The following is a 64853-nucleotide window of genomic DNA, read 5'->3' as shown; positions in this document are numbered from 1 at the left end:
CACCTTACGGCCACAGCTCCGGTCAGCCGCCTCAACAATAGAGGCACAGAACATGGCTTATTCGGACTCAATGTCCCCCACTTCCCTTGGGACGTGGTCGAAGTTCTGCCGAAGGTGGGAGTTGAAGCTACTTCTGACAGGGGACTTTGCCAGCCATTCCCAGCAGACCCTCACAACACGTTTGGGCCTACCAGGTCTGACCGGCATCTTCCCCCACCATCGAAGCCAACTCACCACCAGGTGGTAATCAGTTGACAGCTCCGCCCCTCTCTTCACCCGAGTGTCCAAGACATATGGCCGCAAGTCCGACGACACGACCACAAAGTCGATCATCGAACTGAGGCCAAGTGCACATATGAACACCAATATGCTTGAACATGGTGTTCGTTATGGACAATCCGTGGCGAGCACAGAAGTCCAATAACAAAACACCACTCGGGTTCAGATCGGGGGGGCCATTCCTCCCAATCACGCCCTTCCAGGTTTCACTGTCATTGCCCACGTGGGCATTGAAGTCTCCCAGCAAAACGAGGGAATCCCCGGAAGGTATGCCCTCTAGCACCCCCTTCAGGGACTCCAAAAAGGGTGGATACTCCAAACTGCCGTTCAGCGCATACGCACAAACAACAGTCAGGACCCTTCCCCCCACCCGAAGGGTAAACCCCAATGCACAGGCTCCAAGTCGGGGGGCAATAAGTATGCCCACACCTGCTCGGCGCCTCTCACCGGGGGCAACTCCAGAGTGGTAGAGAGTCCAGCCCCTCTCAAGGAGATTGGTTCCAGAGTCCAAGCTGTGCGTTGAGGTGAGTCCAACTATATCTAGCCAGAACCTCTCGACCTCGCGCACTAGCTGAGGCTCCTTCCCCTTCAGAGAGGTGACAGTCCACGTCCCAAGAGCCAGTTTCTGTATATATACAGATGGGTGTGTTTTAGCACATCTAATAGAAGACTGTCAAGTTCATCTCACTGTGTAGTTTCAAGTTCATGTCAACAGGATGTCCCGTCAATGCACCTTTCCTCTTAAATATTCAAAAGAAATGAAATTCTAGTACTTGCTTACCTCCCGTCATCCTTTCTAAAAAAGTCCACCGAAAATCCAAAATAACTCCCAACTGGCCCCGCAAACACCGTAGGGTTGCTGATGTCCAGGTTTCTGCAGCCTGATGTGTGGAAGAAATCTGAATAAAGCAGAAGTCGGGACGGTCCCAGCATGTGCATCAGTAACGTAAAGAGGCTCCTGCCTCCACATCCTCCTCCTCCTCTTCCAGCCATTGTTTCTCAGCCCGTGTCTGTGTTTGTGTGTGGGGGACTAATAAGAAGACTCTGGGGTGGCACAGCACCGTATTGTGGCAGTCCCCTCCACTTCCCCCTCTGTGGTTTCCCCTGCTAATCTCACTCATGTTTGTGGTCATTCACATGTCAGCTTCCAGCTAAAGTTAGAAGTGCAGCTTCCTGCAGTCAACATCCCAGTGGTTCCAAGAAAAATGGAATCTGACAAGCGCATATAGTGGATTGTCAAATGAAATTTTCCCTCCCTGGTAACCCCCAAAGTTTTGATAAGCTGACACATTCACTGGATGTTCTGGGATGCATCACCAGCAGGGCCGTCTTACTGCGTTGGCACACTGCGCAGTTGTCCCACGAGCACTGGGACCCCATGCTAATCTAAGTATGTTGTGACTTGCTGAGTAGTTGTGTGGGCAGGGGTGCCAGTGCACTGCTTTGCCCGGGGGCCTCTAATGCTGTTAAGATGGCCCTGACCACCAGTGATGAACCTCGGGTTTATTGGGAGTTTTGGGGTCTTACAAAATCAGACACAGTAGTCCAGAGTTGGTCAGACCACGACTTGCATTTGCATTTACCGTATATACTCATGTTCCACAGGGGTCAGTGCTGGGGCCGCTGCTATTTTTAATATATTGTGGTCAGATGATGGAAGGACATACCAACAAGGTTTTTCAAAGAAGTATCGGGCGTGCTAATTGACAATATTCTCGACATAGTTAATTCGTCATTAGATACGGGGGTCTTCCCAGACTGTCTTAAGACTGCTGTAGTTAAACCCCTGCTCAAGAAAAATAATCTCGACCCCTCTGCTTTTGAAAATTTGGACCCATCTCTAACCTGCCCTTCTTAAGTAAAATTCTAGAGAAGGCAGCCATCATGCAGTTAAATGACCACCTCAATAAACCTGCGATTCTTGATAAGTCAGGTTTCAGAACAAATCACAGCACAGAAACTGCACTCGTTAAAGTAGCAAATGACTTGCGGGTGAATGCAGACAGAGGCCATTTATCTGTTCTCATCCTCTTAGATCTGAGTGCCGCATTTGACACCATTGATCACAACATTCTTAGAAATCGCCTTAGTCAATGGGTGGGCCTCTCTGGCAGTGTCTTAAATTGGTTTGAATCCTACCTGACAGGGAGAAAATTCTTTGTGAGTTGTGGTAATCACATCTCAAAGACACATGATATCCGATATGGTGGTCCACAAGGCTCTATCCTGGTCCGCTGCTCTTCTCAATCTACATGCCTCCGTTAGGTCAGATTATCTCAGGGCACAACGTGAGCTACCACAGCTATGCTGATGACACACAGCTGTACTTATCAATGGCACCTGATGACCCCGATTCTATTGATTCACTAACACAATGTCTGACTAGTATCTCAGAATGGATGAATAGTAACTTTCTCAAGTTAAATAAAGAGAAAACTGAAATCTTAGTGATCAGCAATAATGGATACAATGAGGCTATTAGAAATAAACTGGATACATTAGGATTAAAAGTCAAGACGGAGGTAAAAAGCTTAGGGGTGATTGTTGACTGTAATCTGAATTTTAAAATCACATATTCATCAGATCACTAGGACAGCATTTTTTCACTTAACATAGCAAAAGTTAGACCTCTTATATCACTGAAAGATGCTGAGAAATTAGTTCACGATTTTGTTTTCAGTCGACTAGATTACTGTAACGCACTCCTCTCAGGACTACCCAAAAAGACATAAATCGTTTGCAACGAGTTCAGAATGCAGCTGCTAGAATCCTAACTGGGAAAAGAAAATCCGAACACATCTCTCCAGTCTTAGCATCACTACACTGGTTACCTGTGTCATTCAGGATTGACTTTAAAATTCTGCTTATGGTTTAGAAAGCCTTAAATAATCTGCTCCATCTTATATATCAGAATGTCTGACACATTATATTCCAAATCGTAACCTCAGATCCTCAAATGAGTGTCTCCTTAGAATTCCAAGAGCTAAACTTAAAAGAAGTGGTGAGGCGGGCAGGCGGCCTTCTGCTGTTAGGCACCTAAAATCTGGACTAGCCTGCCAATAGGAATTCACCAGGCTGATACAGTAGAGCACTTTAAAACACTGCTGAACACACGTTACTGTAACATGGCCTTCTCATAACTTCACTTTAACTTAATCCTGATACTCTGTATGTTCAATTCATCATAATAACTATTCATGGTGGCTCTAAAATCCGTACTGACCCCAACTCTCTCTTCTGTTTCTTTTTCTGGTTTCTTTGCGCCACCTCCACCTACTCAAAGCATCATGAAGCTCCAACATTGATGGACTGAAAGCCAGAAGTCTACATGACCATCATCATCATCAAGTCCTTCCATGAGAACCCTAAATACAAAGAGGACTGTTTCATTTATTTTAGGTAGAATGCCCAGAGGGGACTGGGGGGTCTCATGGTCTGGAATCCCTGCAGATTTTATTTTTTTTCTCCAGCCTTTGGAGTTTTTTTTTGTTTTTTCTGTTCACCCTGGCACATCGGACCTTACTTATTCTATGTTAATTAATGTTGACTTATTTTTATTTTTCATTGTGTCTTCTATTTTTCTATTCTTCATTTTGTAAAGCACTTTGAGCTACATTTTTTTGTATGAAAATGTGCTATAGAAATAAATGTGGTTGTTGTTGTTGACAGACTGGAAACAGTCAGAATGTTGGGATACCAACCAGGTCGCCCCTTTAAAGAGACGAACAGACAAAATATAAACAAAAAGCAATGAAAACAGCGCGTCAGTGCTATCCCAAACAGGGATCTCTTTCAGAACAATAATCCTTTCTAGAGTCATGTGGTCCACCGTGTGGCTCATTCCGATCCCCCAACAAAAGACATCTTTCTCTTTGCCGGCGCTTCCTTTATAGCGGTATTTCTGGAAGGGGCGGGGTTAAGTGCCCTTGCCAGGCGGCTTTTTGGAGCTGTGAGGGAAGAAAGACAGGACAAGGTCCGCGGTAGCCCCCTCTCGTCACGGTGGGCTATTGTGTATCTTTCCCTGGCCCTTAGAGGAGTCCGCACACACCCATGCATGACAATATATAAATGATTTAGACAGGAATAGAAGTAACAAGCTGGTGAAGTTTGCTCGTGGTAACCAAGATAGGTGGACTAGCAGATAATCTGTAATCCGTTATATCATCACAGAAGGACTTGGACAGCAGACAGGCTCGGGCAGATTTGTGGACAATGAAATTTAATGTCAGTAAACGTAAAGAATTACACATAGGAAGTGAAAAGGATGGCTGCCTGATGGTTCAACTGGGCAACCGAAAGAAATTCCCCACACAATGAAGATTTCCACATAACATTCATTGGTGTTTCTAGCAATGAAGATTACATAAATGCACAGTTGATATAACAAGTGGGAAATGGCAGGACCCCCGTAGCCACCCACACCTTGCCTGGACTATCAAGCTTTGTGCTAAATACAGACATGTGGCCTTCTTTAGTTTGTAAGGCGGCTTCCAATGTCCCTATCAGTTACAGCAGGCATGGCCTTATCTTCACGGCCAGGTTTCCTCCTCCTCCTCCTCTTCTTCCTTCCCTCCAGTGAAGCTGGCACAGAGTGAGGTGTTTGTGTGAAATGTGAGGCTTTACTATGTCCCTGCATCACCATATTTCATCAGTCTGCTTTCTTTTGATAGTAATTGGCACACTTTGGACACTAACATGACGACTATACAAGAAATTGTCGGTCCTCTTAAGTGGCACGGCCATCCTCTTCATCAGACGTGCCATTTAGCTTCAAGCCGCCATCTCCAACGAGGGCACTTCGCACTCCTGCCAGCCAGTCCCCTATGCTGTTCCATCTTGGCACCAGCAGTAAGTCGTATGTCATGGTGGCAAGGAGCGCCCCTGTGAATGGACCCACCCAGAAGACCTGAGGAGAGAGCAGACAGCGCGTTAGTGAAGGGCTCTGCTGTAACCTTCAGAGAGCAAACTCACCCCTGATGGCAAGACAATGCACCTGCACTTCAGAACAGGTCACCCACCTGAAGCTAAGTGTGCCCGGGCCTGACCAGTACTTGGATGGAAGACCATCTACGAAAAGCACCCCCTGATGATGAAGTTTGCCCGGGCCTGACCAGTACTTGGCTGGAAGACCATCTACGAAAAGCACCCCCTGATGGAAGAGGTGCTGGTGAGGCCAGCACCAGTGGCGGTGACACTGTGCTGTAAAAATGTCACTGTCCTTCAGATGAGATGTAAAACCTGAAGTCCTGACTCTCTGTGGTCAGAAAAGATCTCTGGGCATCTTCCATAAAGAGTAGGGAAGTACCCTGATGTCCTGGCTAAACTGACCACCACGGCCTAGTCCTTCTGGCCCACTAATCACCCCCTAACTCTGATTGTCTATATTATTTAAAATTTTATTTATTTATTTTTTTTTTTTTATTTATTAATTTTATTACAATCAATACATAGCAATCAAGTTTTTACAAAAAAAATTATGCTAAGAACAGATCGATCCCCACCCTTGAGAGAGAGCAAGCCAAACGGTGTAAAATTTAAGGCTTTAAAAATACCTAAATCAACAAATTCTCTGTGCTTTATAAACATTTCAAAATATTACTGATTAGATCCTGCCATGTTTTGAAAAAGTCTGCACAGATCCTCTAACTGAGTATTTGATTTTTCCAATTTTAAATAATATAACACATCAGTTTCCCACTGACTTAAAGAGGAGAGTTTGGGTTCTTCCAGTTTATCAGAATAAGTCTGCGTGCCAACAGTGTAGTGAATGCAATCACAATTTGTTTGTCTTTCTCCACTTTAAGACCCTCTGGAAGAACCCCAAACACAGCTGTTAATGGGTTAGGAGGGATTGTGAGTCCAAGACTGTCTGAGAGGTAATTAAAAATTTTTGTCCAGAATAATGTTAATTTGGAGCAGGCCCAGAACATGTGACCTAGTGAGGCTGGGGCTTGGTTGCAACGTTCGCAGGTTGGATCATGCCCTGGAAACATTTTGGAGAGTTTTAGTGAGACAGATGTGCTCGATATATAATTTTGAGTTGTATAATTGTATGCTTTGCATATGGAGCTTGAGTGAATTCTCTGCATTGCTACTTTCCACTCCTTTTCTGATATATTAATTGAGAGGTCATTTTCCCAGTGTCCTCTTGGATCTTTGAAAGGAAGGGATTGTAAAAGGATTTTATATATTGTAGAGATGGAGTCTAACTCCTTGAAATTGAGCAATAATTTTTCCAGCGTGGATGAGGGTGCAAGATGAGGAAAATCTGGAAGGTTCTGTTTAACAAAGTTCCTGATTTGAAGATAGTGAAAGAAATTTGTAGCTGGAATGTTAAATTTGGAATGTAATTGTTCATAGGATGCAAAGGCGTTGTCTATATAAAGATCTCTAAGCAAGTTAATTCCAAATTTTTCCAGATATTAAAACTGCATATGTTTGTGAGGGTTGAAAGAGGTGGTTCTTTTGCAGGGTGCCACAGAAAGAAGCTTCTCCGTCTTAAAATGCTTTCTACATTGGTTCCAGATTCTAAGTGAGTGGAGCACAATTGGGTTATTAGTGTATTGCCGATAGCGTGTGTTTATTGGAGCACAGCAAGGAATACAAAGAAGTACTGCAGGATTTTACTTCTATTGCGGTCCATGCCTGTGTATGTTCTTCTATTTGTGTCCAGGTTCTTATCGACTGTATATTTGCGCCCAGTAATAAAACTGGAAGTTAGGTAGAGCCATGCCGCCTTCTGCCTTTTGTCTTTGTAGGGTCTCTTTTGATGCGTGGATGTTTAGAATTCCAAATAAATGAGGTTATTGTTGAATCTAATTGCTTAAAGAACGATTTATTAATGTATATTGGTATGTTTTGAAATAAAAAGGAGCTTAGGAAGAATATTCATCTTAACAGTGTTAATTCTTCCAGCTAGTGTGAGATGAAGGGTTGACCATCTATGCAAGTCTTGTTTAATTTTTTCCATGCAGGCACGAAATTTTGTTGATAAAGAGCTTTATGTTTACTTGTGATGTTTACCCCGAGGTATTTAAACTGTTCTGCAATGATAAAAGGAAGGGTGTCTAATCTAATATTATATGCTTGCGAATTCACGGAAAGAGTACACTTTTATTCAGATTAATTCTGAGACCAGAGAGCTTTTGAAATTCTGTGAGTGCTGCTAAGACTGCAGGCACAGAATTTTCTGGGTCCGATATATACAGTACCATGTCATCTGCATATAATGAGATTTTCTGTTCCAGTCCTTCTCTGCTAATCCCCTTTATCTGATCAGTATTTCGACAATGTATTGCCAGTGGTTCAATGGCAATTGCAAACAGCAGTGGTGACAAAGGGCATCCTTGTCTTGTGCCACGTTCTAGTTTAAAGTAGTCTGAGCAAATGTTATTGATGCAAACTGAAGCTTCTGGGTTAGTATACAGTAATTTAATCCATGCACAAATGTTCGGGCCAAACCCAAACTTCTCCAAAATAGTAAAAGGTATTTCCATTCAATCATGTCGAATGCTTTTCTGCATCCAATGATAATAATATTTCTGGGGTGTTTGATTTAGTTGGTGAGTATATTACATTAAACAGGCGTCGAAGATTTGAAGATAAGTGTCGGCCCCTAATAAATCCAGTTTGGTCTTGTGATATTACTGAGGGAGCACTTTCTCCATCCTTCTAGCTATGATTTTAGAGAGTATTTTAACGTCGTTATTCAGAAGTGAAATTGGTCTGTATGATGCACATTGTAATAAGTCCTTATTTTGTTTTGGAAAGACAGTGATTAGTGCTTGGCGAAAGGTTTGTGGAAGAGATTGGTTATCTCTGGCTTCTGTAAATGTTGCTAATAGGAGGGGAGCTAGCTGAGCGGAGAATTTCTTGTAAAACTCTGCAGGGTAGCCATCAGGGCCTGCTGCTTTTCCACCTTGGGTGACTTTATAGCATCCAGTAATTCTGATAATGACAGAGGTTTATCGAGCTCCTCCACACTAAAAGCGTCAATTTGTGGTATCTGTAATTTATCCAGAAATGCATTAGATTGTATATTGTCTTCTTTAAACTCAGTAGTATATAGGGATTTATAGTAGTCTCTAAAAGTGTACATTATATTTTTGTGTTCGATGATTTTATCTCCATTAGTGTTAGTAATTACGAGATTGCGTTGCATACATCTTGCTTGTGAATTTGTTGCTAAAAGCTTATTAGCTTTCTCTCCATGTTCATAATAATGATGTCTGGATTTGTAAATTAGTTGTTCGGTTTCTTTAGTTGTCAAGAGGTTTAATTCTGAATGTAGAGCCTGCCTCCTCTTATGTAGAGTCTCGCTTGGTAGTCTGGCATGTTCTTCATCTATTTTAGTAATTTCGCTTTTTATCTCTGCTACTTTCTTCGCTTCGGATTTATTTCTGTGGGAAAGATATGAGATAATCTGTCCTCTTAAGAAGGCCTTAAGAGTTTCCCAGAGTATTCCTGCAGAGATCTCAGGGGATGTATTTGTCTCTAGAAAGAATTCAATTTGTTTGGATATAAATTCAGTACAATTCTCGTCAGCTAATAGAAGCGGATTGAGACGCCATCTGCGGGGTGAGTGTATGGGGCTTAGTAATTTCAGCTCCAAGATCATCGGAGCATGGTCTGAAATAACAATAGCATCGTATTTACAAGATTTAATCTTAGGCAAGAAGTTATTATCTATAAAGAAGTAATCAATCCTTGAGTAGCAATGATGTACTGGTGAGTAGAAAGAATATGTTCTTGAATTTGGGTTTAAAAACCTCCAGGGATCTGATAAGTTGTTATAACTATGTTAAAATGGAACTTGACCAGTTAAGATGTTTTGATTGAAATAGCTTTGGATTTCAGTAAATATGACCTCCTAATACTGCAAATTCAACAAACGACCTTTTTCAGTTCTTTACAACCTATAAAATGTTCTGAAACTCTGCTGTGCGTAATAATTTGGAACTGTGCGTTTTAAGTTTTTTTATTTTTGAAAAGCATACCGTTATCGTTACGAGGTTTGTTCAGTAACATTCGAATTATACTCTACTGGTTGATGACTCAAAAATTATGCTGACTGCCACTTGCATCGACTATTTAGGAAAATCAGAGAAAAATATCATTTGCATGATAATTTGGAACGTGCGGTGTAATGGAGAGTCATATCTAGTGTATAAGGTGATAACATTTGGTTTATTAATGTCTAACCATCTCTCATTTTAAAATGTTTAACCTGGCCGGGCTCAGGCACATCTATAACCCAACTGAATCAGACAAGAACTTTTGTTAACTGCTGCTCTGGACTACCAGGTGGGCAAAGTCAGTCCTGGTGGGCCGCAGTGGCTACAGGTTTTTGTAACAACCCAGTTGCTTAACGCGCACACGTACCGGTCCCGGGACATAACAGCGGTTCAAAAACGTTACAGTAATGTGTGCATGCCCATCTGCCATGCATCTCGACATACTACCCATCAAATGAAACTTCAAAGTCTCGTCTTTCCGATGATGAAAACCATTTTGACACACAACAACCACAGCACTGACACTAAAGCCTTTTTTACAGAGAAGTAAATACTTTTAAGAGTTGACTTTCCCTACCTTTGAAGACCCCCTGCAAGTCAAACATCAATATTTCCGAGCAGTATTGATCCCATTGTGTCCGTAAGGCTCCAGCGAATATAATCCAGTAAAACGATTAGGTCCAAAACAGACGATATATTCTCAAAGGGACAAAAACTCCAGAAAACGTTTCATAACTTGAGACCACCTACGTAATTTTTTTTTCATTTATATTGCTCATATCAGACGTAATTTGTTTCTGTCGGCGATAACCACGCTACCGCATGAAACACGGAAGTGTTAGCTTCTGAGCGACACCTAAGTTGGCCAATTACGACGGGTCTGGGGTTGACTGGCACCTCGTATAGCCAACGAGTGCCACAGACAGCTTGAAGGATGACGTAAAACTCCAAACCCTGGTAGAATCTACCAGTTTGATTGGACACTGTGAGTGACACTCAAAACTTACAGCCAATGAGCAGCCGAGCATTTTGATATGTAACTTGCCATACTAACTTGTAAACAAAACGATCGAGCTGCGAAGGTGGCATTTGTGCCAGTCTGCAGAGTTGGTGCGTGGTTGTTTATTGTGATTTAAGCCAAGTTTTTCGCATTTTAAATATGAATAAACGCGTAGCCGATAACGTAAATACACTCTCGATTAAATAATAGATGCATGTACGCGGCGTGAAAGTATTCAACCGGCCCAGGAGACGTCTAATGGCAGAGAGCGACATGTGCCACGCCCTTGTGCTTTCTGCTTGCTAGTGATTGCTGCCATCAAGTGGCACATGGAAAATGCTGAGCTGTGTTGTAACAGTTTGTAAAAGAAATGTATATAGTTTTTTATAAAAAAAAAAGTAAAAAATAAAAAATATAAATATATTTTTGGCCCATAAGACTTGTATTGACTATTTTTACATAGAAATGTGTATTTTTTATTGTTTTTATTATTTTTATCACTAATAGAGTGACACTGTGTGTAGATATAGATTCCTTTAGGTGTAAGCTTTCAGTAGAGCCCTCATTGATATCTGTGGGTTGAAGCATTCAAAGTTATTACACTTTTAACATACGGTCCAAAATGTGGATAATGGTCCCTCTAAAAAGCACCTGGACATGCCCACATAAAAACCGGTGTAAAAATGTCATTTGTACAGGTATTCTTTTCAAATTTGAAATGAGAGTAGTCAACAAGTTATTCTGTTGGTACATAGTGTGTTTCTGTCCCCACCTACCTACTGCAGCTTTATTTTCCTTTATTTTCATAAAAAAAACTTAGGTGAGAACAAAAAAATTCGTTTTTTCTGTGAGTTCTAATGTGCATAACTTTTGATCAGTCACACCTACGGTGATTCTGGCTACTAAGGGTGAAACTAGAGAATGTTACCTTTACAAAGAGACCAAACATGTGTTTATACTCCAGATAGTTCAATAACAGCAATGATTCTAATTTGGAGAGGTCGAATTACAAGCGATTTAGCAAAAATGACCCCGAATGATAAGGGGTTTTTAATTAGAACCCAATTCTTGCCAATAATTTAATGTCATGGCTCGTCAGTGCTTTCACTCGGCCATGTCAGGCCATTCTCATATCCTAGATTATTTTCCCTTTCAATCAATCAATCAACATTTATTTATATAGCACATTTTCATACAAAAAATGTAGCTCAAAGTGCTTTACAAAATGAAGAGAAAAATAGAAGACTTTCTCAGGATATCATCCATGGAGGAGTCATTCTCAGTCTTTCACTTTTTTTCACTTCACTTTCCTTCCAAGTGTTTAATTAAACCAAATAAGCACATAATAAAGACACACGGCTGTAAATGGAAACAAGCTAAATGGAGACATGCTGGTTTCTTTTGTCGTTTGCATCTTACTGCTACTGCGGTGGGCTGGCGCCCTGCCCAGGGTTTGTCCCCTGCCTTGCGCCCTGTGTTGGCTCCAGCAGACCCCCGTGACCCTGTAAGTTAGGATATAGTGGCTTGGATAATGGATGGATGGATCTTATTGCTAATAAGGAGCCATTGAAAACCGAGAATTCAGCTGTTTAAGACTAAAATAAGCAATAAGGGTTCAAAATCTTAGCGAGCGAGACGACTAAAGTGAAGCAGAAGAGTCACTGGAGCAGGAAGTGCTTCCTATTAACTCTTTGAGGGCTGAATATTTTTTCCAAAAGACAGTTTCTGAAAAGCGGTGGTTTCACACAGAAATCATCATAAAACATCTATTGCTGCATGCTATGGATGCCAGTTTGCGTGGCTGGGGCAGCAGCAGCAATGCAGTCTGGTTTCTACCTCTTACTATTGTTAAGTGGCAGTCCTCCCGGGTGAACACTGTCAGTACCACAATTAACTGGGGACCAGTCAGCTGAAGCTGGAACCTCACGTTCGTTTTCGATCACTTGTATCAAAATCGGAGTCCGACAAGTCAAAGTCCAGTTCAGAGAGAACAGGCAAAACGTCGTCCGTGGAGTATTTTGCTTCATGCATTTGCTTTGATCTCTTGCCAGATGTCAGTCCCATTTTTGCTGTTGTTTGCGCCTTGCTATTCACGCAAGCCCAGGAAATCTCGGTCAAACCAATGAATCTAGCTTTCCTTTTAGCAATGAGAGTCCAACTAAAACATAATAGCTGGTTTTGTTACAGTTGACTCGCCAATCCACCTAACCTGCATGTCTTTGGACTGTGGGAGGAAACCCGCGTAGACACGGAGAGAACATGCACAAGTAAACCCGGGTCTCCTAACTGCGAGGCAGCAGCACTACCACTGCGCCACCGTGCCGCCAGCTTTACATCCAGTTTTTATGTAGTACTAGGTTGTTGTACCGTGTTAGTTATTATGAATGTAGAGAAAAGCCAAGTAATGACACTTTTATTGGTTGGTTAAAGATTAGCACATATGCGAGCTTGAGGCAACCTCAGGCCCCTTCCATTACATCTTTGCCTGAAGAAGGGGCCTGGAGCTGCCTCGAACTTGCATATTGTAATTTTTTAGTTAGCCAATAAAAGGTGTCATTTTGCTTGGCTTTTCTCTACATCCAGTTTTTATATAACTGAATTCTGTGAAGAAGCTAACCTGTTTATTTCCTGTGGAGAGGTTGGGTGCAATGTAAAAGAGACTTTGTAACAATCGAACAATACGGTTATACAGCAGTTAGCACTGTTCCCACACGGCTCTAGCCTCCACATTTCAATTCTTTGCTCATTTGCTGTCTTTGTGAAGTTTGCATGTTCTTCTGTTACAGTTGTGCTTGAAACTTTGTGAACCCTTTAGAGTTTTCTATGTTTCTGCATGGAGGTGACGTAGGGCATCATCGAATTTTCACTCGGGTCCTGGGGGTGGCTGGGGAGAGACCAGTTGGACAGATGGGACAGGGGTATTGTACTTGGTCGTTTGTTTATTGGGGAGAATGATCGAATGTTACACGTTTGTGAATGGTAAAAGTATGTGAACCTCTAGGATTAGCAGTTAGTTTGAAGGTGAAATTCGAGTCCGGTGTTTTCACTCAATGGGATGCCAATCAGGTAATTGGGCACCCTGTGTGATTTAAAGAACAGGGATCTATCAAAGTCTGCTCTTCACAACACATGTTTATGGAAGTGTATCATGGATTTCTGAGAAACTCACAAAAAGAGTTGTTGATGCTCATCAGGCTGGAAAAGGTTACACAGCCATCTCTAAAGAGTTCGGACTCCACCAATCCACAGTCAGACAGATTGTGTACAAATGGAGGAAATTCAAGACCATTGTGACCCTCCCCAGGAGTGTTCGACCAGCAAAGATCACTCCAAAACCAAGGCGTGTAACAGTTAGTTTGTAGTGTGTAGTGTGTGTAGGCCTGCGCCACCACCACCTACTCAAAGCATCATGATGTTCCAACAATTATGGATGGATCAAAAGCCAGAAGTCTACGTGACCATCATCATCAAGTCCTTCCGTGAGAACCCTAAATCCAAAGAGGAGGGTTTCATTTATGTTAGGTAGAATGCTCAGAGGGGACTGGATAGTCTAATGGTCTGAAATCCCTGCAGATTTTATTTTTTTTCTCCAGCCGTCTGGAGTTTTTTTTTGTTTTTTCTGTCCCCCCTGGCCATCGGACCTCACTCTTATTCTATGTTAATTAATGTTGACTTATTTTGTTTTCTTACTGTGTCTTTTATTTTTCTATTCTTCATTATGTAAAACACTTTGAGCTACTTTCCATCCATCCATTGTCTAACCCACTGAATCCGAATACAGGGTCATGGGGGTCTGCTGGAGCCAATCCCAGCCAACACAGGGCACAAGGCAGGAACCAATCCTGGGCAGGGTGCACCTGCATGTCTTTGGATTGTGGGAGGAAACCGAGCGCCGGAGGAAACCCACGCAGACACGGGAGAACATGCAAACTCCACAGGGAGGACCTGGGAAGCGAACCCGGGTCTCCTAACTGCGAGGCAGCAGCGCTACCACTGCGCCACCGTGCCGCCCCACTTTGAGCTACTTTTTGTATGAAAATGTGCTATAGAAATAAATGTTGTTGTTGTTGTTGTTGACAGTCGATTACCATCGTCAACTCCTCCTTTTGACAAAAGTCGACATCAGCCCTGAAAGAGTTAAGCAACTGGAACAACTTGGAACAAAAACCTGCAGCCACTGCGGCCCTCCAGGAACAACTTTGCCCACCCCTGACCTACAGTAATTGTCATCAGTCTGCTGGTGGAGTTAATGAGTTTCCAGAAGGACAGGTTTTAGAGGCATGAGCACCCCGGGCCATTCCAGGAAGCCAGCCTGGGTGAGAATGTAGATGACAGACCAGGGAGGCTGCTGTCTGAGATGAAGTGACATGAGTAGATCCCCGACTTGTCCAAGAAACAGGAATGGATGTCTATTAACATATGAAATGAAGTTGACAGACAAAACATGAAATACCTTGTGTCCATATTGTCCAAAATGAAATGAACGTCAGAGTTCTGTCACACGCGTGCGCATGGGGGGCATCTAAAGGGCTCAAATGAAGGTGATTGTACGCCAGAGCAGGAGATGGCAGGGTGCACTGATCCTTTCACTTTTTCATCGGTAGACGGGTAATTTTTTCCTGGATCCGATAACATCATGTACTAAGAATGTAAGTTTAATGTCACTGTGCTCTGTACAAAAATTATTTTTATAAATCCACTCACATGTACAGGCCAGGCCGAAGTTAGCACACAGGGGCTGTCAGCATTTACTGTTGTGCTTGAAAGTTTGTGAACCCTTTAGAATTTTCTCTATTTCTGCATAAATATGACCTAAAACATCATCAGATCTTCACTCAAGTCCTAAAAGTAGATAAAGAGAAACCAGTTAAACAAATGAGACTCAAATGTTATACTTGGTCATTTATTTATTAAGGAAAATGATCGAATATTACATAATTGTGAGTGGCAAAAGTATGTGAACCTCATGGATGATCAGTTAGTTTGAAGGTGAAATTCGAGTCAATGTGATGCCAATCAGGTGTGAGTGGGCACCCTGTGTGATTTAAAGAACAGGATCTATCAAAGTCTGCTCTTCACAACACACGTCTGTGGAAGTGTATTATGGCACGAACAAAGGAGATTTCTGAGGACCTCACAAAAAGAGTGTTGATGCTCATCAGGCTGGCAAAGGTTACACAACCATCTCTAAAGAGTTTGGACTCCACCAATCCACAGTCAGACAGATTGTGTACAAACGGTGGAAATTCAAGACCATTGTGACCCTCCCCAGGAGTGGGAGACCAACAAAGATCACTCCAAGAGCAAGGCACACGTGTAATAGTCGGCGAGGTCACAAAGGACCCCAACTGAAGGCCTCTCTCACATTGGCTAATGTTCATGTTCATGAGTCCACCATCAGGAGAACACTCAACAACAATGGTGTGCATGGCAGGGTTGCAAGGAGAAAGCCACTGCTCTCCAAAAAAAACATTGCTGCTCATCTGCAGTTTGCTAAAGATCACGTGGACAAACCAGAAGGCTACTGGAAGAATGTTTTTTGGACGGATGAGACCAAAATAGAACTTTTTGGTTTAAATGAAAAGCGTTATGTTTGGAGAAAGGAAAACACTGCAGTCCAGCATAAGGACCTTATCCCATCTGTGAAACATGGTGGTGGTAGTATCATGGTTTGGGCCTGTTGTCCTGCATCTGGGCCAGGACGGCTTGCCTTCACTGATGGAACAATGAAGTCTGAATTATATCAGAGAATTCTAAAGGAAAATGTCAGGACATCTGTCCATGAAGTGAATCTCAAGAGACAGTGGGTCATGCAGCAAGACAACGACCCTAAGCACACAAGTCGTTCTACCAAAGAATGGTTACAGAAGAATAAAGTGAATGTTCTGGAATGGCCAAGTCAAAGTCCTGACCTTAATCCAATCGAAATGTTGTGGAAGGACCTGAAGTGAGCAGTTCATGTGAGGAAACCCACCAACATCCCAGAGTTGAAGCTGTTCTGTACGGAGGAATGGGCGAAAATTCCTCCAAGCCGGTGTGCAGGAATGAGCAGAAGTTACCGGAAACGTTTAGTAAGGGGGGTCACAGCAGATACTGAAAGCAAAGCTTCACATACTTTTGCCACTCACAAATATTTAATATTCGATCCTTTTCCTCAATAAATAAATGACCAAGTATAATATTTTGTCTCATTTGTTTAACTGGTTTCTCTTTATCTACTTTTAGGACTTTAGTGAACATCTGATGATGTTTTAGGTCATATTGATGCAGAAATATAAAAAATTCTAAAGGCTTCACAAATTTTCAAGCACAACTATAGAAACTGCTAGTCTAGCATTTGCAGAGAGAGAAGGGGACAACTGTGAAAACAGCCATTGTACTATTTCTGTATGCTAGAGATGAAACTGAATCCTTTCCTTTTCTTGTTTGGAACCTAAGTAAGGGCCTACACGTGGAAGAACCAGTATAAAAGGCTTGGACAGCAGCCAAATACTTCGAAGCTGACAGACGGATGGCTGATATTGTCATCCATCCCGAAAAACCTTTCAGTGCAGTGACGAAAATGACAAACTAGACACAAAGTGTTGTCATGGCTTCCTCGTCTGTAATGCCGCGTAAATCGTCATTCAAGAAAGCAAAGTTATTTTCTCTTATGTGATTTTTACCGCCGTATCAGTATGGGAGGGATATCGCCTTTTTCACATTATCTCTATATATAATCTTCATTTGGATCTTGATCTTTGTTTGTCCGCGAATGAATTAGAAGAAGAAGCACTAGATGGCAGTAGAGAGACAACTAAAAAGGCATTGCATTAAGAATCTCCTCCAGGCTTAGACTACTGAAGACTGTAGTACGCCAGTCACACCTCAAAACACAGACATTCAAACTAAACAAACTGTTGTGCTCTAAATTAACTAAAGAGATCTTCATTTAGATCTTGATCTTTGTTTGTCTGTGAATTCCACGCATGCGTAGATCACCGTCCAGTTTAGTACGTTGTTGTTACTCACGGATGTCAATGTGCCGGAATAACGAAAGGGGTGGTGGACAGTGTTACGCTGGTTAGCTCCTGAGGCCCAGCTAGTGAGTGAGATTGCCGAAGATAAAAGGTATGTGCCTACGTAACATATGAATGAAAGAAAGACAGTGGGTACAATGAATGACAACGTAACAGCACGTTCTGGAAATTATTATTGTTATGTTGTAGCCGGCGAGTGCTGCGCGTCTCACAGTTGTACCGTGGCTTGCTCACATGTCAGTGAAGTGATCCCTATTTATGCTTTAAAGAGCCTGGATACCTGTGTGTCCCCCTTTTATAGCCATTGCTCCGTGTATGTTGCCTTACTCTTTGGATTGCCACAAAGCAACCTGCGGGATTGGAGAAAGATTGAGAAGACATCGTGAGAGGAAACGACAGCGTCGTGAAAACGAGACGGACTGTGAACAGACAGAAGCAGAAATGCTCCTACACCAACACACGATTCGGACAGCGATTCCGAGTGGGCTGTTCCTATCGAATCAATGTCCAAGGGTTTTATTTTGTAATTTTGTTTCCCTTATAAAAAATCCTAATACTGTGCTACGAAGGGCTCAGTTCACGACTGGCAGCCGCGTTTAAACAGGGAGCCCTTCACAGACAACTTTAACACGCGCAACGTAGTTGGGCGCACATGGCTAGTATCTATATAATTTTGGATACTTAAAACGCCGCAATTACAAAAGAACTTATTCCAACTAGGGAGCTATATGACCCCCTAAAAGGAAACACATCACTTCCGGTTTCCGACCCCGCAAATGTCAGTTCTGGTTACGGGCCCAGTGACATCACTTCCGGTTCCCGTCCCGATGACATCTCTTCCCTTGCCTGTCTGTTTGTTCTTGTTCTGGACTGACGTCTGTAAAACTCACAACCACAACCTTCACTTTTGGCAGCCAATTTCAAGTATACGGGCTGTTGCCCCCGAAGCTCTTTCTCTGTCCATTTGAATCCTCTTATGGTACATTTAAGAATCACTGCTTTTTTTTATTTATTTATTTGAATTTTCTGTACTGTCCCAACGTTTTCTGATTTGGGGTGGTACATTTTTTTTAGTAAAAGTACTTCTTTTGAACCGGGGGAGCTGTGTCGGGGTTGGGCCTTGATCACAATAGCAAGATGAACTGATTATTCTCAAGGTTTGTATTATCTTGCTAACTTTTATATTTATCTGGAAATGGAGATCATTGGTTAATCTATTGTCACACGTGCTCATCGGAGAGTCACCTCATCAAAGGTTTGTGCTACCACTCTGGGACAACAGGGGGCACTGTCACTAACAATATCACCTCCTCCTTCCTTCACAGCGCTGAGGGGCCGCCCAGTGTGGGCAACCTGAGGCCTATAAACACAGGTGTGTCATTTTGGTCTGAGCCACACCGGGAGATGGAGCTCCTCTAAGCCAGACCTTCTCAACCGAGCAGCATATCACGAGTAAGAGAAGGCTACAGCCGGTGTTTCTGTTCTTTAAATGCAAGATAGCACTCTTTTCTCTTTAATTGTAGAATTAAATGTGATGACCAACATCTCTTTTAAACCTGATTCTTATACCCCAAAATGACCCCACTATGTAAAACTGTCACTTTTTCTCCTTCCTGTTTTAGTACTTTATCTACTGTAATTGCCTGGAGTTAAAAATTAAAAAAAAACAAAAAACAAAGCGGACGTATTTAACTGCAGAAGACGTAAATCCTAAGAGTGCCCTGGCTGGATGAAGAACATTAGAACAGGCCATTCAGCGCAACAAAGCTCACCAGTCCTGTCCTTAATTCTTCCAAAATCACATTAAGTCAAGTTTTGAAAGTCCCTGAAGTCCTCCTGTCCACCACACGTCTTGGTCGCTTATTCCAAGTGTCTATCGTTCTTTGTGCAAAGAAAAAGCTTCTAATGTTTGTGCGAAATTTCCCCTTCACAAGTTTCCAACTGTGCCCCCGTGTTCTTGATGAACTCATTTTAAAGTCACTGTCTCGATCCACTGGACTCATTCCCTTCATCATTTTAAACGCTTCAGTCAGGTCTCCTCTTCATCTCTGTGAAGGCTCAGCTCTTTTAATCTTCCCTCATAACTCATCCCCTGTAGCCCTCTAATCAGCCTGGCTGCTCTTTTCTGGACCTTCTCTTGTGCTGCTTTGTTCTTTTTGTAGCCTGGAGACCCAAACTGCACACAGGACTCCAGATGAGGCCTCACCAGTGCGTTATAAAGCCTGAGCAGAACCTCCTGTGACTTTTACTCCACACATCAAGGCGCTATATAACCTGACAGTCTGTTAGCCTTCTTAATGGATTCTGAACACTGTCAGGAAGTCGATAGCTTAGAGTCCACTACGACTCCTAACTCCTTCTCATAAGGTGGACTCTCAATTTTCAGACCTCCCATTGAGTTTTCAAACCTCACATTTTTATTTCCTCCTTGTAATTCTTTACATTTACTGACATTAAATTTCATCTCTTAGTATTTTACTCTGGTTTATTGTATTATTCTGTGTAATGCCTTTGTTATTTCCTGTATTTATCTGCTTAGTGTTCCATGCAGAAATATTTGTACCCAATGTTACATATACCCTGCACCTTGAGCATGGGAAAGGCGCTATATAAATAAAATATATTGCTATTATTATTATTATTATTATTATTATTATTATTATTATTATTATTATAGCTGAAAACAAAGTGGCAGAGTAAACATGGCAGACTTACCCAGTGGCTTTCGAAGTTGGCTGCGATGATGGCAGGACCAAGGGACCGGGCAGGGTTCATACTGCAGCCCGTGAAACCAATCTGGTGGAAGAGAGAAACACGAAAAGTGAGTAACAGAAAGAAAGAAAGAAAGGTTTATATTACTGGCCACTATAAAGGCACTATATAAGATTTCAAGTACTACAACTGCAAATGTTTAATTATGAAGAGAATTATGTAAGAAAGAAAGAAAGAAAGACGTTTCTCCACCTCCTGTTACGGCTCTTTCCACCTCAGGATCAGGGGCGACACTCTGGCAGCTGCAAGCGTTTCGAACATTTCTTAGGTTTCGAAGAAACAAAGATGACATATTCGTAGCAGTCAATTTTAAACTTTAGAGCTACGTTTACTTCTTCTGTTGGAATCCATTAAGACGTGTCTCCTAAAAGACGCAACGTGTCTCAGCTGAGGAGGTTGGCACCCAATCGGGATTCTTTCTGGTGACGCTACCTGTCTGTAACGAGAAGGCTCTTTTTCCAGAGCTTCATTAGATAGAAACGGTGGGACATTGGACTGAGTGAACCTTTTAGCAGGCGTGACAAGAGGCATTGCGGGAGTCAGACTGCCATTAATAAGAACGTCATTCTCAACTAAATGAATTATGAGGTCAGTTGCAGCAGCAAACACCACCACTGCACTGCTCATTCGTAAGGCGCAGCAGATATTTTCGCAACCGATCACATCAGGCGTCAGATTTACACCATGCCATCTCGTGAGCATTTGGAAATCATCATTCCGAAGAGTGGCACTGCCAGAGGAAACCATAATCACCAGAAAAGCAATGTTAAAAAAATCGGGAAAAAACAGTAAAGATAGACAAACCTTCAAACTCTCCTGCTCACTCTCTCAGTCCTCTCGCAAAGTACCGTCCACTCACCACTCTAGCGAGAAAGAAAGAAAGAAAAAAGAAAGAAAGAAAGAAAGAAAGGTTTATTTTTTAGCCACTATAAAGGTACTATATGGGGTTTCAAATACTAGAAAATCAAATGTTTAATTATGAAGAGAATTATATAAGATTTAAGAAAGAAAGAAAGAAAGAAGGATCTGAAATGTAATCCTTACTGTATAGTTAAATGACAGAAACTGGTAAATGCCAAGTGAAGTGTTGTGGCCACAAGGCCGAGTAAAGCCAGCGTCACGTCACACAACTTTAGCTCCAATCTGACGACTGTCTTACTGATCTTGTCACCTGAAGATGTCAGATTTCTCGACTGGCAGTGACAAACAAAGCTTTCCAGGTCAGTTTCAGATTTAATAATAATAATTCTTTACATTTATACAGTGCTTTTCTCACTACTCAGAGTGCTTTACATAGTGGGGCATGGGGTGTGGGGGGCATTTCAAGCACCACTAATGTGCAGCACCCACCAGCATGCTGAGGTGACAGCAGTACGCTCACCAGCCAGGAGCTGTTTGGTGGTGATGTGGTGAGGGAGACAGTTAGCCAATTAGAAACAGGGGATGATTAGGGGGCCGGAATGAACAGGCTGTAGTGGGCCAGGACTCTGGGGTGCACCCCACAGAACTCTTTACGAAGGTTGCCCAGGGATCTTTAAAGACTGCAGAGAGTCAAGTCCTCTGTTTTACATCTCATCCGAAGGATGACACCATTTTTACAGCCCATTGTCCCTGTCATTGCATTGGGGGCATTGGGATCCACATTCAGACCACAGTGTAGGCGCCCCCTGCTAGCCGCACCAGGACATCTTCTAGCAGCAAACCCAAGCTTGTTCTAGATGGCCTCCCACCCAAGTACTGGCCGGGCCTACACAGGCTTGGCTTCAGGTGGATGACCTCTTCTGAAGTGCAGGTGGTGTGCCTGTTATGGTGAGCTCGTGACCACACCAGTCCTGGATGCCCGCTTTCCAGATATGGCAAGTTCAGCGGCAATCACATCTAGTTTTATTGCCTTTTTCCATTCTCTTGTGTTACAACAAACACGAGACATCAGACAGACGAGTCTCCCTTCTGTTTACGTGGCCCAAAATATTCATTCATTCTTTCTTTCTGATCATTTGATATGGATTATACTTCTGCGTGAATGCTCATTGAGTGGTCAGCTCTCACACACACAGAGCCCACTCCTACGACTTAAGGCCACATCAGACTGGTTTGACCGAGTCCAGGTGAGATGCAGACTGGTTGGACTGAGGACATCAGACTTCAAGAACAACCATTTATTTCTTGTACAGCCCAAAATCACCTAAGGAGTGAACAATGGGCTGTCACAGTAGTCTCTGTTTGTTGAAAGCCCCCCACAGCCTCGACTACAGGACTGGTGGTCACAGGAGGACATCACAACTACCCCCGACATGCTAATGATATGCAAATGAAAATCACTGGAAAAGTCGAGCAAAACATCGGGCCTTAATAAGGTCTTTCAATATGGAAAGGAAACCAAGAACCAGACTGGAGATCTTTAACCTGCAAGACGATCAATAAGAAAACAAATCTGAGGCCCTAAACACACTCTTATAGTTTGTTAAATGTTACCGAGTCACAAACATTCAAAACTATTATGACGTAAGCAAAAACCCAAAGCAAAAAACAAAATTTGCAGTTAAACAGACGTAGCAGAAATTCAAACTCTTAAAACTAAAACTAAAGAAAGCACACAATTTGTTTGGAAGTTATCCGCAATCTTGGACAACCCAGGAGTCAACCACACTGACATTTAGACCAGAAGTACGACAATATCCAAGTTAAAAAAAAGAAAGAGTTCCATAACACGTAGTCCCAAAAATGGCCACTACAGGGATGAACTGTTGAACCCAGGAAGTAACGAGGACAAACAAAGACTCATAAAATCATGGACTCTTCACAAGAAAAATGCTCTGCAAAACACTGAAGAGCACAAGAGACATACAATGTCTGTTAAAGGCAAACTGAAAGCAAACAAAGTCCAAATACAAAGACGGAACAATAAAGTCAAAAAATCCAGAATATCAAAAATAGCGGAAGCACAGCAAACACACCAGAGACTCACCGACTCCTCAGAGCATTCAAAATGGCCAGCCAGGAACTGCGGGAGACCCTCTGGGTACAGAAAGGGGCGGGCACTTCCTGGCTGTGACTGGCAGGTGGCCCCGCCTCTTGGGGGACCACCCACAAAACACGTGGAACATAACACAGGCATAGAGAACAAAGCACATAAGAAATGAAAGTGACACTCACGTAAAACAATAACCCAAAAGTGGACAAAAATACCAACAAGGATGGGAACCAAAAAACGGGAGCTCCCATGAAAATGAAAATGGCAGAAAAGGAGCAAGAAAAACATAACATTGAGAAAGATCAACACCTCAGAGACAAAACTGAAATAGAAAAAGAAATCCATCTCTAAACTCAGCCGATTCCCAAATCCCAGAGACTTAGAAATGAAATTCACATCAATTGTTGCTGGGATATCTGACCTGGGACACCTGAATTCTTCATCCGTCATGGTGATAGCCTCCCAGAGATAGATAGATAGATAGATAGATAGATAGATAGATAGATAGATATATATGAAAGGCACTATACAGTATAATAGATAGATAGATAGATAGATAGATAAATAGATAGATATGAAAGGCACTATATAATGATAGATAGATAGATAGATAGATAGATAGATAGATAGATAGATAGATAGATAGATATGAAAGGCACTATACAGTATAATAGATAGATAGATAGATAGATAGATAGATAGATAGATAGATAGATAGATAGATAGATAGATAGATAGATAGATAGATAGATGTGAAAGGCACTATATAGATAATCAATAGACAGATACTCAGGTAATTTCCCAGATCCTCTCTACCCCAGTAACATTTTGGTGTCTGCTGTTGACCTTTGACAGAAGCCCACCGGATTGTCTGCCGTGGTCCAGCAGAGACCCTCTTGCTTTCCTGGGACATTTTCTTGCCTAAAAGTTCTGCAGCATCAAGCAGTGGAGAAACATTTTACCCTTTTTTAGGTCTGACTTACAGCCACAAGATGCCCCAGGGTGACCGAGGAACCAACAATGACAGGCGCCATTTTACTCAGTCCTGCCTTCTGGTCTGAAGTGGCGAAGACACAGAGAACGAGCTGGAAGGTGACCATCATCTCCACACACACAGCTTGGAATTCGCTAACTCCCGGGGTGACCTGAGGCACAAAGAAATGGAAAGAGATGGACAGCAGAGAGAGATGTGAATGTTTCAGCACCATAGGCAGGAACCCTCTGAAGGTGCGACTATGTGTGACCCCCCCGCCGTGAAGCTGAGCAATTGGGGAGCAGCAGCTGGTAAAAGAGGTGACCAAGAACTCAATGGTCTCTCTGGCTGAACCCCAGAGAACCTGTATGGAAATGAGAGAAACTTCCTGAAGGACAACCACCACTGTAAAACACTAATCTGGACCTTCTGACAGAACGTGGGCCCACCTGAGGTTTGCGTAAAGGGCACCTGAAACAATTCTCAGACTGTGAGAAATAAGATTCTCTGGTCTGATGGACCAACATTCAACTGTCTGACTTCAATTCTAGGTGTCGCATTTGGATGGAATCAGGAACCACTGCTCACCAGTGTAATATCACTCCAGAGGTAAAGCAGGGTGGTGGTGGTGGCAGCATCAGGGACTGGGAGGCTGGTCAGGGTCAAAGGAAAGCCGAACAGAATAAAGTGGAGAGACATCCTGAATGAAGACCTCCTCAGAGAGCTCCAGACGTCACCCTGGGCTCACAAAGTAAAAGCAACAAAGGACCAGATCAGGGACAACTCGGGGAAAGTCCTTGAGTGGCCCAGTCAGATCCTGAACTTGAACCCAAGCCGTCCACTGAGGGTCTCCATCCAGCCTGACCAGGCTTGACAGGATCTGCCGAGAAGAATCCCAAAATGAAACCCAAGAAGACTCCAGGCTGCCAAAGGGGATTCAGCTAAGCCTGAATACTTATGCCAATGGGATAGTTTAGATTTTTATTTTTAATAAATTTGGAAAAATATTCCTAAAATCCTGTTTGTCATTCTGGGGTACTGGACGTTCTTTGATGAGGGAAAAAAATAATTTAAAGGTCTTTAGCACGAGGCTACAACACAAAATGTGATAAAAGTGAAGGCTCTGAAGACTTTGTGAAGGCGCTATATGCTGGGCGTCTTATTATGCAGTGCTTTGACTGCACTGTATCAGTGGATGGCACGCTGGCACAGTTGTAGTGCTGCTGGCTAACAGTTAGAAGACCACCCCATGTGCTCCTTGTGTGAACTTTGTAAGTTCTCCCCAGGTTCGGGTGGCTTTCCTGTCACAATCTCAAGACCATCAAGTTAGGTGGATTGTTGCGGTTTAACTTGCTCATTTGTGTGTTTGCCCTGCAATGGACTGGCACTCCATCCAGGGATTGTTCCTGCCTGGCACCCAGTACTTGAAGAGATGGGCCACAGCTTCCGTGTGACCCTGCCCTGGATTAGTGGGTTTAGGAAGATGGTTGGGTGTGTTAGTGTATTGAATGCTAGTGTTGTAAGTGGAAGTGCTCTTTATAAAAATGACAGAATCACATTAGCTATAATGGCCACCAGGGGGCACACCAGCTCCCCAAACCCAACACAGACAGACACTGGGCACAAGTCCGACAACACACACGTTTTTTAATTTAATGTGAGAAGCACTTTCACTCGTTTCCATCCTGCACAGCACAATAAACAAATAAATAAATAAACAAATAAATAAATAAATAAATAAATAAATAAATAAAGCACTTCTCTTCCTTTGTCACTATTGTCTTTTTCTTTCTCTCTCTTTCTTTCCCTCCTCCTCCTTGTTACTATGGCAAGCCAAATTAATATCTAGAGATATCTCAAATTAAATTACAGATATCTAAAATGCATCTATTTTAACATATCTACAGTACAAAGCATTTTATAATATCTCAAATAGATTTCCAGATATCTTGAAATGAAATGCTGTACATTTTGAAATATCTGAAATGCATTTTAAGATATCTCAAAATAACTTTCTGTCAAATTTCCTATTCTTTGAATGGGAATTCCTGTCTATTTTAAGATAATATCAAGATGTATTTCAGATATCTTAAAATGATTGGGAAGTTATTTTAGGATATCTTGAAATATAATTAAGATATCTCAAAAAGCATTTAAGACTGTTTGAGATATCTAAAATTAATTTCATGATATCTTAAAATGGGTCTGTGCTCCATTTCAGATATCTAACAATGTATTTCAAGATATCTTTAAAAGGACACTTAATTATTGCAAGATATCTCAAAACAGCTTCCTGTCCACTTTCAGGTATCTTATAATAAACAAGAAGTCCCATTGAAATAATAGAAAGTTTTACAGGAAATGATTTTGAGATATCTGGAAATGTTAATTTGGCTTACCATATCGTTACCCTCTTCTTCTTCCTCCACCTCCTCATTACCTTCTTCTTCTTCTTCTTCTTCTTCTTCTTCTTCTTCTTCTTCTTCTTCTTCTTCCTCTTCCTCCTGCTCCTCCTCCTCCCAACTCTGGCTCTCTGAATGAAGGCAGGTGGCTCCTTTTATTTCTGCACCTGGTAGCTCTTCAGGTGGCCCATCAGCATCATCTGGAAGTACTCCCAGGTGTCATGGAAGCCCAAAATAGGACTCTGTAGCTCCCCTGGTGACCCACACAGAACCCAGCAGGTCTGTGCTAACCTCCAGCTCCCATGGATCCCTGGGGGAATCCGATTCACCCCTGCAACTCAGGGCAGCTGCCATCTAGTGCTCTGGGGGAGGCTCTGCCCTGCAAACAACTCCTGCCCTGGTCCTTCCTTTATGATGGAAGGACCCCAGCTGTCTGTCACACTATTTTTATTTTAATTTGTTTGGGTTTTTTTATTCTTTTACTAGCAGGGCTGCCTGGTGAGGAATAAAGTGTGGGTGCAAACACTAAATAAATTCTCAAGGGACCCCCAAACCGAAAGTTCATTAAAAAAAAAAAAAAACAACAGGGTGCCATTTTGCATTCTTGTGCCAAGTCCCAAAAAATCCCCCCTAGGGGCAATAAAGCGCAAGAGCAGCCAGAAAACAAGGCACAGCTTATGGTCTTTCTCTGTCTAAATATTGAATCAGAGCAAAATGTGGTGGAGACTGGCTCAACGGCATGGGCTTGGACACACACACACACACACACACACGCACACACATTCAACTTTCTATCTCACTATTGCCATAAGGACTCCTCCAGCTAGTATACAAAACCCGATTTCCCCCATTCAGGGCTCTGGCAGCATTTTGCAGTGAGGTAAGAACCAATCCTGGCTGGGACACCAAGAGAACATGAAGGTCCCACACAGATGATGACCATGCTGAGTTCAGGTCCCTGGAGGTGAGAGGCAGCAGCGTTAACCACTGAGCCACTGACCCCCCTTGGTTGTTTTTTCATTTTAATTCCTTTACGTAGTATCAGAAGTCAGTTGTTAACACTTTGGCATCTGTCAAGGACCAGTCTGGCTTTGCCAGCTGTAAGGCGCTTCATGTGTTTCCACTGGCAGAGATCAGCATCTCCCTACTGCTTTGCTGCATTTCATGTTTAACATTTAATTGTCTTGCGGTGGGCTGGCGCCCTGCCCGGTGTTTATTTCCTGCCTTGCGCCCTGTGTTGGCTGGGATTGGCTCCAGCAGACCCCCCATGACCCTGTAGTTAGGATATCGCGGGTTCGACACTGACTGACTGACTGACTGACATTTAATTGTGGGGACATTGCATGGAAGTTTAACAAGAAAGCTGAACCGGACTTGTCAAGGCGCTATATAACAGTAATAGTGAACTCACCACATTGAGGCCAAGGTCTCCACGGACCTCGGGTGGCGTGACGCTCCGGATGAACCCCGAGGCGGTGATAGCTCCCAGGACCTGGGCGATCATGTAGAGAAGAGCTGATGCCAGGCTCATCCTCAGGCCGGCTAGGAGAGACAGAGTCACGGCAGGGTTCAAATGAACAGCTCCTGCTGTGCCCAGGCACGCCATCATCAGTGCCACGGAAATGCCAAAGGTCAGCGAGACGTGTACAGGATCCGGGGAGCCTGCGGGCACAGGGAGGAGAGGATGATGTGGGCCCACAGGGGCACCTCCAGACAGATCAGGAGGCTGAGGCCACAGGAGAGTGGAGGCCAGGCTGGCAAAGACAAAGACAGTGGTGCCCACATATTCGGAGAGGAGCAACCTCAGGAAAGACAGCGTCCAGATTTCCCGCAGGGCGTGATAGAGCGTCACAACCACTTGCATGCTTGCGTGCAGACGAGGATTTCAGCCAGAGGAGCAGCTGCTGAGGGAGACACCTCTGTATTAATACTCAGTCTGGGCAGACAGCCTGGGGGGGCAACATGGGCCGTGCCAGCGTCACGCTCTGAATCCCTCCAAGTATCCCGTTTCCATTTGGCTTCATCGGTTAGTGTCGACTGGCTGCCCCAAAGGTGCTACTCATACGCCTGTTTTGACATTTAATGCCTGAGTGCCCGTGAGGCTGGCTGGCACTCTTCTTAGCCGGCCTCAATGGGACTTCTTGTTGCCACATCGTAAGACTGCCACCATTCTTCTCCAGGCCGACTCTTAAAAGTGTAAAAGAGAAAAACAAAAACAGACTGTTAAAAAACACCTAAAACTTTATAGTATATAGCGCCTTTCACCACAGTGGTTCTCAATCCCTGCTTCTGGACTCATCTGAGCACTGGCATTGTACTCAGGTGGGAAGAAAATAATAAAAGTGTGCGCCCATCACTCATATGGCACAGCCTGTAGTAAAGCACAAGTGAAACTCCAACAGTAGGAGCTCCATCTGTGTGCCACCATGAAGCCTTAAATTAAGGAAGGCGTGGAACCTTCTAGAAAATATCACGAAACAACACGTCCATCGTCATTATTTTCACATTTGCCACTTACACTGTGGTATGGTGATGCCAATCAACTCAGCCATGGGAAAGCTTAAGTGCAAGGTAGAGGCTGCACCCTTCAGACACATTGGCACAGCTGGCATCTACCTGCTCATGCAGTTGTGCTCACTCTGAACTCCTCATAGGCCATCACGTCTATCATCACTGACTGTTCACTTAGCCAATGAGTGGGGTGGACGATGAAATCAGGATGATGAGTGGCAGCACCTGTCTGGCTTTCCTGGGCATCGCAAGCCACTTTAAACACACTTTGCCCACTAACCTTGGTAGTTTTTATCTTTAGCTGATCATTTACTGCAATTGGCATCATGAGACATCCATCAATGTATATGTACAGTATGCCATATGTGCCACTTACACTTTGGTATGGTGATGCCAATCAACTCAGCCATGGGAAAGTTTAAGTGCAACGTAGAGGCTGCACCCTTCAGACACATTGGCACAGCTGGCATTTACCTGCTTATGCAGTTGTGCTCACTCTGAACCCATAGGACATCACATCTATCATCACTGACTGTTCATCCATCCATCCATTATCCAACCTGCTACATCCTAACTACAGGGTCACGGGGGTCTGCTGGAGCCAATCTCAGCCCACACAGGGTGCAAGGCAGGAAACAAACCCCGGGCAGGGCGCCAGCCCACCGCAGACTGACTGTTCACTTAGCCAATGAGTGGGCTGGACGATGAAATCAGGATGATGAGTGGCAGCACTTATCCAGCTTTCCTGGGCATCTCAAGCCAATTTAAACACACTGTGCCACAAGCCCACTAACCTTGTTAGTTTTTATATTTAGCTGATCATTTACTGCAATGGGCATCATGAAACATCCATCAATGTGTACCACTTATCCAGTCTGGAATCTCCGTCCATCCATCCATCCATCCATTCATCCATCCATTTACTGCCACTTAAATGGGTCTCTGTCACCACAGTCCTAAGCTATGATACCTAGAGGTCCCTTTTCTCCACCACCTCCTCCAACTCCTGGGTGTATCAAGGGGTTTCCAGGCCATCTGGGACATTTAATCTCTCCAGCGTGTCGTAGGTCCATCCTTAGGTTTTGTGCCCTGAAGGTGTCCAAGAGGCATTCTAATGAGATGCCCAAATCGTGTTCTTTTGGTCGCTGCTGAAAGTGAGGGTAAGTGACGTAAATCAGCCCATAAATCGAGAGCTTTGCTTTTCGGCTCCGCTCACCCTGCAGTTTTCCCAGTTAATTCTGCGGCTCATCAGGGGTCTGTTCTGCTCCTACTCTCTTCAATGCTGGCATGGACTGGGTGTTGGGGGGGTCCTGGGGGTCCAGCAGCTGTGTGGCATCTGTTGGTGAAGAGAGATTCACTGATCTTACTTTTCTGACGATGTTGTGATCTTCACAGAGTCAATGGGAGTGAGGGGTCTGAGTGTCTGGGCTTGCGAGGGTCCTGATAAAAAACCAACAGCCAGGTCTTTAATGACCTTTTGAGCATGGCCATCAGCAGAGTGTCGACCTCATCGAGAGGTTTACTTACCTCGGCGGTAACATTCATGACTCTGGTGACTCTTCCTATGAAGTCAGTAGACGTATTGGGAGAGCATGGTGGTCCTGAGGTCACTGGAGAGGAGTGTGTGGTGCTCCTGATATCTGCAAAAGGACGAAGGTCCAAGTCTTTAGAGTCCTGGTACACCCTGTTTGAGAGACATGGGCGCTATCCAGTGACCTGAGATGAAGACTTGGACTCCTTCATGTGTGTCTCTCTGGAGGGTCTTTGAGTCCCACTGATTTGACTTTGTGTTGCTCATAGAGTCCTGATTGAGGCACATGACCTGCATTGTGAGGGGCCGTCAGTTACGGCACTACGGCCATGTGGCGCGATTCCCCGAGGGTGATCCGGCTTATTGTTGAAGACCAGAGTGGCTGGACCAGGCCATAGGGGACCCTCACGTAACACCTGGCTGTGGCAGACAGAGGGTCATTTCTGGAGGGTGGGACTGGACCGCGTGTCTGCCTGGGGGGTTGCCAACTGGGATCCCAAGCTGTTTCGTCGTGTGGTGGGTGTGGTGACGTGCTGTACCAGTGCCAGCCCCCCAGCCTGACCTGACCTGACCTCACTCTTTACCATAACTGCCCACCTAACTGCTGATGCTGCTCTGATCTGACCACCGCTGCCTCCCGAGATCATCAACTACACTCCTCCTATTGAGAAATCACATCATTACCAATCTGGAGGGGGCACTCCACATATTTCTGGCTGGGAAAAATGACCTCAGACTTGGCGGTGCACATCAGGACTGCTTCACATTTGGTCACAAACCTCCACCAGTGCACACCTGAGGTCACCACCTGATGAAGCCAACAGGACCACATTACCACAGAATAAAGCAGACATGTGATCCTGAAGTCACCAAACTTAACACCCTCCACATCTTGGCTTTGTGTAGAAATTCAATCCATCAAAATTTTGAACATGGTCAGTGACAAACAGAAGCCCTGGGGAAGACCAACACCCACCAGGAACAAGTCTTACCCTCTGTGAGCAATGAGAACCAAGCTTTTGCTCCAGTTGTGGAAGGACCAAATAGCCCCTTAAGAGCCTGGTACCACACATTTTTTTGAAGAACAATCCCACGGAAATCCCTGGGGGATGCAGCCATCTACCTTTTCCAAGACCCCACAACACATGTAGACTGGTTGGAGGTGCTCACCGTGAAACCCTCAAGAATTCTCATGATGGTAAAGAAGTGTTTCAGGGATGAGTTCTGCACTGTGAGGTTCAACCAGCAGGCAGACCCTCCCGTCAAGCACCCAGGCATAGACATCATCAGGAAGGCTGAGGTGTGCATTCCTTCTAAACCTGGAGTGCCCCCTTTAGGTCCCCCTTTTTAAAAATGGGACACATCACCTCAGTTTAACCAGTCATGAAGCATTGTCTCCACAATTCTTTAATGTGTCAACCAAGACAGCCCAACAACATCCAGAGCCTCAGCTCCAGTGGAACACTGTATGATAAATATCTTTGGAATAAAAACAAATTTTACCAGACCACTGCAATGGAGTGGAGTGGCACCATGTTAAGGGTTAGCTACTGCCTCACACTTTATGGGACTGGGGCAGGCTGGCACTTCCCATGATCCTGAACTGGATGAAATGGTACAGAAAATAAATGAATGAATGATCCTTATCAACCATTCATGGACATTTTGTGCTGCCAGCCTGACTCTTCTTGAGACCATATGTGGCACAAACCAAACCAACATGTAATGTGGCATCAGACTGAATGGTGAGGCATTGATTACTCAAGGAAGCTTAGGATCTTTGGATGCTCCCAACCTGGAATTTGGAAACCTGGGTGGCATTCTGGGATGGGAATTAGGATATGTAGAGCGGGCAACAAAACAGTAAAATAAGCTAAAACTGAATTTTTACTGATTTTTGATGCTTTTGGCGAAGCACTGCCCGCTGATAGGCATGGCCCTGAATGAAACCTTTGATTATTTGGAATCTGCAGCATGTGATTCACAAAAGGAAATTAGTAAACAGCTGAGAAATGGGCATCACGAGAGGGCAGGCCATGCAAAGGTTGCCAAGCAGTTGCCAAGCCTGCTATCATCACGAGCCTTAATTGAGCTGGTATCTCGAATGAGATCAGAGAAAAGTGCATGCCACCCTATGCCAGCTACCAGGGCATCATTAAAGTATTTGGACTTGGGTCAAGGAATAACACCAGAGATCAAAGAGAAGTTTACAATAAAAAACAAGCATGTGTCAATTTAATGTTGTATTCCTGACCTAACTGCTCTTTAGACAATTTTTTATTTTTATATGGTGACATAACCAGAATTAGAAGGATGATAAATTTATTCATTTGTTTTCTTAACTTCTCAGGGCCATCTCTGAGAGGACATAAGGGCAATTAACCCCTCATCCCAAGTCTAATGCTGTGGAGCAAAGCCCCCCAAAGTCCGGAGGTTACTTCACACTAAATGAGCAGTCGGACTGCAGATGGAAAGGGAAGCAGAAAGAGAGATAGGAAAGGCTAGATAGATAGATAGATAGATAGATAGATAGATAGATAGATAGATAGATAGATAGATAGATAGATAGATATGAAAGGCACTATATAATAGATAGATAGATAGATAGATAGATAGATAGATAGATATGAAAGGCTCTATATAATAGATAGATAGATAGATAGATAGATAGATAGATAGATAGATAGATAGATAGATAGATAGATATGAAAGGCACTATATAATAGATAGATAGATAGATAGATAGATAGATAGATAGATAGATAGATAGATAGATAGAATTTGGTATAGTAGGCAGGATTAGATAGATAGATAGATAGATAGATAGATAGATAGATAGATAGATAGATAGATAGATAGATAGATAGATAGATAGATAGATAGATAGATAGATAGATAGATAGAAGTGAAAGGCACTACATGTGTTAATGTTTGGTAAAACGCTATGTTAATGTTTGTGGTATTATAATAGTGACAAATGCAATGCCTTTATCATTCAAACAGGTGGTGCATCACAAACATTAACACACCTTTTATGAATACCATACCAAATGGTATATAATAATGACAAATGCAATGACTTTGTCTTTCCAACAGATGGCACATCAGAAACAGTTAGTAGTAATGCACTTTATTACCAAAAAATATTTCTGGTGCGCCATCTGTTGAAATGACAAATGCAATGCATTTTGTTACTACACGCATTACAAAATGCATTCCAACAGAAGGTGCACTGCAAACGTTAATGCTGAAGTCTACTGTACATTGATATCCCCTCTTAGATGGGTAGCACAGCTAGTTTTACAGCAAGAGAAACTGACTGATCAAGGTTGAAACTTTACCACTCTGACCCCAGACACGCCATGTTTCCACATTTGCTGTACAGCCAAAACAAACAAACCATCACAAATCAGGATCATAGGGTTGTTATTGTCACATGTACTGCGCCATTCAGCGACTCTGTGGTGGGAGTCACTGGAGTGCTGTACGTGGATGATAATGCAGCTGCTGGTCCTTTGAGGATTCATCTTCAGCCGATGACTGATGGAGGGGACTCAGCCTACACTACGTATGGACAAACATCTCCAAGAACGAAATCTTCTAGTCTGCACCAGTATTCCCTTCTGGATCAAGTCTCATACTCTCCTTACTTTGGCAGCATCCTTACCTCATCAAGATCATAACTCGGATATGTGCTGCCCACCATGCATTTAGAAAGCCATATCATCAAGACAAAGCTCACTGTTTACAGTTCAGTGGTCTTCGCCACCCTTCTTTATGCTTCTGTATCCTGGACAGGCTACATGTGGAACTTCATGGTATTTGCGAAATTGTAGGACAGCGAGCTTCATCAAATCCATGGGGTGAAGTGGGGGGGCACGGTCACTCATGCCATGATAGTATGGCGAGCAAGTGTGCCCAGTACTGAGATGATGATTGTTTGTCCCCAGCTCTGGTGTTTTGGCCATGCCATCTGAATGCTACGTGACGTCTCAAAACTTGACCTCTTCTCTGAGTTGCCATGGGGGAAGTGGACCATGGAGAAGATCTACAGAAAGGTGTAAAGACCACATGAAGGTACATTTTGACGTCCACCCCAAGAACCTTGAATGCCTAGTCAGGGATTGTATTGGGCTGGAGCAGAACCTCATGGCACGAGGGAACAGGGGACGCAAATCAGAAAAACGAGTCTCCCAGAAACTACTGATGTCACTGTAGATCCCGTCATAATCCAGCACCTCCAAGCCCCAAACAGATTTGTCCACATCTTGGCCTTCACGGTCACCTCAGGTCCCATATGAGACTTGAAGATTAATAAAAGGATTGTGGGCCCACTTCTCAATTATAGCAGCATCACAGGGTCCTTATTGTCACAGGCATAGAGCCCAGAGAAACATTTGTTCTTCTTTATTGTTTCTTGTTAATTCAACAGTGAGGTGGACATTTCAGTGCCACGTTTCCCTTTTCCATCAGCATGTAGACCTGAAGCCACAGGCGTCATATAGCCGAGTGAGTGTGACAGGAAATCATAAAGGAAAGTGAGGGTGAAACCGCCGACAGTTTGACCTCCGCCGTCACTCAGTGTGAACGTATGCCGTGTGTCAAATGAAGCGGAGGGACGGTGACAGTGAGCACGAAGCGCAGGGCGGACAGGACGGGCCTCTGCTGTACACTGCCGGGTGTCGAGTTCTCAGGCGTGTGTGACACTCGTCAGCGGTATATACGATAAAGCGTCCGTCAGCGATACATCCTGACATCGGGCCGCCTTCCTATGATAAACCCGCTTGTGGAAACAATGAGCTATTGAGGCGAGTCGGAGAAGGCCAAATGCAACAATAGGAGCCCAGTTGGAGGGGTCAGATAGGCTGAGATAATAGCCAAGGACACGGCGCGACCTGCCGGCTGATGAAAATGCGAGCTATTTTAATCAAAATGATTACGCTTCGGGGGGCTGAAAGGCTACTGTGCCGCGTGAACGACGACACAAAGTCAAAGGAAAGTCAAGGGCCTGCGAAGAAGTGCATCAACACTCATGGGCACGCGGGCACACACACACACATACACACGCGCACACACACACAGACATAGAAGTGCGTCAACACTCATGGGCACGCGGGCACACACACACGCGCAAGCACACACACAGACATAGAAGTGCTCTAACACTCATGGGCACGCGGCACACACACACGCGGGCACACACATACATACACGCGAACACACTTAGACACATAGACATAGAAGTGCGTCAACACTCATGGGCATGCGGGCACACACACACATACACACGCGCGCACACACACAGACATAGAAGTGCGTCAACACTCATGGGCACGCGGGCACACACACGCGGGCACACACATACATACACGCGAACACACTTAGACACATAGACATAGAAGTGCGTCAACACTCATGGGCATGCGGGCACACACACACATACACACGCGCGCACACACATAGATATAGAAGTGTGTCAACACTCATGGGCACGCGGGTACACACACACACTCACATGCACACACACGCACACACATAAACACAAAGACATAGAAGTGCGTCAACACTCATGGGCGTGCGCACAGGTACGCACATAGACATGGCACTGAGCTTTACAGACTAACAGCAGCTGGCGAGTGGCAATGTCTGGCCTGCCATGGTTTGATTTAAAAGGGTAACCCAAGGTACCATGGCAGACTGGCTGCAGGACTGGGGTGGGCTGTGTGCTTGTCCTGCCCTGTGTCTTTGAGTCTCTGCGTGGACCTACAATGCGTGGACCTAATCTTGTAGTTCATGACCTGAGCCAAGCCAATGTGAGAGTAAGAGACACGGACACAAGTGACGTCACCAAGACAGAGCGTCTGTGTTACTCCAGCAAGCGCCTGTGGCTCAAAGTTCAGTGTCACGGAATTGTTTAAAGACGACGCAGTGCTCTGTGTCATCAAGTCGGTGGAATGACGCAGGCCAGAGATGTGAAAAGTCGGGACACCAGCAGGGTCATCCTCTTTAGTTCTGTTGTCACACACATGCACATGGGTGACAGCTAAAGGGCTCAAATGAAGGCAAGTCCATGCCAGACCAGGGCATTTTTTGTCTTTTTCTCCTGCAAACCAGTCACTGGAAATCCCGCCTCACCCCAATGATGTCACTTCTGCTTCCCAGCCCTGATGACCTCATTTCCTCCACCTAACTTTAAAACTGCCATTTTGTCACCTATGCATCAGTTACCGTTTTGAACTCAGTAACAGCTCGTTTCTTTGCTTTGCCAGCATCAAACTTCAGTATACGGGGTGGACACCCAAACCTTTCTGTGGCTCTTTTCCTTCTTGTTGTGATCCTGGCCTTTAATGACCTCTTGGGCACATCAGCAGTGTGTCGACCTCATCGAGAGGTTTACTTACCTTGGCGGCGACATTCATTTGACTCTTCCTATGAAGTCAGTAGACAGATTGGGAGAGCATAGAGGGGGTCATGAGGTCGCCAGAAAGGGGTGTGTGGTGGTCCCAATATCTCTGAAAAAGGACGAAGGTCCAAGTCTTTAGAGCCCTGGTGCCTCCTGTTTGTGACACATGGCTGCTATCCAGTGACCTGAGACAAAGACTGGACTCCTTCATGTGTGTGTCTTTCGAGGGTCCTTGGGTCCCGCTGGTTTGACCCTCAGGGCCATAGTGTCATAACTGACGCTCCCTCACAATGCAGGTCATGTGCCTCATTCGGGACTCCGTGAGCGACACAAAGTCAAACCAGCGGGACACCCAAGGACCCTCCAAAGAGACACAGCACCGAAGGAGTGACAACGAGGACCATATAAACCTGTAAGAAAAGGAAAAGAAACCGAGGAAGACCAGGGGATGCCAGACAAGAGAAATGAAGGACAAAAAGGAGGAAGGGGAAGACAAAATACCAAAAAAAAAAAAAAAGGAATGAGCTGTGAGCGTCCCGTCATCACCCATCGAGTGACCGGGCAGCTTTTTAAAATTAGAAAAAGCCGCACTGCCAGGCATCTTTGTCGGCAGCTAATAAGCTCCGAGGTGAAGGACGCTTTGCTTTCTAACCTTGCATTTTTTTGATTTTTTTTTTTGTTGTTGATTCAGATATTCATACTTGGCCCATCCACTTATGGCTGCAATGCCAGCCTTGGTCAACACTGTTACTGTGGCCCACCATCCTGATGCTCTGCTGTTCTGTGGTATTTTTGTGCATCCATCCATAATCTGAACGCCACCAAGTTTAAAATGAGGTTGTGAGGCGATGCTGTGTACTAGAGGAGCATCAAGTCCACATGAAGACAATTTGAGTTATCAGATCCTTTCAAGACCCAGACGTTCAGTCGGACCCTGCTGTCAACATCCGAGGGCCTCTTCACATCATCACCATCACTAGCGCTTGATTCAACTAATAGCCCGGGTTCAGGTTCACCTTCCATTTCTTCTAAAATTGCCTTTACAGCTCCTTGGTTTTGGTCGAAGGTGCCGCCCCACTCATGAATATTGATGAGTTACCATGGAGTGTCAGTAAGCATAGAAAATAATTCACAATTGCTCTGCAGGGTGATGTCATTTCATCTACAGGATAACAGCAGCATGCTGACACCAATACTTCATATTGGCCAGGAGTCGCAGGTAAAGAGTTTCTAAAGCACTTCCAAAAACGCCCTCTAGAGGGTGGTAAACCGCCAGACCCTGGCTAGTATAAGGGCGAGAACAGAATCTTGTGGTCAAGTGAGGTACCCTATGACAGAAATCCAGAAAATGTCTGGCGCCTTCTTTTAAAAAAGCAAAAAGAAACAGGCGTGCAACGGCGCTAAATTGTAACAAAAAGTCATAGACTTCAGTGCTTTCTTAGCAACAGACTAGCGAGGGTGAGCACTCAGTCCCTTTGGGGTAGAGTCCCAAGTTGTGCCCGGCTCAATTCCAAAATGAGACACCTCCAACTAGAAGGTGCGGAGTCAGCAGCCCTCCATAGGTAACTTATCTGAGCTGTGAATGGAGAATGAGATGATGCCGTTAGTGACAGCTCCCCCTTCTGGCCCAGAATAGCATCACTGACCTCCATTGAGCCTGGAAAGAGAATCTCTGATGTGAATGAGTCAGTGACGCAGTGAGGTTCATGGTCGTGACTCCTTCAGAGTGAGATTTACAAATATATGAACCCAAAAGAGTCGCTTATTCACATAGATAGATAGATAGATAGATGGATAGATAGATAGATGTGAAAGGCACTATATAATAGATAGATAGATAGATAGATAGATAGATAGATAGATAGATAGATAGATAGATAGATGTGAAAGGCACTATATAATAGATAGATAGATAGATAGATAGATAGATAGATAGATAGATAGATAGATAGATAGATATATGTGAAAGGCACTATATGATAGATAGATAGATAGATAGATAGATAGATAGATAGATAGTGTCACAAGAACGAGACATGGACAGATAAAGAGTTGGGGCAGCCACCCGTATATTGTGGTATCCTGGCTGCAAAAGGTCGTTGTAACAAACAATCAGCACTGAAGTGCATTCAATCGAGTCCAGTACAAGACTGAGGAAACAAAGGAAAAGGGGCAGGTTTTAAAGGGGGAGACAGGAAGTGAGGTCATATGGATCTGGCACGTGGTCTTCCACCATTGGTTCAGAGCCAGAGGTGACATCAGAGGGAGTGGAGCTGGTGTGGCCGACTTACATTGGCTCAGTCCCGGAAGTGATGTCAGGAGAGCCAGGTGAAATCCCCCGGGGATGGTCTACAGGAAAGGGAGAAAAAGAGTCAGTGCACTCTACCACAGCCCGGCATGCCTCCGAACTGCCTTCACTCAAGCCCTTTGGCTGCCTCCCATGCGCACGTGTGTGACAATAGATAGATAGATGAAAGGCACTATATAATAGATAGATAGATAGATAGATAGATAGATAGATAGATAGATAGATAGATAGATAGATAGACCGACCTGAAAGGCACTATAGGTATTGTGCTCTATGGCTGGCTTGTCATCCCGGCCAATACCCCCAGGCCGCCAGATGGAGTCCTCCCTGCAGCATGGAGGTGCCCCTAAGACCAGCAGGGAATCCTGGACAATGGAGTTTTCATCCACAGCCCTGCTGGATACCCCAGGGGCCGCTAGATGGAGCTACAGGGAGGAGCAAAGAATATTATTTGCTCCTTACGCGACCGGAAGTACGTCCAGTCACATGGACAAGGGGAATGACGTGCTTCCGGGGTGAAGAAAAAGAGTTTTGATCTGACCAGGAAGTGCTAAAAAGTCACATGGACTGAGGGTTCAGAAGCACTTCTGGGTCACGGACTATAAAAGGACTGTGGCAGCTCCCAGACGGCGAGCTGAGCTGGGTGGAAGGGTGACAACGCGTCTGGGAGTGTGGAGGATTGTTTATTATGATTATTGTGTTTATTAATGAGTATAGTGGAGAGGAGGGTGCTTGGTGCACTGTTGATTAATAAAAAGTCAACTTTTTGGACTTTTATCTGTTGTCTTGCGTATTGGACAAGGGTTCAAGGGAGTGATAGCACCCTATCTGTCACAATAGATAGATAGATAGATAGATAGATAGATAGATAGATAGATAGATAGATAGATAGATAGATACAGATAGAGTGAAAGGCACTATATAATAGATAGATAGATAGATAGATAGATAGATAGATAGATAGATAGATAGATAGATAGATAGATAGATAGATAGATAGATAGATACAGATAGAGTGAAAGGCACAATATGATAGATAGATAGATAGATAGATAGATAGATAGATAGATAGATAGATAGATAGATGAAAGGCACTATATAATAGATAGATAGATTGATAGATAGATAGATTGATAGATAGATAGATAGATAGATAGATAGATAGATAGATAGATAGATAGATAGATAGATAGATAGACAGACTCTGGAGCAGGTTTTCTTCACTGACCTCTCAGGATTTGGTTGCTTTTATCCTTCTCTCAATTATGTCTGGTCTTCCCGTCCCTGCAGCTCCACAAGATGGTGCTACCAAGATCAGGCTTCACCGTTGAGATGGTCTCAGGCAGGTGATGAGCAGTGCCAGGCCTTCACTAGACAGAGGACTTGGTGTTCTGCCCATTGAGTTCCTCACCCTCTCAGAGTCCTCTAAATGTCATCAATTGTCACCTTTCCATCGGGAGTGGCATTCATCTTCCCACTTTACCACGAATGCCTGATTGATGGAGTGTTGATGAGATGCTTGTCCTTTCAACAGAGGACTTCAGCCTCTATATTTGAGTGACCATTTGGTTTTTTGGTCACCTCTTTGACCGAGGCCTTCCCAGCTTGTTTCCTCCGTTTCGCTGGACAGGAAACTCTAGGAAGAGCCCTGGTGGTGGCAAACTTCTTCCATTTCACAATTATGGAGGCCAATTAATTCCTGGGAGCAATCAAAACTTTAGAGAAGGTTTGATCCCCTTGTCCTTATCTGTGGTCACCACCCTTTTATCACAGTGGTCTACAGAGAGTTCCTTGAACTTCATGGCTTGGTTTTTGTCCTGATATGCAGTAAATATTGTGTCAGTGAATTGTGAATTGTGTTAGACAGTGTGTGCCTTTCTAAATGAAAATCAGTTCTGTTTGCCACAGTCAAGTTCTAGAAACATCTCAAGGAGAATTACAATGGAGAGGATGAGCCTGGCCACATTATGGAGTGTCACAGCAAAGAGTCTGAAGACTCCACTGAACGAGAGATTTCACTTTTTGATTTAAATAAATGTATGAACCTTTCTGAAGGCATGTCTTCACTTTGTCATTATGGATTACTGAGTGTAAATTGATGGGAAAAAATGACAAACTCCTCCACTTAAAATGAAATAAACCTCACAATAACGTGCGCAGAAAGTGAAGGATGAGAAAACTGTCTGAATCCGCTGTAAGAAGAAATGAAACAAGAAGATACAAGCAAAAATACTCAAAGGTGATTGGTAGGATGAGAAATGATGATGAAGTGCTCCGCCCACATTCCACTTGTGCTGAACCTCAGGTCTCCTCTCTGACCCTGCCACCCTGTCATGGCTGGTGAGGTTTTATGGGTAAACACACCTGACTTACCTTAAAAAAAAGAAATCCTGTAAGGTGGATTTGGGACTCTGAGGTTAAAGGCTCTCTGCGATTTGGACAGACGCACACTCACACTTGCAGACCCTCACCACAATCCCTTGGCAGAAACAGCCTGAGTCTGGGGTCGCTGTGACAGACAATCCACTGGGAGAGAGCGCTGGCTGTTCACAGAGGGGCCTTTTCATGTGGCGACGGCTCAGGATTCGATCCGTTTGTTTCACAATGAATGCAGCGATTTATTCAAACCGGCTGAGTGCTGCGAGGGCGGCTGGATGAAAAGGTTGACGGGATCACCTGTGGAGCTCCCCGGCAGATCGCTTGCAGGATGCCATGCCGGCTAAAAGCCTGAAATCCAACCGGACTGCTGGGCTTGTGTTCATGGGACCATCAGAGGGGAGGCACCAGCCGCGACGCTTCACTTACTCAACTGGGGTCTCCTTACTTTAACTGGGTCAACATTTTCAGTTGGCTGGGGGCTTGTTGTGCTAAGACAGCTTGGATGAAGGCCAGTTAGGAAGCCTCTGACAATGAATGTGAGAGATAGATAGATAGATAGATAGATAGATAGATAGATAGATAGATAGATAGATAGATAGATAGATAGATAGATAGATAGATAGATAGATAGATAGATAGATAGATAGATGTGTAAGGCACTATATAATAGATAGATAGATAGATATTTATTTTTTATTTTTAAAATGACCTTTATTATGAACAATAACAAAAAATACAGTCATAAGACAAACAATCCCAATATTCAGGATATTAACAAAAAGTCTAATCACAACCACCACTGCTCCCCTTTACACTCCTCCTATCGCCATATAAATATAATCAAAAAGTTGACAATTCATTATAATACAAAGACCACCACTACTCCCCTTTACACTCCTCCTAATCCACACATTAATAAGAAAATCAAATGGTAATTCATTATAACACAAAAACCACCATTACTCCCCCTTTACACTCCTCCCAATCTGCATATTAATAGATTATTTTAATATTAAAATTAAACTTTACTTGTGCACAACAAAAAAAAAAATTTGAACACAGTAGTAGTATGCAGTTAATAAATATGTTGCATTACTCCACTACTATTGCCCCGTGCACACTTCTTACTCCACACATAAAGTACAGAATTTCCATATTAAATAAGTAATTCATAATTTGTTCATTAACCCACTATTCCCTTATACATGCCTCCTGATTCACACATAAATAATAAATAATTGTCCATAATAAACACATTTCATAATCATTCTACTCCACCATCACCCCTGTACTCGTCTCCTACTCCGCATACATCTCCTCCATTATACACACAGCATTGTATTCCCCAGGAGTCTCCTATTCTGAGCTTTCAATCATCCAGTATTTAAATATTTTGAAGGACATTTAAAGAAGTCACCACCCAGTCACCAGCTTGCCCTTCTCAACAGAACACAAAGCCCCTCCAAGCCCCCATAAATCACAGAAGGTCTGCATGTCTCCAATGAGTTGATGGTAAGTGAACTCCAGCTTCAACCGCACTTCACCAGCACTTAAACATCAGGAGCACATCAGTGAGTCTTTGAGTTTTTCTCTGTTCCTCCTGGTTTTGAGGATTGACAGTTTTGCTTGGCCCAGTAGATAATTTCCCAGCACTTGTTTCTCTGTCTCTGAGTATACTTAATACCAAAATAAATCCAACAGTTGACAATGACAGTCCTATTCTATCCAAAAGTATCTTGAGAAATATAAAAAATGGTTTGAGCCGTTTGCAGTTAACAAAAAGATGAAAAAACAGTCTCTCGCTGTTGACAAAACGGACAATCTGATGTTCCTGGTGAAATAACCGATAAAGGAGTTGGTGGCGAGCGCATGAAGAATCCTCCATTGCAGGTCGCCAATTCTTTGCAGTGGTTGTTTATAAGTTCTCCACGCTGAGTTCATTCACTCCGACATGCAATTCTTTGTCTCCAGCGTTGTCTGGCAAGTCTCTAAGAAATTTATAAAAAGTCACCTTAACACACACCTGGTAGAGCTCATTTTTTCCCATCGTGTCAAACTGCTTGTCTATTAAGTTGCCAACTTTCAGAATGGAGCCTGGCCGGTCAGTGCAGTCTGTGACGTTGGGTTTGACTTGGATGACGAGTTCTGTGATATCTGAGTTGAAGATCGGATTGTCCGGAGACGCCTTGGCACAGTGACCCTGCGCCTAAGTTCACCAAGGCCTCCTTAAACTGGCACAGAAAGTGGTGTACAAGACGCTTCAGACCTCACGCCCAGGACCGATGCGAGGTGTGCTGCGTGTGCCATGTGCTAGTGTGGTTATTTAAAAGATGGCCAATCTTCATCGTGATTCCACTTTTAATAAGGATTGAGGTGAAGTGACAAGAGAAAAGCAGAGGAGAGTTCAACACATTATTCCTAATCAGAGGTTCCTCTAAAAAACAATGAAGATTGCCAAAACAAAGAGATCTCATAAGTTTACTATGCCAAGTAAGCAACATTGACTGATAGAATTTTGGCAAAACTGATAAAGTTAGTTTGGAGCGTCTAAGAGGAGGAAGCGTTTGTCAAATTTTAACTGCTCACTTTGTGTAAAATTACAAACGCCAGGTCTCCAAGGCAGGCCGTTCACCATAGAACAGCGTCTGCAGCGTCTGGAGCCTGAAGGCCCGATTTTACTTCTGACGCCGATCAATCAGTCCCTGCCCTCCTTCTGCCACTGGTAGGTGCAGCACACCTCTCTGGACCCAGTGTAGACTGTCCCAAAAAAAGTCAAGGATGATCGTCTGTACGGATTTGATCAGAGCTATTGGTGGATCAGCACACCTGAGCTTGTGCCAAAACATGGAGGCAATCGCTTATTCAGGTTAACACCCTGCCTCTACATGAAATGTCCCTCAGAAGCCACTTCCAACGTTCAGCCTTGCTTGATCAGATCTGTCCACCCCACCCAATTTTCTACAGCAGTGCCATCTGTCCTAAATACACCCCAGGTACTTAAACACGTTTCTATTCCATTGGAGGGTCTCAGGAAGAGCTGGAGGAGACGCTGAAACCCCAGTCACCCAGCAAGAAAGCATTGCTCTTGGAGCCAATTGACTTTCGCTGACGCCAGTTTTGAAAACGCTCTAAGCAGTTGACTAAAGTGTTTACCTCAGATGTAGAAGACACAAAGACAGTAATATCATCTGCGTAGGCAACAACCTTTAAAACAAGTAGTTTAGTCTAGATCCGATGCGCGAGAGATGGACGTCTGAAGTGGAGCTCCGCTAGCAGTGGTGCTATTTTTCATATTATTTGCTTATTATTCTGAGATATCCTGTATTTATTCAACCCGAGAGGGACCGCTACAGTATATGTAAACACATATAAACATGGCCAACAAGAAGGGGGTCCGAAAGAATCGAAGACTAAAGCTACATCCAAGCTGCGATCAGCAAGCCCTAGTTCGAGATACGGCCTCTCAGAGACAGACCTGGATCAGATGGGCGAAAGTACAGACTCCTCGGGACCACGGTCCGCTACATCGTCGCCGCTGAGAGCGAAAAGGGGAGCGAAGGTGCGATCGTGAGTGCAGATGTGGATAGCTCGCCGATTGGAGAGGATTACCTGAAACTGGAAAAGGCGGGAGGTCCGCGGCTTCAGTTACGCAATCACGCTGGGACTGGAGCAGCGGGACACCGCTTCAGCAGAGTCTGCTGCTTCATCTACGGTACAAGAAGGCACATTTGAGCTATCTGAACTGAAAGTGTTGCTCGCTGACCTCAGGCAAGATATAAAGAAAAGCGAGAAGGCTAATGAGAAAGCAACGGCAAAGGCACATGAGAGACTGAAACAGGAGATGAAACAGGCCAATGAATGTCTGCGACAGGAAATCCAACAGGCAAATGAAAGGCTCGTCAAGAGGTACAACTTGAACTTCGACAGGTGCTGGGTAAAATTGAAGAGCGCATTGAGAAAAACTCGCTAAACTGAGCACGCTTGCTGATCGATTGGAGCATCTTAGTGAGACATTCACGAATCGGATCGAAATAGCCGAACATCTAGCTGCCAGTGCCGAGGAAAGAGCAGTAAATGTCAGTTGAATGTAAAAACTCGGAGAAAAACTTGGAGACAGACTGGCTGCTTTAGAAGATGGGAATAGAAGGTATAATGTCAGAATTGAAGGCTTGCCGGAGAATCGAGAAAGTTTAAACCCGGTGAAATTCGCAACTGAACTTTTTTCTAAAATAATCGGGGGCGACTTTAAAGCAGAATCTGAGATAGCAGCGCTTACGCGTCGCTGATCAAACACCGTCAGACCCGACCAAGATCTTTTATAGTCCGTTTTGAACGATTATCATTTAAGTTAGAGGTGATGGAACTCCTCAGGAAAAAAGGAAGATATTATATATGAAGATTGCCACATTCGTCTTCCCTGACTTCTCTCCAGCAACAGCTATCAAACGCCGCCTTCTATAATATTAAACAGCTGCTACGGCAAGCCAATGTCAAATACGGCCTCCTGTATCCGCAAAACTGAAAGTGGAATGGCAGGGTCATTTCTATGTTTTCGCTAGCAAGGAGGAGGCAGAAAATGAGTTAAGAAAGCTGATCCCGGGACTATTCTGATACATAATTGTGAGTCATGGCGGTAAATGATAAAGCTAGGATTAATAATCTACTGTCTGATCTATTTGTTTTAAAATACGGGTTTTTATCAGCATATATTCTCATATTCTTATATTATTATTACTTACTTATTACTTATCATTACTTAGTATTACTAGGGCTAAATGTTTGTGTTTTATTGTGCTTAGTTACGTTTTCCTCCTCTTTTTTTTTCTTTTCTAATTATTTCATGTGTACCCTAAATGAGACTGTTCAATATCATACCCTTGGTTTGCTGTTATTGCTATTACTGCATTAAGACTTGTTATGCTTGTTTTGGACACATCTTTAACACCATCACCTGGGTTTATTATCTGGGGATATCATCTTAATGCACTAAAATTGATGAAGATTATATGTATGTATGTATGTATATATATATATATATATGTATATGTGTATATGTATATATATATATATATATTAAGTGCAAAATTCTTTTCTTTCTTTTTCCTCTTTTAAAGACTATATTGGTAACAGATATCTCTATCTTTTAACCTTAAAGCCCACTGCATGGGGGCTTGATGTGCTTTGGACGTGCTCTGTCTCTGGGTATGTCAGAGGACTGGGACTGCATGAAGTGGGTTTTAGCCTCACCTGGGGAGGCAAAAAGGGAGGGTGGGGGTTAAGGGGAAGAGAAAGAGAGCAGGCTTGATCTATATCTAATCTATCATCTCAATCTTTATAATTATAACTATCAACGTAATAATAAGCTGCATGGCAACAACTCTTGGGGGAATAGGAAATTAAGACCTAAACTATTTCACTTCCAGTTAAGACTATAATATGACACCAAAAACTCAGAATCAGTGTCTCCATGATGGGACAGTTAACTTCGTAAGCTGGAATGTTAAAGGCCTGAATCACGAATTAAAGAGAAAGAAAGTACTTTCTCACCTAACAGGTCTAAATGCTAAAATAGTATTTTTACAGGAAACCCACTTACTAAGTAAGGATCAGTTCCGGCTGCAAAAGACTGGACTGGCCAAATGTTCCATTCTAGTTTTACAAAGAAAACTAGAGGGGTGGGAATTCTCATACATAGAACAGTACCATTTGTAGCATCAGATGTAGTATTGGATCCTGAAGGGAGATATGTGATGGTCATGGGAGACTTATCTAACTGTAAAATGATTTTGATAAATGTTTATGCACCTAATGTTGATGATAAGGAATTTATACAAAATTTATTTGCATCCATTCCCAATCTGAACACTCATAAACTTATAATGGCTGGGGGCTTTAATTGTGTTCTAAATCCACTTTTAGATAAGACTTCCTCCACAGGGGAACGCAACTAACACCGCAAAGATAATTACAAAGTTTATAACTGATCACAACTTATCAGATCCCTGGAGGTTTTAAACCCAAATTCAAGAACATATTCTTTCTACTCACCAGTACATCATTGCTACTCAAGGATTGATTACTTCTTTATAGATAATAACTTCTTGCCTAAGATTAAATCTTGTAAATACGATGCTATTGTTATTTCAGACCATGCTCCGATGATCTTGGAGCTGAAATTACTAAGCCCCATACACTCACCCCGCAGATGGCGTCTCAATCCGCTTCTATTAGCTGACGAGAATTGTACTGAATTTATATCCAAACAAATTGAATTCTTTCTAGAGACAAATACATCCCCTGAGATCTCTGCAGGAACACTCTGGGAAACTCTTAAGGCCTTCTTAAGAGGACAGATTATCTCATATCTTTCCCACAGAAATAAATCCGCAAGAAAGTAGCAGAGATAAAAAGCGAAATTACTAAAATAGATGAAGAACATGCCAGACTACCAAGCGAGACTCTACATAAGAGGAGGCAGGCTCTACATTCAGAATTAAACCTCTTGACAACTAAAGAAACCGAACAACTAATTTACAAATCCAGACATCATTATTATGAACATGGAGAGAAAGCTAATAAGCTTTTAGCGCAACAAATTCACAAGCAAGAAGTGCGCAACGCAATCTCGGTAATTACTAACACGAATGGAGATAAAATCATCGAACACAAAAATATAATGTGCACTTTTAGAGACTACTATAAATCCCTATATACTACTGAGTTTAAAGAAGACAATATACAATCTAATGCATTTCTGGATAAATTACAGATACCACAAATTGACGCTATTAGTGTGGAGGAGCTCGATAAACCTCTGTCATTATCAGAATTACTGGATGCTATAAAGTCACTCCAAGGTGGAAAAGCAGCAGGCCCTGATGGCTACCCTGCAGAGTTTTACAAGAAATTCTCCGCTCAGCTAGCTCCCTCCTATTAGCAACATTTACAGAAGCCAGAGATAACCAATCTCTTCCACAAACCTTTCGCCAAGCACTAATCACTGTCTTTCCAAAACAAAATAAGGACTTATTACAATGTGCATCATACAGACCAATTTCACTTCTGAATAACGACGTTAAAATACTCTCTAAAATCATAGCTAGAAGGATGGAGAAAGTGCTCCCTCAATAATATCACAAGACCAAACTGGATTTATTAGGGGCCGACACTTATCTTCAAATCTTCGACGCCTGTTTAATGTAATATACTCACCAACTAAATCAAACACCCCAGAAATATTATTATCATTGGATGCAGAAAAGCATTGACATGATTGAATGGAAATACCTTTTACTATTTTGGAGAAGTTTGGGTTTGGCCCAACATTTGTGCATGGATTAAATTACTGTATACTAACCCAGAAGCTTCAGTTTGCATCAATAACATTTGCTCAGACTACTTTAAACTAGAACGTGGCACAAGACAAGGATGCCCTTTGTCACCACTGTTGTTTGCAATTGCCATTGAACCACTGGCAATACATTGTCGAAATACTGATCAGATAAAGGGGATTAGCAGAGAAGGACTGGAACAGAAAATCTCATTATATGCAGATGACATGGTACTGTATATATCGGACCCAGAAAATTCTGTGCCTGCAGTCTTAGCAGCACTCACAGAATTTCAAAAGCTCTCTGGTCTCAGAATTAATCTGAATAAAAGTGTACTCTTTCCGTGAATTCAAGCATATAATATTAGATTAGACACCCTTCCTTTTATCATTGCAGAACAGTTTAAATACCTCGTAAACATCACAAGTAAACATAAAGCTCTTTATCAAAAAATTTCGTCGCCTGTATGGAAAAAATTAAACAAGACTTGCATAGATGGTCAACCCTTCATCTCACACTAGCTGGAAGAATTAACACTGTTAAGATGAATATTCTTCCTAAGCTCCTTTTTATTTCAAAACATACCAATATACATTAATAAATCGTTCTTTAAGCAATTAGATTCAACAATAACCTCATTTATTTGGAATTCTAAACATCCACGCATCAAAAGAGCGACCCTACAAAGACAAAAGGCAGAAGGGGCATGGCTCTACCTAACTTCCAGTTTTATTACTGGGCGCAAATATACAGTCGATAAGAACCTGGACACAAATAGAAGAACATACACAGGCATGGACCGCAATAGAAGTAAAATCCTGCAGTACTTCTTTGTATTCCTTGCTTTGTGCTCCAATAAACACACGCTATCGGCAATACACTAATAACCCAATTGTGCTCCACTCACTTAGAATCTGGAACCAATGTAGAAAGCATTTTAAGACGGAGAAGCTTCTTTCTGTGGCACCCTGCAAAAGAACCACCTCTTTCAACCCTCACAAACATATGCAGTTTTAATATCTGGAAAAATTTGGAATTAACTTGCTTAGAGATCTTTATATAGACAACGTCTTTGCATCCTATGAACAATTACGTTCCAAATTTAACATTCCAGCTACAAATTTCTTTCACTATCTTCAAATCAGGAACTTTGTTAAACAGAACCTTCCAGATTTTCCTCATCTTGCACCCTCATCCACGCTGGAAAAATTATTGCTCAATTTCAAGGAGTTAGACTCCATCTCTACAATATATAAAATCCTTTTACAATCCCTTCCTTTCAAAGATCCAAGAGGACACTGGGAAAATGACCTCTCAATTAATATATCAGAAAAGGAGTGGAAAGTAGCAATGCAGAGAATTCACTCAAGCTCCATATGGCAAAGCATACAATTATACAACTCAAAATTATATATCGAGCACATCTGTCTCACTAAAACTCTCAAAATGTTTCCAGGGCATGATCCAACCTGCTAACGCTGCAACCAAGCCCCAGCCTCACTAGGTCACATGTTCTGGGCCTGCTCCAAATTAACATTATTCTGGACAAAAATTTTTAATTACCTCTCAGACAGTCTTGGACTCACAATCCCTCCTAACCCATTAACAGCTGTGTTTGGGGTTCTTCCAGAGGGTCTTAAAGTGGAGAAAGACAAACAAATTGTGATTGCATTCACTACACTGTTGGCACGCAGACTTATTCTGATAAACTGGAAGAACCCAAACTCTCCTCTTTTAAGTCAGTGGGAAACTGATGTGTTATATTATTTAAAATTGGAAAAATCAAATACTCAGTTAGAGGATCTGTGCAGACTTTTTCAAAACATGGCAGGATCTAATCAGTAATATTTTGAAATGATTTTATAAAGCACAGAGAATTTGTTGATTTAGGTATTTTTAAAAGCCTTAAATTTTACACCGCTTGGCTTGCTCTCTCTCTCAAGGGTGGGGATCGATCTGTTCTTAGCATAATTTTTTTTTTTGTAAAACTTGATTGCTATGTATTGATTGTAATAAAATTAATAAATAAATAAATAAAAAAAAAAAAAAAAACAAGCAGTGGGGCAAACTGGGATGCTGAGACCAGAAAGACGCCTGAGCTGCTCTAGGGGGGGCTCAATTGACAGAGAGTAGAGCATCCCTTAGAGTGGGCAGCCCTGGCGAATACCCCTGGTGACAGAGAAAGGGGCTGTTGTGGCAATCGTTAATCTTCAGAACGCCATATATATTTGAGTAAAGCATTCCAATGTATTTGGAGAAGGAGGACCCAAACCCAAAAGTTTGTAGGACTCTGAACAGATATTGGTGATCCACTCTGTCAAAAGCTTTTTCTTGATCCTAGGAGATCAATCTTGCCTTTAAACCGAGAAGCTTTGAAGTCGTAATCAGGTCTCGCACCAGAAATATATTATCAAAGATGGAGCGGTCTGGCACACAGTAGGTCTGATCTGACCTGATGACGCACCCCATTACTCTCACGCAGTCGAGTAGCCAGAGCCCTGGACAGAATCTTATAATCCGTACATAAAAGGCTAACAGGACGCCAGTTCTTGAGGTCGGACAAATCTCCTTTTTTTGGGAGCAGAGCAATAACAGCCCGCCGACAGGATAATGGCAGTTCATTGTTCATTATGCTCTCTCGAAGACTGCCAATAAATCCGCACCTAATAAATTCCAGAATGTCTTAAAAAACTCGACCGTCAGGCCGTCTATGCCAGGTGACTTTCCTGTATTTAGTTCGTTGAGGGCCGTAGTCAAGTCCTGTAAGCTGAGGGTTGTATCCAGAAGCTCTTTTTCCGTTTTGGGGATTTGTGGCAGGTTGTCTAGGAGGCTCCTGGTCTCAGAAGAATCTTCTGTTGTTTCGGCACAGAACAGCTTTTTATAAAAATCATGAGCAATAGCTCTGATGGCCTCAGGCTCCTCGATGATGCGCCCATCCTCATTTTTCAGAGCGTGAATCACTTTACTCTGTGATCTTTTCTTTTCAAGTCCAAAAAAAAATTGAGAAGGAGAATCCATTTCGACCAACTCCTGAATTCTTGAGCGCACAAGAGCACCATGCACCCGTCTGTCCAATAAGTCCATGAGATCTTGTTTTTGTTTTAGATTTTCAAAGACGCCATCGTTAAAAGAGCTGTCTAAAGACGAAGAAAGCTCTAAGATGTCCTCCTCCAACTCTGCCATTGCCTTCCTCATATTCTGAGTTGCATTCTGCGTGTATTGCTGACACAGCACTTTGATCTGAGTTTTTGAACAGTCCCACCACTGCCGCAGAGATGAAAAGGAACTTGTCGTCAACCTCCACCTCTTCCAGAAGAATTCAAAAACTTCAATGAAACGGAGATCTTTCAGTAGGCTGTTGTTGAAGTGCCAGTATGATGGAAAGGAAGATCGAAATGGAAGTGAAACTTTGAGAAGGACAAGACTGTGATCAGAAAAGCCAGAAGGATGAATGGAGCAGTTCGCTATAAGATTGCTGTGGTGATTCAAGCAATACACTCTATCTAGTCTCGCCATGGAGATCGAGCCCCCCGAACCCTTCACCCACGTGTACTGGCGAATTCCTGGGTGTAATGCCCTCCAGACATCAAAAAGGTCGGCCTTGCTGAGGACTGACTTCAAGTGAGCCGCGGAGCTGGGGTGAGGCTCCAGGCCATTTCTATCTAAGGAGGCGTCATCTGTGCAGTTAAAATCTCCCCCCACAAAAACAAGATCTTCATCTTTGCACTGCACAAGTAAGTCATGGAGCAAAGAGAAAACAGCAAACGCTCCCTTCCTTCATTGGGTGCATAAACATTTATGAAGACCCACGTTGTGCCCCCTAAGCAGGCTTCCACTTTCAGCAGTCTGCCTTTAACTACCTCTGTCACGCTAGTCGAGTCGGGTGAGAAAGAAGTAGAAAACAGAATGGCGACCCCGGCACTAACACTCGACCCGTGGCTCAAAACATCTGTCCCTGCCAGCCTCTGTGCCAGTCTGCCTGGTTAGCAGGGTCTGTGTGAGTTTCTTGTAAAAAAATAACACTAAGCTCCTTATTAAGTAGATAATCAAACACCGCTGACCAGCTTGTTGTCATGTCGACTTCCATTGATGTTAATTGTGCCAAAATTACACAAAGGCATGAAAAAGCAAAAAAGAAAAGCAGTCACCAAAAACAACTTTAAAAAAGACATGGAAGGACGTGTCCAGCAGTACATCATACTGGCTTGGGATTTAAGGATCTTTTCACCCTGCTCATCACATTTTCAGCCGCACAGCTTCAGTTCTCTTAAGGCCTAAAGCTGTAGCCTGGCGTAGGACCCCCTTAGCTGAGCTCAAAAACAGTTGGAGATCGGGGAAATGGTGACTCACATTCACACCCCTCTTGCCCTCAATAAATTTTACAAAACGGATTATGTTGTCGTTACTGTAGCCACCACGGAAGCTCAGCTGAGGTGACAGATTGGACCTCACTGATGTCCCCGAGCCACCGCCTTCATCCTGACTCACAATACCGACGTCTGCAGGCACCTCAGGCTCATCTTGAACATTCTCTGAGTCGTCAGCTGCGGAGACTGAGCTCTCAACTTTATTGTGTTTAAGTGCAACACCGCTACATGCGGACCCGTCTTTCCTTTTTCTTGTCACAGGCTTTACCCACTCTGTGTCATCCTCCATTTCTTGAACATTGCTCTCGCTGTTGTCTGCTGAGGTGCTCATCTTATTGATCGCACCCTCAGCCCTAACATTCTCCTCAACCTCTCGTATCTGTTGTACAGCTTCTGTTTCAATGAGCTCGGCGCTGGGCAGAGCCCCATCATCATGAACGGAAGCCACACTCACAGGCTGCTCAGCACCATCACTCGTATGTGCAGAATGAACAGTAACACCGTCCGTAGGCAGTGATCCGGCCTCAGCCGCAGCGTCCTTCTCTGGGGCGCTCTCACCACTCTGCACGACTTTAGTTGCGGGCGGACTCAGCCGCATCCGCCGGCTCAGCTGCACGTTCAGGTGCCAGTTGCGCCATCATAGCAGGTAAAGAACTGCCCTGATCCTGCACACTCTGACCAGGGCCCTCCATTAAGTCCTCCTCCACATCAGAAAAACTGACGGAAGACTCACTGCCTTCATCGTCAAATAATATCGAGTAGTCCTCACGGCTACTTTTAGAAACACCAGGTACTGCGGAGTCTGTAGTTTCCTCAGAACGCTTACACTGGCTAGCCTTGTGCCCCACTTGACCGCACTTAAAACATTTCATGGACTCGGATGATATAAAAACCACATAATCAAATCCATCTACTCTGAATTTGAGAGCCACATCAAGTTCACCTTGTAAATCGTTTAAAATCATGTGAACTTGTCTCCTGAAAGAAACGACATGTTTTAAGTCGGGTGATCGACAGCCCAAGGGAATCATTGAAACTTTTGATATGATCTGCCCATATCTTTCAAGTTCTTTGATGAGAATATCATTCTTTAGAAACGGAGGAACATTTGAAATAATCACTCTCCGTGCAGGAGTAGAAAGAGGTAAAACTGAAATTAAGGTACCGTTAATAATCACACCATTCTGAACAAGAGTATGCACCAAACTCTCATCATTTAGAAACAGGACAACACTTTTATTCATCCGAGGCGCTGAACGTACATTTTTACAGCCGATTAACTTGCCGACTTCCACTACACACGCCTCAACAGAGACCATCGGATCAACCAACAACTTCACGCCATGCCGGCGTGTTAAGTTTTCAAAATTGCGCGCATCAAGCCAGGCGGTGTTTGTCTCGGGCGCCATTGCGCCACGCCGCAAATACAATACTGGGGTCAATAAGAAAAACAATATGTAGACAGCAAAATAACCCCTACACATTAGAAAAAAACAAACAACAAAAAATATAAAGATTAGGAAAAAAAAGAATAAGAAATACTCACGAGCCCACCCGGCACGCCACCACCTCCCGCCAGCAACCCACAGACACGCCCACGAAAGACCTACGCAATCAAACCACAGACCAACAGCGAAACAGCATAGAGAGATAGATAGATAGATGTGAAAGGCACTATATAATAGATAGATAGATAGATAGATAGATAGATAGATAGATAGATAGATAGATAGATAGATAGATAGATAGATAGATAGATGAAAGGCACTATATAATAGATAGATAGATAGATAGATAGATAGATAGATAGATAGATAGATAGATAGATGTGAAGGCACTATATAATAGATAGATAGATAGATAGATAGATAGATAGATAGATAGATAGATAGATAGATAGATAGATAGATAGATGTGAAAGGCACTATATAATAGATAGATAGATAGATAGATAGATAGATAGATAGATAGATAGATAGATAGATAGATAGATAGATAGTGTAAAAAGGCACTATATAGACGCCTGACCCAACAAAAACTCACACCGGAGGCACGTTTAAAAACCAAAGATAGTTTAATTTTTCTGCACTTGTGGGGCATTATTTCCCCGTGAGCCCCACAGGCACAACACAGTCCCAAGTATACAAAAGCAAACCACAATCTTCTTCTTCCTCCACCACCACTCCTCGGTCAAGCTTCGTCCTCCTCCTCCCGACTCTGGCCATTGAGTGGTGGCTGCTTGCCCCTTTTATAGTCCACCCGGAAGTGCTTCAGGAGGTTGACTGCCGAGTTCCGGCTGCACTTCCGGGTGTGGAGAATATACTGCCCATACGGACTCAAGAGTCCCAGCTGCAACACCCCCTGGCGGCACCTGTGGGACCCAACAGGGCTGCACCCAACTCCAATTCCCAGGGAGCCCTGCAGGAAACCGAGGCACCACTCCAACCCGGGGGGGATGGGGGGGGCGTCTCATCTAGCGTAGGGGGAGGTATTGCACAGTCAATGGCTGCTCCCCCGAACAGCGAAGGGGCATCCTGAACATGGACCCCGGCCATCGGCCACAATAGATAGATAGATAGATAGATGTGTAAGGCACTATAAAATAGATAAATACACTGAAACAGTATAACATTGATGTTGTTCATTCAACATAAATTTTCTCTTTCAAGTAACTTAAGATTAGTCATTTAGTGTTGTAGCTTGAAATATTTGGTTTCAGATCTCAATCAAAGTAAAAAAAAAATGTTTGTACAAAAGTAAGTTATGGAGCAGGGAATAAACATAAAAACACCATTTTAGTTAACCTAATATTTTAAGTTGTTCATGTGCTGTGTTTGAGGGGCCGTTTGTATTTTCTTCTGGTCGAACTTTCCAGCGTGATGGCTTTCCAACTGCCAAAAAGAAGAATAACTAAAAAAATAGATTTGCTTCAGTATAAAACAAGTGACTTGCACCCAATGACTCTAAATGATTTGCCTCAATTTAAAAATTGTGGGATCAATAAACTGAAAAGAATTATATTGGTTCAGATTGAAAATATTAAGTGTGAATCATTGCCTTACTTTATTCATTGTAGATAGATAGATAGATAGATAGATAGATAGATAGATAGATAGATAGATAGATAGATAGATAGATATGAAAGGCACTATATGATAGATAGATAGATAGATAGATAGATAGATAGATAGATAGATAGATAGATAGATATGAAAGGCACTGTATATTAGAGAGATGGGCAGGGTTACACTAGTTAAGATTATGGTTGTGGGAGGGTCGTTTGACTCAGAGGGCGCTGCATGGCTGATGTTGTGGGCGTTACGAAATTACGTCATAGGCAGTGCGGGCTGCAGTTAGATTCCTCTAATTTTCTGTGCTAAAACTAACGAAACACCTGAATTGAAGATTTCACAATTTTCTTAGAAATTGGAAATTTTTAAATGTAATTTGTAGACACAGATGGAAACTCATTAGAGGTAAATTTCACGCAAGCATTAGAAAGAGCCGCACACACCCATGGTTTAAATTGCCAAGTAGTATTGAGTTCAGTAGGACTTTGAGGGCTTCCAGATCTCGACATGATGCTATTTTAGACGAATGAGATGGATAGGATTATCCAGTCTGTTGGAATGAATTGCCTGTTTTCGTTAATAGGTTTCCTATGATCTAAAAATAATCGTAAAAGCAGTCAGAGCTCTGTCTTCGGTCTCCAAATACTTTGAATTGCAATTTGAAATTTGACCACTAGATGGCAACCTTTTAGCGCTAACGGCCTGCTCGAGCCCTTCGATCTCCTGTTTAGACTGTACGGTTGGAATCTGCAGAGTTGTGTGACGGACCGTCCGGAAGTACAACAGAATAAAAAAAAAGAAAAGATAAACAGCAGCCCAGTGTCTCTTTTATAATATGATGGTCTGTTTGTGCCGGACAAGAGCTCTTGTATGCGGAATGAGTCTCTACTATAGTGCAAATGTCAGCGGAGAACAAAGACACGATTTATATTCTCGACCACTAAGTGTCGCTGCTGCAGATCCTTACCGTGAGGCCGAAGTGATTTGACTCGAAGCAATAATGTCGGCACCCGTTTGAACAATCGACAAGTCGAAAGTGACTTCGAATAATTACTAAAGCTATTTCCAAATAATCAGATAAACACAAAAATACTTCCGTTTCATTTGCTTTTAAGAAACCCTGCGTTTGTGGCCCAATCTAAGAGAAAAAAAAGCGTAGGACCGACTCTACTATACTGACGATGTAGGTGGTCGCCTTGTTCGGCAAAGTATTCGGAGGCAACATTTTGGTAATTAAAGTAGACCTTTGACATCCGAAAGGGGGTGGACTAGAGTGACTTGCGTGGGGATGGGGGGGCTTTTCGATATGACATCCACGTGCGACTCACGTGCGTCTTGAAGAGGAACCCCCACCTCTATTTGTCGATATGACGTTCAAAAACGACTTGCGTGAAGCGCCAAGGGGATCGGGTATCCCCCGTCCCCGCCCACCGCTATTTTCTATGACGTATTGATGTTGTTCATTCAACGTAAATTTTCTCTTTCAAGCAACTTAAGATTAGTCATTTAGTGTTGTAGCTTGAAATATTTGGGCTCAGATCTAAGTAAAAAAGAAGTAAAAAAAAATTGTACCAAAGTAAGTTATGGTGGAAGGGAATAAACATAAAAATCCTATTTCAGTCAACCTAATATTTTAGGTATTCGTGTGCTGTGTTTGAGGGCCGTTTGTATTTTCTTCTGGTCGAACTTTCCAGCATTCTGGCATTCCAACTGTCAAAAAAGAAGATCACTTTCCTGAGTGGAGTGGACGTGGCTATGCAGGTCTGGTCATTTTTAGCAGCAGACTTTTCTAACGAAGGATTTCTGGTAAGTAACCCTGTTTCTCGACTGTTAATTTTAAGTATACAAGAACTTGTAATAAAACATACTTTCAAGAAAGCTGTAGAAATGCTTAATAATTTTTTGTTGTATATTTAAGATTTACACTGCAACATGCTTGTGTATTTGCACTAGATTTTTAAATAAATGTAAAAAGTACAGCATTGGAATGTGTTATGTTCATAATATTTCTAATAGCATAAAAACAGGTTACGACTAATAAACCATTTTAAATTGTAACAACTTAAAAAAATAGATTTACTTCAGTATAAAACAAGTGAATTACACCCAATCACTCGAAATCTGGGGTTCCCAACCTCGGACCCCCTGTGGCTGCAGGTTTTTGTTCCAATCAGTTTCTCTTTTTAATTGAACTCCTGGGCTAATTAAGTGAACTGATATTTCCCAAGTTCTGTGTTTAAGGAACAATAGATTAATTAGAAAACTAAGTTTGCTAATATATATATATATATATAGTAAAAGGCGCTATATAGCGCCCGACCGGCACAGACCACGCAGAGGCAACGTGTACAAAACACACAGGCTTTTATTTTTCTTCAGCTGTGTGACACGTCTTCCGCGTGCCACACAGCCCAAACACAGTCCAAAGCACCAAACAAAACACAACACACCAATTCTCCTTCACCTTCTCTTCCACCACTCCTCTGCAAGCTTAGTCCTCCTCCTCCCAACTCTGGCTCCCCGAGTGGTGGTGGCTGGGCCCTTTTATAGCCCACCCGGAAGCGTTCCAGGTGATTAACCACCTGGTCCTAATCGAACTTCCGGGCGGGGCTGAAAGCTCGTCCAGCCGGGCTGTGGAAGCAGGCAGCTCCCCTAGCGGCCACGCCGGACCCCAACCAAGCTGTGGAGGACTCCATCTCCCATGGAGCCCTGCGGGCGGTTGGGGAGTCACCGTCGGCCAGGGAGGCTGCCACCAAGCGTCCCGGGAGGTATTGGACTGCCCATGGCGGCCCCCGAACATAAGTAGCAGGGGCGTCCCTGCCGGGCATGGGACCCGGCTGTCCTTCACAATATATATATATATATATATATAAAAGCAGTTATATAGGAAAAATATATATTTTTTTTTCTTTTTAACAGTATTTTCATCTTGATTTTCATTCTACTATTCTAGGTGTTCTAATTGTTTCATTAATCCATTATTTACTAATTATTGGGTTTCCTGACTCTAAAGTAGTTGCAACCTTTGATTATTCAGTGTTGTTTGCCAGCGTGTCTGATCTGCTCGTTTTAAATGGTCAAAACTGGGGGGAAAACTGCACAGAGAAAGGGCAAAATAAAATGAAATCAACAAACGAGAGTTAAACATTTAAATCTATAGCAAAAGCAGAAATATTTATAAATATCTTATAAATATAATAATCATGCTGCTGTGCTTTTTTGAATGTCGAATAAAAGAAAAAAAAATACCAGCTAATTAAATGAGCTCCGTGTTATCAGGTGTTGTCTCTGATTAGGAATCTGGTTGGAATGAAAACCTGCAGCCAAAGGGGGTCCCCAGGTCAGACGTTGAGAACTCCTGTTCTAAATGATTTGCCTCAACTTAAAAATTATGGGATTAGTAACATAAAAAGAATTCTATTGGTTCAGATTTAAAATATTAAGTGTGAATCATTACCTTCATTATTTTAAGTTGAATGGAGGTTATACTTGTATGAAATAACCAACACGTGCAAACTGACCGTATTTTTTAAAATTGTTTACTATGTAGATGCGTTAGCGGCAAATTGTTACTACTGTACCTAATAGCTGACTTCTGTAGGTTGGAAAGAAGACTGGTGTCCCATGCAGGGTCCCCAGAGACCCTAAATACGTTTGGGGAATGAAAAACAATAAATGCAGTGATGAGTTTGAGGGACTGGAACTCGCAGCTCACCCTGTAGAATTTGGGGTACCGCCATCTGTAAATTGGGAGCGTTCAGTGAGTTTCAAGAAAGAGCGCCGCAGATGTGATGTTTGCTCTGATGATGTTGATGGAGACGTAGAGAGAAGAACAGAAGGAGTTGCACTGCGTCTTTGTGGACCTGGAGAAAGCAAATGACAGGGTGACTGAGAGGAGCTGTGGTTTTGTGTGAGGAGATCGGGAGTGGCAGAGAAGTATGTGAGAGTGGCACAGGATATGTACGAGGGACGTGTGACTGTGGTGAGGTCTGCGGTAGGAGTGACGAAGGGGGGTATACATCAGGGATCGGCTCTGAGCCCCTTTCTTATCTCCAATGGTGATGGACAGGTTGACAGACGAGGACTGAGATGTTTGCTGATGGCATTGTGACCTGTAGCGAGAGTAGGGAGCAGGCTGAGGAGACCCTGAAGAGGTGGAGATATGAGGGGAGAGAAATGAAGGTCAGTAGGACCACCAAGACAGAATACATGTGTGTGAATGAGAGGGAGGTCAGTGGAATGGTGAGGATGAAGAGAGTAGAGGTGGTGAAGGTGGAGGAGTTTGAATACTTGGGATCAACAGTACAGAGTAATGGGGATTGTGGAAGAGAAGTGAAGAAGAGAGAGCAGCCAGGGTGGAGAAGAGTGACAGGAATGATTGGTGACAGACGGGTATCAGCAAGAGTGACAGGGAAGGTCTACAGGACTGTAGTGAGACCAGCTTTGGTACATGGGTAAGAGACCAAAAAGCATTAGACAGAGCTGGAGGTGACAGAGTTAAAGATGTTAAGATTTGCATTGGGTGCGACGAGGATGGACAGGATTAGAAATGAGGACATTAGAGGGTCAGCTCAAGTTGGACGGTTGGGAGACAAAGTCAGAGAGGCGAGATGGCGTTGGTTTGGACATGTGCAGAGGAGAGATGCTGGGTATATTGGGAGAAGGGTGCTGAGGATAGAGCTGTCATGTAAGAGGGGAAGAGTTAGGCCTAAGAGAAGGTTTATGGATGTGGTGGGAGAGGACATGCAGGTGATGGAGGTGACAGAACAAGAGGACGAGGACAGGAAGATATGGAAGAAGATGATCTGCTGTGGCAACCTCTAAAGGGAGCAGCAGACAGAAGTGACTTTCTCTCATGCAATATGGCTTGTGGCCAGCAGGTGGTGGAAGAGACCTGCAGAACTCAGCCGCCGAACCTCCTCAAAGCTTCAAAGTCTACTCGTCCTTATGATCCGCAAGGAGGAGACGAAGCTTAGGGACTAAAGAAAAGTTGCTGTTTAGTCGTTCGAATTGGTATCAGTGACCCTACTAGGATGGTTTGCTCATCAGGGTGTAATGGCTGAATCCCCGAAAGCGCGGATTCTTAAATGGATTGGCACATTAGCGGATAAGTACAAGACCCCGAATGAGTAACGGGGCTTTACAGGATTGCGAGTCACTAAATGACTGACATGACACCTCCTGCGTTTGCGTGGCTCGTGCGTTGTTTGCTCTTGCGCGTCGGCAGAAACCCTTAATGACCCCACCGATCCCCCCCAAAAAAAACAACAGGGCACGTCAGCCTGCTCTACCCGCTGCCCCAGCATGCCGAGGGGTCTCTCCTCCCTCACCTCCATCCCGTGGGGCTTTACGTGACTCCACAGATAAGCTTCAAAGGACATGGGTGGGAAGGTGGGCGAATTTATGGGCTTACGAAAAAATAAAGTGGAGCTCAAGAAGTGCGAGGTGGCGCAGAATTTGGCTTGTGATTGAGAAATGGCAGATGTAATGTTTAAGTGGGGGCGGCATGGTGGCGCAGTGGGTAGCGCAGCTGCCTTGCAGTTAGGAGACCCGGGTTCACTTCCTGGGTCCACCCTGCGTGGAGTTTGCATGTTCTCCCCATATCTGCGTGGGTTTCCTCCAGGTACTCTGGTTCTGTGGTGGGTTGGCACCCTGCCCAGGATTGGTTCCTGCCTTGTGCCCTGTGTTGGCTGGGATTGGCTCCAGCAGACCCCCGTGACCCTGTGTTTGGATTCAGCGGGTTAGAAAATGGATGGATGGATGGATGTTTAAGTGCTCAACCCTACAAACACCTCTCACCCGAAACAAACCACTGATGTATTGTGTTACTGAAAGAAATATGGAATCTTTACACTTTTGACCTTTTCCTTTTTTTTCATAACCGTTACTTTTTGTTCGCATTTTATTTTTTTATACGATAGCTTTGAGGCTTTCTGGAAAGGTCTGTCCAATTTATTTGCAGTCATTTTGTTTCTAAGTGCATATCCACTACCTCTACGCGCACACTTAGCTGTCCCTTCACTTACATATATTGACGTACGGTTGTTCTCTCTCTGTGTGGTCCGGTTTCCAGTCAGCTCCACTAAAACGGTTTTGCGGATAGCCGCAGCCACACGCGATCTCGTGAGTGACAGGTAAGCCGGCCTCGTCTATTCTGCTAACGCTTTATTATACAATGTGTCACGCATGCGCGTCTGAGGGTCTTCTCACGGGCTCATTCGACGTATCGCTTAACATGCGTTACTACTTCTCTCTCTCCATTGAGGACATTCAGCCCCGCCCCTTCGGGTCCGCACGACTTAAGAGGATTCCCGGCCGCCCAGAACGAGGCTCTTTCAGTGCACGGCAGACCTCCGTGCAGAGCTCACTGAAAAGACCCAGAATTATGACGTCTGAAGAGCCCACTATTTTCCCTTTTGCTGGTTTGCCTAGACAAACTGCGTTTTTGAAGCCATAAAGGCATTTTTTTTTACTTTGGTCCATAGAATTCAACAGAACGACCCAGTTGGTGTCCCCAGCATTCTTTCGTTTGTCTTGTCATTCTGGCATTCACGGCAGTGACATTCCCTTTGGTTTCTTTTCAAATACAGTCACCCCAATCTCATCAGAGTCCAATCCTTTATGTATCACTTTTCTATTCGTATGATGAGTGTTGTGATGCTCCATCTGTTGGAATGACAAATGCATTGCATTATACTATTACTTGCATTACAAAGTATATTCCAGTAGATGATGCATTGTAAAAAAAAAAAAAAAGTCTTTCATAGTAACTGTCTTCAGGAAAAGGTAACTTACGTTCAGTTACTCATTGTTATTTTCCCCCTTTTATCTGTACGATTCCTTCAAATGTTCTCAACCTTTAAGTATTTGAGTTTTCATAACAGTTTTATGCCCCCCTAACTTTTTTTTGAAACCCTAATAAAATGTATTCCTATATTTTTTGCTGCCGATACACCGCTACAAGTTTTATTATTCCTACTTAACTTTTATCGACATTTATCTAACTCTATATTCGTTTTTCTAGTATCAGAATGCAGTTTAAGTTCATTTGTTTTGGTTTCAATAGATTCATATTTTCAATTCTTGTTTTCTTTTCTTCACATCTTCGCGCCCCCCTAGGTGGGCCCACCCCACAGATTGAGATCTGCACCAGTAGACAGTTTTGGTTTTCTTTGGATTTTCATTGTTATTTTGTAGGATTGTAATGCCCTGTAGGAGAATATTCATTCCTCAAACCGCGTCGGCAATCGTATTTTGACAGATTTTACTGTCCTATCACAAACTCCAAATGACAGTCACACACTATTGAAGTTCTCTTTAGTTTTCATGTTTAATTCTTCAGATTTCTGTTTTAAAGACCTATTGATACAGAATTACCTCCTGAGCGTGTCTTGGAGCTCTAAATTTATATATATATGGTTGAATAGTTTACTGTCAAATAATGCAAAGAGTACACGACACGTGTTTCACCCTAATTCTGGGCTCAACAGGCGTACACACTCACTGCACCCCCTCTCGGGAATCGAACCTCGAATGTCAGCGGCGAAGCCTCTTTACGTTGTGCCGCGGTGTGTGGTTCGTTTATTTGGCAGTAAACTATTCAACCATTCTATGATCTGCTTCTCACAACTGAAAGAGGGAACCGTGGCGGATGTTTGCCGACTTGCAGACCTGGTAGGTAACCACACGTACAATCAGATTGTGATTCAGACTACGAATGCCATATATACACATACAGTGCGTCCAGAAAGTATTCCCAGCGCATCACTTTTTCCACATTTTCTTATGTTTCAGCCTTATTCCACAATGGATTAAATTCATTTTTTTCCTCGGAATTCTACACACAACACCCCATAATGACAACGTGAAAAAAGTTTACTTGAGATTTTTGCAAATTTACTAAAAATAAAAAAACTGAGAAAGCACATGTACGTAAGTATTCCCAGCCTTTTCCATGAAGCTCCAAATTGAGCTCCGGTGCCTCCTGTTTCTCCTGATCATCCTTGAGATGTTTAATTGAAATCCACCTGTGGTCAATTCAGTTGATGTGACATGATTTGGAAAGGCACACACCTGTCTATAGAAGGTCCCACAGTTGACAGTTCATGTCAGACCACAAACCAAGCATGAAGTCAAAGGAATTGTCTGTAGACCTCCGACACAGGATTGTCTCGAGGCACAAATCTGGGGAAGGTTACAGAAAAATGTCTGCTGCTTTGAAGGTCCCAATGAGCACAGTGGCCTCCATCATCCGTAAGTGGAAGAAGCTCGAAACCACCAGGACTCTTCCTAGAGCTGGCCAGCCATCTAAACTGAGCGATCAGGGGAGAAGAACCGTAGCCAGGCAGGTGACCAAGAACCCGATGGTCAGTCGGTCAGAGCTCCAGATGTCCTCTGTGGAGAAAGGAGAACCTTCCAGAAGGACAACCATCTCTGCAGCAATCCACCAATCAGGCCTGTATGGTAAAGTGGCCAGACAGAAGCCACTCCTTAGTAAAAGGCACATGGCAGCCCACCTG

At 43.3% G+C, this 64853-nt stretch overlaps 2 protein-coding genes across 2 annotated transcripts in view; both read right to left on the bottom strand.

Moving 5' to 3' along the window:
• itga2b (integrin, alpha 2b) overlaps positions 1 to 1659 on the bottom strand; it is a 70256-nt gene extending 68597 nt beyond the window's left edge. The window contains exon 1 of the mRNA XM_039740563.1: positions 1567 to 1659. Within this exon, the coding sequence (XP_039596497.1) occupies positions 1567 to 1659 (93 nt within the window). The remainder of the gene's footprint in view (positions 1 to 1566) is intronic.
• Positions 1660 to 4912: 3253 nt separating this feature from the next.
• Positions 4913 to 28297, bottom strand: LOC120518010 (aquaporin-5). The gene is made up of 5 exons (XM_039740555.1): positions 27845 to 28297; positions 25807 to 25876; positions 24042 to 24214; positions 20028 to 20108; positions 4913 to 5185 (listed from the first exon to the last, which is right to left on the bottom strand). Exons 1-5 carry the CDS (start codon positions 28295 to 28297, stop codon positions 5006 to 5008), a joined length of 957 nt encoding a protein of 318 aa, XP_039596489.1. The 3' UTR covers positions 4913 to 5005.
• Between the last annotated feature and the right edge of the window lie 36556 nt (positions 28298 to 64853).

This window comes from Polypterus senegalus, chromosome 17 (assembly GCF_016835505.1).
Source record: "Polypterus senegalus isolate Bchr_013 chromosome 17, ASM1683550v1, whole genome shotgun sequence".
Classification (NCBI taxonomy): domain Eukaryota; kingdom Metazoa; phylum Chordata; class Cladistia; order Polypteriformes; family Polypteridae; genus Polypterus; species Polypterus senegalus.
Note: the sequence above shows the minus strand (reverse complement) of the source record. Positions and strands in the feature narration are given on the sequence as shown.

Bases quoted from the DNA above. Each gene is read 5' to 3' on its own strand.
- LOC120518010 (XM_039740555.1), bottom strand. From the start codon at position 28,297: ATGCAAGTGGTTGTGACGCTCTATCACGCCCTGCGGGAAATCTGGACG. The intron at 20,109-24,041 runs GTAAGTCAGACC...CTCTTCCACCAG, and splicing joins CCCTGGGGCATCTTGTGGCT to ATTGGTTTCACGGGCTGCAG. The intron at 5,186-20,027 runs GTAAGTCTGCCA...CTCTCTCCTCAG, and splicing joins CCAACTTCGAAAGCCACTGG to GTCTTCTGGGTGGGTCCATT.